Source organism: Hippopotamus amphibius, chromosome 13 (assembly GCF_030028045.1).
Source record: "Hippopotamus amphibius kiboko isolate mHipAmp2 chromosome 13, mHipAmp2.hap2, whole genome shotgun sequence".
NCBI lineage: Eukaryota > Metazoa > Chordata > Mammalia > Artiodactyla > Hippopotamidae > Hippopotamus > Hippopotamus amphibius.
The window spans coordinates 39,223,495-39,294,399 of NC_080198.1; the positions used below are offsets into that span (position 1 = coordinate 39,223,495).

Consider the following 70,905-nt stretch of genomic DNA (forward strand, 5'->3'; position numbering starts at 1 on the left):
TCCTTTCCACTGGGCCCAGCCCTCAGCCTGTCAGGGGTTTGGTTCCGTCTGCCCCCTGCCATGGATTCATCTCCATCTTTTTCTCAGTTAAAAAGCTTTTCCCACAGGTCCCCACCAGACATGGCCTGTTCCCCCGACCCCTCCTCAACCAAGCATGGGAAGGGCCAACGGCACTGTGACCACTGTTCAGTGCCCTCTCTCACACTCAGGCCACTGCAGACGGGACAGACCTCACTGATCCAAATTCACACTCAAGCCTTGTCTTCACCTATACGGACTCTGGGGACTCCTCTGTCCTTCTGAAATGGCCCTTGACCGATTCTCTCCTGCTGCCACTCTCCTGGGTCCCCTCGTGCCTCCCTGGTGGCTGCCGCTGAGTCTCCTCCAAGGACCCACCTCTTAACAGGCAGGGCTGGCACAGGTGCATCCAGGCTGCTTCTCCTCCCAGTCCTCACACATTCCTGGGGACTTTCCTTCCCAAGATGCCAGTTATCACGGACACACATCACTGGTCTGTGTCTCTGAGTTCAACACCCATGAGTACCCCTGGTTGTCCGCACAGGGCTGTTGGCTGCTTTCTGTTGGGTGGCACCACAGCAGCCCTGCGCTGAAAGCCTGGGAGCCCCACCTGCTGCTTCTTCCTCCTGAGGACACTCCCTCTGACCTCCCACCAGCCCTGCCCAGCTCCCACCAATGTCTTCTCTGCTCTCAAGCGAAGCCACAACCTCTAGATTCCACCTTCTCCGGTTCCAGGCTCTCCTTAGACCACTGTCCACCCTCCACACCATTTTCTAGGGGCTCCGACCAATTGCTCACTTGCACATTTCACCCCCTGCCTTCAGGAGCCCACACAGTCCTGTCTGGCATCTCGGCCTAGACTACTGTTCTCACTTTTCCTCTCCCCCAGCCCCACAGGCCTCAGGTGTCAGCCTGACCCCTCCACCCCAACCACTCCAGCCCCTCTCAGCCTCCCATCTCTGTGCCTAATCCCTCTGCTTGCCCTGTCCTTCTACCTTTGGAAGCCTTCCCTGACCTCTAACCAAGTCCAGCACCTCCTCTTCTGGGCTCCCACAGGCTTCAGGAAGTCTCTTCTTATTTGACCCCAAGTGACTCCCTGTCCAGTGCTCTGCTTGAGACACAGGTCTGGGGGCTGGGGGGAGGGGGGGCTTTGCTGGGAGAGCAGAGGTGGGAGAGATAATGGGCCCAAATGATAAAGGTCTCCAGAAGCCATGCAGCAAATTCTACCCCATCTCTCCTGTGAAATGCCCATGTGGCTGTGAGGCCTGTGATAGTTCTTGGACTCGGTTGGCTTACGGGACCCTTGGGGACTTGGCCAGAGACCTTCAGAAGGTGACAGTGGGGCTGGATGCTGCTGGTTACATACTCAGCCTTGGAGAAGGAAGGAGAGGTGGGTTTCTGTGCAACCTGCTTTCACGAATAGGTATTGCCCCAGTGGCCTCTTGGTCAAGCTGTATCCTTTCTCCAAGTCAAAGGAGGAAAAGGAGGTGATTACAGTAGAAAATAATTGGCAATGCACATGGTGACTGGGTGCCTGGTGCCCTGTGCTTTCCTGCCTCTGCACCATTGCATTTCCTAAACCTCAGGACTGAGGTCCCCTTCCCCCTCCTTCCATGGGGAAAGATGGTTGTTCAAGGCCAAGGTCTGATAAAGGAGTCAACCCTGGAAAAGAACTTGGGAGCAACTGGCCTATAACTGATGTTCCGTAAAGAGCAGCTGTTATTATCCACAGGGCAGAAAGCTGCCCCCAGGGGCTACTCGGGTCCTTAGACTTTGGAGTCAGGCAGATATGTCTTTGACTCCTTGGTTGGCCTCTCACCAGCTGTGACTTCCTTGCAAATACTCTGCTCTGGTGGAACTCTCAGCAGCAAGTGAGAGTGAACCCAGCTCAGGTGGCCTCAGACACGACTGAGGAACACCTGTGGCTCCATCATTTTCCTGCAGTTCTCTCCCCAGGCTCCTGCTTAGAGAGAGAGAGAAGCAGGGGAGGGGGAGGGGCAGTAAAGAGCCGCATCAGGAGTGGGAGGATCTCTGAGGCCACAGTAGCTGCACCCGGAGATGGTCAGGCTGGGCCCTGGGCACGCTCCCCACGCCCCCTCCCAACCCAACAGACGACACACCAGCCAACAGATGAGGACAGAGGCTCCTGCAGAGGCTGCGGAAGAGAGTTGTCACCACCGCGTGCCCAACCTGGGGCTCCCACCCCTCCCAGTGTCCCTGTATTTCCCTCCCAGTCTGGTTGAGCCAGACATCCTTTCCTATCACCTCTGCACTTAAAACCCCCAACTGGACAAAGCACAGCCTCACCTGTGTTTAGACACGTCCTCATCCCAGCCCCAGGGCCCAGGACTTCCAGGCAAACAGAGCAAAGTGGTTAAGAGAAGGAGCAGGGCCAGGGCTCAGCGCCGTGGCTTCCCATTCCGCCTCCTGTCCTACCCGCTGACCACCTACATGAACTTAAAGCTGACTCTCACAGCTGCCCCTCCTCTCTCTGTCTGTAAAATGGAAGATTTCTTACACCCGCATGGGAGGCCCTCCTCCCCTCCATGGAGAAACTCCTCCCCTCCAAACTTCAAGGTGAGGGTCAGAGACTCAGCCTCCGTAGAGCCTTTGCTGACTCCTGGGGGTAGAGGGGACAGCAGCCGTCCACTCCATACCCACCCCCTGCACATGCTCTCTTGGAGAAGCCTGGCACAGCACAGGCCGTCCTCAATATCCCCCAAGAAGTCCCACTTTTCGGGAGCCTCCCTCACGGACGCTCACTCACGTGCATGAGGACAAAGCCACCAAGATGCGTCCCGCATCTTCTTTTTGCCTGCTTGGGGACTGGAAACCTCCAGACGTGTTGGTGGGAACGCTATGTCCTTTCTATGTCCTAGAGTGCAGCCATTTAAAAAGAATTCTGTGTAAACTCCACAATTATCCATCAATACTGAAAGTGAATGTGTTCTGGCGTATTCATACAGTGGAATGCTAACCAAGAAATAAAAAGTTGCCCAACTGTAATTATATCCAAAAACATGTGGATTCTCACAAACATGTTTGCATGAAAAAATTGTGCACAATAGAGTATACATGTTAAAGTTCAATTTTCTATGAATTCCAAATTCTGGCAACACTAACCTAAGGGTTTCAAAGTCAGGGTCATGGTTGTGGGGAGGGGGTAGCGACTGGAAGGAGGATAAGATTTCTAGGTGCATTGCACAAATGTGTACATATACCAAAAACTCCACAAATGTACACTTATCATTAGTGCACATTTCATACGTACATACAATATTTCAACGCCCTAGGCCTCTTGGGCTCCCGTTCTACTCTGACCACTTTGTAAAATCCTCAGTGCCCCTTGGTTGACAGCACCGCCCCCACCCCGCTCCCCTCCTGCACCACCACCCTGGACACCTCGGGCTCTTCTCTCCTGTCTCCACATCAGGCTCCCCACCTGACCCATCAGGGATGAGTGCACAGACTCTGCACATCTCCACTGCCATCATAGGCCATGTTCTCTAGAAGCAGAGCCTCAGCTGGGAATTGAGAGGTATCTGATTTACTGAGGGGTGTTGGCAGGAGGAAGGACGGGGAGGGAAGCAGGATAGGGCAGAGGGAGGGGCTGAGCAGGGATGTGCTCTACCCTGAGACGAACTCCAACCTCACCCACAAAAGCCCTGGAACCGGAATTGCACCCCTGCATTAGGATTGACTAAGATGGGGGCTGGACTTTGATGTCCCCTCACAGTCAGTCACCATCCACAGGCTGAGGGCAGAGGGGACTGCCGGGATCAACTCGGCGACTCGAGGTGAGTGACGGGTGCCGCAAACTTGAAGAAGACACAGACACAGACTGAAGAGAAAGATGGGACCGGGGGACTCAAGACCTCTAGGATCAAGAGCCTTGCTGATTGATCCCACGTTGCTTTTATTGAGTTCTCGGCATAGCCTAAGGGTCTAACACTCCCAGGTTAATCCCATAAACAATCAAAGGCCTCACATGACTGGGGGCAATGATCTTTGTTTGCCCCCTGGGTCCTGATTTGAGCTGGGCGTGGAGAGCAAAGCAGCCCTGGGGGCAGGAGACCTCTCTCAAAAGGATTAAGGGTCTGTGCCCCACCCATGTTGGCCCCTCTGCGGCTGTGCCTGTCTTAGGTTGTTCCTCCTCTGAGGAATCTTACCCGTCTTTGGCTAACCAGCCATCCCTCAGGACCAAACAGGGTGATATTAGTCTCCACGCCCCGCACCCTCAGCTCCTCCACTGCTCAAGCAGGACATTCTGAATCCCATCGCTCGGCCCACATACTTCAACATTTTCAATGTTTCAAAAAGGTTCCAGAATGTCTTCCCACAGGGGACACAACCAGCCAGGCATCTCCTGGGGAGGCTGTGAGGGCAGCTGTGAAGGGGGCACCTGTGAGCCATTAGCATCCGTACTGCACATTTCAAACAGCTGGGGGACGGGGGCATCCATCCAATGAGGGGAATCTGGGCACAGCACTTAACAGCACTTACTGCCCAGTGCCCTGCCCAGGGACCAGCATCTCCCTGGCATTTCAGAACCAAGGTGGACAAAACAGTACTGTCACCTCCCACCACACTCATCTCATATGTACACCAGGACACTGACCAGCCCATAATCATGCTCTCAGAACCCATTCCCGCCTTGTCCAGCCTATCAGGGAATCAACCTGCTTCATATTCTTTGCAGTGTCTTCATCCCAGTTGGCCCCACACTCTGCCAGCTTCTGGGGCAGCCCTCCTTCCATTCTCTCTTCCCTCCTCTCCCCTTGGCCACTGCCCTGGGAGGACACGTCCTTGCTGGGCTCCCTGGTGAGTCACCCCTCGTGAACACAAACACACACACACACAAAGACACGCACACACAAACAGACAGACACGCACATATAGGAGGCCTCCCAGAGTTAAGGATTTGGTCCCAGTAAGTGGGAGGAGACCAGACAAGCGAAATTAAAGAACGGAGGAGTTTGCTTTCAGAAGATTTTATTTTTAAGAGTCCAGAAGTCTGAGCCAAGGTGAATACCCGTAGGATTCTTCCATGGGCTCACAATTTACCCCAAACTGCCGATTAACCGGAAAAAATCCCGCGAAGACTCTCCCAACCTGCTCGGACCTTGTCTCTCAGCCATTCAAGAACTCCAGTCTTCTGCAGCTGTGAACCAGGAAGAACCAGGTTACTTGCAGGGAATGGGCCCAGGGGTAAGACCCGTGTGCTCCCCACTGGACACCCCTTTCCAGGGCCACACCAGGACACTTGGGGCCCCACTTTGCCCTCCAGCTGTGACATCTAGAGCACAAAGTTGAATCCCTGACCCTACAGACAGATAAGCAAACGGAGGCCTCACAGATGGCAAGGGGCGTCCCAGGTCACAAGCCCGACCCAGCAAAGCTGGAGGGGAGCAGGGGCTGAAAGGTCATTACTCTAGTCGGTGCCTCTCAGAATTCAGCACAGTCAGGACCCCCTGGAGGCCTTGTGACAATACAAATGGCTGGGCCCCACCCCAGAGGCTGAGTCAGGAGGTCAGAGAGGAGCCTGAGATTCTGCCTTTCTGTCAAGTTCCCTGGTGGGGACCCCATGTAGAGAACCACTGCTCTAAGGGATGGCAGAGCCAGTCCTGGAGGCCTGGGGCTCAGGTGAGGGAGGGGCCAGGGCAGGAGGGCCTTTCTGCTCTGGGTGGGGCAGCGGGTAGTTTGCCCTAAGGATGTTCCGCAACCCACCCCTCTAGTGACTCCTGCAGCCCAGAAGAGGCCACTCACCTCATTACAGTTTATGTCAAATTGTTGCTTGGACCGGTCCAGGGTGATTGTCCCCACACACTGCTTCACCAGCTGGAAGGGGAAGCTCAAAGTCAGACTGGAACCCCAGGTCCATCTCCTCCCAGCATCAGCCCAGGGGGCGAAAATCTTCCCCGCAGCACCCTGTTCAGCTCCCCGGGAGCCCTCAGCCCCCAGCCTCACCCCTTTCTCCTTGAAGTCACACTGCTCCAGGGGCAGCTGGGTCGTCTTGGGGCACACGGTCTCCTTCACCATGAAGCTCGCAGGCTTCGGGGTCTCCGGGTCCTCGTCCTGGTCAAGGATCAAAGTGGGGAGACTGGGCTTGGGCTCACCCTTCCTTCTCTGATCTGTCTCCCTGCCCCCCACCTCGACAGCAGCCTCTCCAGCCCCTCTTGGGTGCCTGGCCCTTTGCTTGGGGCTGGGTGCTCAGGAGAAGGGGACAGAGCCCACTCCTGGCCTCATGATCACACAGAGGGCAGGTGCACACCTCAGACCAGCTCTGGTGGAGACACCTTCCCCTCAGAGAGGCTGTGGGAAGTCAGGGGCTGCCTGTAGGGAAAGATCTTGTCACTGGAACCTCGAGGCTGAGCAGAGCCCTCCCTGGTAGGGAAACAAGAAGGAGCAGAGGGGACTCAAAGCAGGGACGTCACCCGGCAGAGCCAGGGACCCCCCTACTCCTGGAGCTCCTAGAAGGCCTTTCAGCCTGAACAGGGTGTGCAGGACACCTGTTCCCACAGTAGAAATGCTAAGGCAGGAAGCCTCATGCTGGGAGGGGACCAGCTCCAGCAATGTTTCCTAGAAGAGGTGGGAGACGACTGAGAGGGAGAAGTGCCTTCCTGACAGGAGGTACAGCCTGAGCAAAGGGAGTGACAGTGTGGCCAACCTGGCAACCCCTTCCGGACTTACGGCATTGGGAGGCAGGTCCAGCTCCAGGAGGCGGTAGAGATTAGCTTCTGGGGACCGCTCATTGAGAAGATCCACAGCACGAAGCACGGCCTCCCTGTAGCTGAGGGTCTGGGCGCTGGCCGAGGGCACCACTAGTCCCAGCAGCAGTAGCCACAGTGACCACCGCCCCTGGGCAAGGCTGGCCCTCTGGGTCTCCATGGTCCCCAAGTCGGCCTCCTCCCGGCTTGCAGGAGCCTCCTTTATGCGCCTCCTGGGCCTGATGCAATGGCCCAGCCGGGCAGCTTCCTGACCTGCCCCATCCCTGGCTGCCTCCCAGGCTGTGAGCTGGACTTGCCTCAGCCCCTGCTGTTGCCTCAAGGGATTGCTGGCCCGTGAGAGAGGGAAGCCTCTGTGCAAGGTGAAGAAATGCTTTCTCCATCTCCCTGACAAATATTTGGCTTCTCCGAAACCCCATGGGAAGTGTCACAGGCAAGATTGTTCAAGAGGGTTGAGTCGTCCATGATTGTGAGGGACCAGGCACTGCCTTACATCCCCTCTGCCTCCACACCACAGCCCCCTCAGGATTCAGGGGAAAGCAGTGTATTCACCCCTCCACCTCCAGCTCCAGGCACTGCCTGGTATGCAGTAGGCACTCAGTTAACATTTGGTGAATGGTTGACAGTATCCACCCCTTCTAGCCTTACCCACCCAGCCTGTCTCTAGGCAGACTTCAAACCCACAACACCCTATTTCTGGGCCCAGTCCTCAGCCTGTCAGGGGCTTGGCTCCATCTGTCCCCATCCCCGCTCACAAGGTCATCTCCACTGTTTTCTCAGTTAAAAAGTTTTCCTCCACAGGTCCTCACCAGACATAGCCTATTCCCCGGCCTCTTCTCAACCATCCTAGGAAGGGTCCCTGGCACTGTGACCACTATTCAGTGCCCTCTCTCACACTCAGGCCACTACAGGCTGCTAGTCCTCATTGGATCCAAATTCACACTCAAGCCCTGTCTTCATCTATTCAGACTCTGGGGACCTCTCTGTCCTCCTGAAATTGTCCCTGACCGATTCTCTCCTGCTGCCACTCTCCTGGGTCCCCTCGTGCCTCCCTGGTACCTGCTGCTGAATCTCCTCCAAGGACCCACCTCTTAACAGGCAGGGCTGGCTCAGGTGCATCCAGGCTGCTTCTCCTCCCAGTCCTCACACATTCCTGGGGACTTCCCTTCTCAAGATGTCAGTTATCATGGACACACATCACTGGTCTGTGTCTCTGAGTTCAACACCCATGAGTTCCCCTGGTTGTCCGCACTGGGCTGTTGGCTGCTGTTGGCTGGGTGCTGCTGCAGGAGCCCTGCGCTGAAAGCCTGGGAGCCCCACCTGTTCCTTCTTCCTCCTAAGCACACTCCCTCTGACCTCCCACCATCCCTGCCCAGCTCCTTCCACCGTCTTCTCTCCTCTCAAGTAGAGCCACTACCTAATGCCTCCACCTTCTCTGGTTCCAGGCTCTCCCCAGGCCACTATCCTCCCTCTACAGTATTTTCCACAGGCTCTGACAAAGCACCTGTTTGACCATTTCACCCCTTACCTTCAGGAGCTCACACACCCCCATCTGGCATCATGGCCTAGATAGTGTTCTCAATTTTCCTCTCCCCTAACCCCGCAGGCCTCGGGTGTCAGGCTGCCCCATCCACCCCGACCACTCATGCCCCTTTGGGCCTCCTGTTCTCTCCCATCTCTGCACATGATCCCTCTGCCTGCCCTGCCCTTCCACTTTGGGAAGACTTCCCTGACCTCCAACCAGACTCAGCACTTCCTCTTCTTGGCTCTCATGGACTTTAGGAAGTCTCCTCTGATTTGACCCCAAGTGACTCCCTGTCCAGTGCTCTGGTTGAGACACCAGGCTGGGGTGGCCAGTGTGGGAGGTTGTGAGAACACAGCTGGGAGGATAATGGGCCAAAGCAATAGAGGAGCCACAGGCGAAGACGGAAATTCTACAGTTGTTGGAGGAATGACCGTGTAGTTGTGAGGCCTGGGGTAGCTCTTGGACACAGTTGGCCTGTGGAACTCTTGGGGCCTTGGCCAGGGCACCTCAGAAGGTGGCAGCTTGGATGGATGGCGCTGGTAGCACACTCAGCCTTGGAGAAGGAAGGAGAGGTGGGCTTCTGTGCAACCTGCTTTCACGAATAGGTATTGCCCCAGTGGCCTCTTGGTCAAGCTGTGTTCTTTCCCCAAGTCAAAGGAGGAAAAGGAGGTGATTACAGTAGAAAATAATTGGCAATACACATGGTGACTGGGTGCCTGGTGCCCTGTGCTTTCCTGCCTCTGCACCATTGCATTTCCTAAACCTCAGGACTGAGGTCCCCTTCCCCCTCCTTCCATGGGGACAGGCGGTTGTTCAAGGCCAAGGTCTGATAAAGGAGTCAACCCTGGAAAAGAACTTGGGAGCAACTGTGCTATAACGAATGCTCCATAAAGAACAGCTGTTATTGTCAACAGAAGTCTGCCCCCAGAGCTACTCAGGTCCTTAGACTCTGGAGTCAGGCAGATATGTCTTTGACTCCTTGGTTGGCCTCTCACCAGCTGTGACTTCCTTGCAAATACTCTGCTCTGGTGGAACTCTCAGCAGCAAGTGAGAGTGAACCCAGCTCAGATGGCCTCAGACACGACTGAGGAACACCTGTGGCTCCATCATTTTCCTGCAGTTCTCTCCCCAGGCTCCTGCTTAGAGAGAGAGAAGCAGGGGAGGGGGAGGGGCAGTAAAGAGCCGCATCAGGAGTGGGAGGATCTCTGAGGCCACAGTAGCTGCACCCGGAGATGGTCAGGCTGGGCCCTGGGCACGCTCCCCACGCCCCCTCCCAACCCAACAGATGACACACCAGCCAACAGATGAGGACAGAGGCTCCTGCAGAGGCTGCGGAAGAGAGTTGTCACCACCGCGTGCCCAACCTGGGGCTCCCACCCCTCCCAGTGTCCCTGTATTTCCCTCCCAGTCTGGTTGAGCCAGACATCCTTTCCTATCACCTCTGCACTTAAAACCCCCAACTGGACAAAGCACAGCCTCACCTGTGTTTAGACACGTCCTCATCCCAGCCCCAGGGCCCAGGACTTCCAGGCAAACAGAGCAAAGTGGTTAAGAGAAGGAGCAGGGCCAGGGCTCAGCGCCGTGGCTTCCCGCTCCGCCTCCTGTCCTACCCGCTGACCACCTACATGAACTTAAAGCTGACTCTCACAGCTGCCCCTCCTCTCTCTGTCTGTAAAATGGAAGATTTCTTACACCCGCATGGGAGGCCCTCCTCCCCTCCATGGAGAAACTCCTCCCCTCCAAACTTCAAGGTGAGGGTCAGAGACTCAGCCTCCGTAGAGCCTTTGCTGACTCCTGGGGGTAGAGGGGACAGCAGCCGTCCACTCCATACCCACCCCCTGCACATGCTCTCTTGGAGAAGCCTGGCACAGCACAGGCCGTCCTCAATATCCCCCAAGAAGTCCCACTTTTCGGGAGCCTCCCTCACGGACGCTCACTCACGTGCATGAGGACAAAGCCACCAAGATGCGTCCCGCATCTTCTTTTTGCCTGCTTGGGGACTGGAAACCTCCAGACGTGTTGGTGGGAACGCTATGTCCTTTCTATGTCCTAGAGTGCAGCCATTTAAAAAGAATTCTGTGTAAACTCCACAATTATCCATCAATACTGAAAGTGAATGTGTTCTGGCGTATTCATACAGTGGAATGCTAACCAAGAAATAAAAAGTTGCCCAACTGTAATTATATCCAAAAACATGTGGATTCTCACAAACATGTTTGCATGAAAAAATTGTGCACAATAGAGTATACATGTTAAAGTTCAATTTTCTATGAATTCCAAATTCTGGCAACACTAACCTAAGGGTTTCAAAGTCAGGGTCATGGTTGTGGGGAGGGGGTAGCGACTGGAAGGAGGATAAGATTTCTAGGTGCATTGCACAAATGTGTACATATACCAAAAACTCCACAAATGTACACTTATCATTAGTGCACATTTCATACGTACATACAATATTTCAACGCCCTAGGCCTCTTGGGCTCCCGTTCTACTCTGACCACTTTGTAAAATCCTCAGTGCCCCTTGGTTGACAGCACCGCCCCCACCCCGCTCCCCTCCTGCACCACCACCCTGGACACCTCGGGCTCTTCTCTCCTGTCTCCACATCAGGCTCCCCACCTGACCCATCAGGGATGAGTGCACAGACTCTGCACATCTCCACTGCCATCATAGGCCATGTTCTCTAGAAGCAGAGCCTCAGCTGGGAATTGAGAGGTATCTGATTTACTGAGGGGTGTTGGCAGGAGGAAGGACGGGGAGGGAAGCAGGATAGGGCAGAGGGAGGGGCTGAGCAGGGATGTGCTCTACCCTGAGACGAACTCCAACCTCACCCACAAAAGCCCTGGAACCGGAATTGCACCCCTGCATCAGGATTGACTAAGATGGGGGCTGGACTTTGATGTCCCCTCACAGTCAGTCACCATCCACAGGCTGAGGGCAGAGGGGACACAACCGGCCAGGCATCTCCTGGGGAGGCTGTGAAGGCAGCTGTGAAGGGGGCACCTGTGAGCCATTAGCATCCGTACTGCACATTTCAAACAGCTGGAGGGGCTTCCCTGGTGGCACAGTGGTTAAGAGTTGGCCTGCCAATGCAGGAGACACGGGTTTGATCCCTTGTCCAGGAAGATCCCACATGCCACAGAGCAACTAAGCCTATGCCCCACAATTATTGAGCCTGTGCTTTAAAGCCTGTGAGCCACAACTATTGACCCCATGTGCCACAACTACTGAAGCCTGCGCACCTAGATCCCAAGCTCCGCAACAAGAGAAGCCACAGCAATGAGAAGCCCGCACACTGCAATGAAGAGTAGCCCCTGCTCCCTGCAACTAGAGGGAGCCCGCATGCAGCAACAAAGACCCAACACAGCCAATAAATAAATAAATAAATAAATAAATAAATAAAAACCAGCTGGGGGACAGGGGCATCCATCCAGTGAGGGGAATCTGGGCACAGCAGTTAAAAGCACTTACTGCCTAGTGCCCCACCAAGGGACCAACCTCTCCCTGGCATTTCAGAACCAACGTAGACAAAACAGAACTGTCACCTCCCACCACACTCATCTCATACATACACCAGGACGCTGACCAGCCCATAATCATGCTCCCAGAACCCACCCCCCGCATTAGCCAGCCTATCAGGGAATCAACCTGCCTCATCCTCTCTGCAATGACTCCTTCCCAGTCAGCCCCGCACTCTGCCAACCTCTGGGGCAACCCTCCCTTCATTCTTTCTCCCTTCCTCTTCCCTTGACCACTGCCTGGGGGGACACTTCCTTGCTGGGCCCCTCATGTTTAACCCCTTGTGAACACACACACACACACACACACACACACACACTGAAGCCAGGATGATGGCTAAGATGGACACGGATCTGCTCATCCATGTTAAAACCATCACTTGCTCCCTAGTGCACTTTAGTGCCTGGGTCTGTCCATCTCTCCACTCCCACCCTGACCCCACACTTGCATGCCTGCCTAGAGCACTGAGCTTAGTGTCACTCCTCACTCTCCCATGCTGGAACACACTCATTTCCCCCATACTAAGCTCAAGTCCCTTCCTTTTCATGCCCATAACACTGTGGACATCACTGCCCAATGGAATTCACCATCCAGAGTTTTACTTTCAAGGGACTTTGACAAGCCAAGGGTGCCATGGCCTGAGGCTCAATGCCATTCATAAAAGACTCTGTTACCTTCTCACAGGGGTAAGAGGTCTAATGGTCAAAGAGCAGACAGTCTCACCAATCACTTTAGAAGGCACTGACAAAGCCTACAGACCTTCCAGCCAGGGGCCAACTACATCTCCCTTCTCAAGGTCTGAGATGAAAAATATTCAATTTTTTTTGCTGTCAGTGTTCATAAAGGCATGTTCATGGCATGAGAGAGACCTGAGAATGGAGACACTGTCCTGGATCTCTTGGCCCTGCTGCCTCACACCCTGTCCTCCTGGAGAGAATAACCATTTCTGTATTTTGCATGTGCAATCACATACAGACAGAGAAAAACACACACTCTCACAGACAGGTAGACACACATACATATACACATACACACACACAAACATACCCACATATAGAAGTCCTCCCAGAGTTAAGGATTTGGTTCCAGTAACGGAGGAGACGAGACAAGTGAAATTAAAGAATGGAGGAATTTGCTTTCACAAGATTTTATTTCTCAGAGTCCAGAAGCCTAAGCCAAGGTGGACATCCATAGGATTCCTCCATGGGCTCAAAATTTACCCAAAACGGCCAAGTAGTGGGCCAAGGAACGGGCCAAATCTCCGCCAAGTTCTTCTCAACCTGTTACGCAGCCGACTAAAGAACCCAACACTCTGCAGCTGTGAACCAAGACACACCAGGTTACTTGTGGGGAATGGACCCACGGTAAGACCAGAATCCTCCCCACTTGGATATTCCCACTAACTGGGCAACTTAAGTTCACTTTCTGGCTGTGATCTTCAGAGCATGTGGTTAAATCCCTGCACCCACAGACAGGTGGGGAAACTGGGGCCCACAGAAGGCAAGCCCATCCCAGCAGAGCTGGACAGGAGCAGGGGCTGAAAGGTCATTACTCTATTCAGTGCCTCTCAGAATTCAGTACAGTCAGGACCCCTGGAGGCCCTGTGACAATACAAATGGCTGGGCCCCACCCCAGAGGCTGAATCAGGAGGGGCCTGAGAATCTGCCTTTCTGTCAAGTTCCCTGGTGGGGACCCCACGTAGAGAACCACTGCTCTAAGGGATGGCAGAGCCAGTCCTAGAGGCCTGGTGAGAGAGGGGCCGGGCAGGAGGGCCTTTCTGCTCTGGGTGGGGCAGCGGGTAGTTTGCCCTAAGGATGTTCCACAACCCCCCACCCCCCAGCGACCCCTGCAGCCCAGAAGGGGTCACTCACCTCATCACAGGTGATGTTCATTTGGCCCTTAACCTGATCCAGGGTGACTGTCCCCACACACTGCTTCACCAGCTGCAAGGGGAAACTTGAGGTCAAATTGGAATTCCCAGGCCATAATCGTCCAGCCTTACCCCAGGGGGTGGAAATCTTCCCCGAAGCCCCCATTCAGCTCCCTGCAAGCCCCCAGCCTCACCCCTTTCTCCTTGAAGTCACACTGCTCCAGGGGCAGCTGGGTCGTCCTAGGACACACGGTCTCCTTCACCGTGAAGCTCACAGGTTTCGGGGTGTCCGGGTCCTCGTCCTGTTCAAGGATCAAAGTGGGGAGATTGGGCTCGGGCTCATGTTTCTTTCTCTGATCTGTCTCCCTGCCCCCGCCTAGACTGCAGCCTCTCCAGGCCCTCCTGTGTGCCTGGCCCTAGGCTGGGTGCTGGGTGCCCAGGGGAAGGGGACAGGCCACACTCCTAGCCTCAAGGGCACACAGAGAGCAGGAGCGGACCTCAGACCAGCTCTGATGGGAACACCTTCCCCTCGGAGGGGCTGAGGAAAGTCAGGGGCCGCCTGCAGGGAAACATCTTGTCACTGGAACCTCCACGCTGAGCAGAGCCCTCCCTGGTAGAGAGACAATGAGATGCAGAGGGGACTGTAGCAGGGATGTCACACGGCAGAGCCAGTGTCCCCTCTCTATCCCTGGAGCTCCCAGGACGTCCTAAAGCCTGAACAGGGTGTGCAGGGCGCCTGTTCCCACAGTGGAGATGCTAAGGCAGGAAGCCTCATGCTGGGAGGGGACCAGCTCTGGGAAGGTTTCCTGGAAGAGGTGGGAGCCCACTGGGAGGGAGAAGTGCCTTCCTGACAGGAGGTACAGCCTGAGCAAAGGGGGTGACAGTGTGGCAAGGATGGTGGCAGTAGCCCCCGCCCCATCCACCTCTTTGACTCACTACATTGGGAGGCAGGTCCAGCTCCAGGAGGCGGTAGAGATTAGCTTCTGGGGACCGCTCATTGAGACGATCCACAGCACGAAGCACGGCCTCCCTGTAGCTGAGGGTCTGGGCGCTGGCCGAGGGCACCACTAGTCCCAGCAGCAGTAGCCACAGTGACCACCGCCCCTGGGCAAGGCTGGCCCTCTGGGTCTCCATGGTCCCCAAGTCGGCCTCCTCCCAGCTTGCAGGAGCCTCCTTTATGCGCCTCCTGGGCCTGATGCAATGGCCCAGCCGGGCAGCTTCCTGACCTGCCCCATCCCTGGCTGCCTCCCAGGCTGTGAGCTGGACTTGCCTCAGCCCCTGCTGTTGCCTCACGGGATTGCTGGCCCGTGAGAGAGGGATGCCTCCTGTGCAAGGTGAAGAAATGCTTTCTCCATCTCCCTGGCAATGTCTTGGCCTCTCCTGGGCCCCACCGGGAGTGTCATAGGCAGGGTTGCTCAAGAGGGTTGAGTCGTCCATGATTGTGAGGGACCGGGCACTGCCTTACGTCCCCTCTGCCTCCACACCACAGCCTCCTCAGGATTCAGGGGAAAGCAGTGTATTCACCCCTCCACCTCCAGCTCCAGGCACTGCCTGGCACGCAGTAGGCACTCAGTTAACATTTGATGAGGGGATGCCAGTACCCACCCCTTCTAGAGACTTACCCACCCACCCAGTACCCAGGCAGCCATCAAGGCCACAGTATCCTGTTCTCTTGCCCCAAACCTCAGCTACTCAGAGCTTCAGCCCCACCTGCCCCCTCTCCTAGTCTTGTCCTCTGCCACTCTCAAACTGAAGAAGTCATGTCCCCAGACCCCAGCAGAGGTGTCCAGCTGCCCTTGCCTCTGCCAACCAACCCTGTGGAAGGTTATCGACCCCAGTGACCACACTTACTGCTCTGTCTCACACTCAGGACAGCTGCAGGCTGGCCAGCCCTCACTGGATCCAAAGGCTACACCCACGCCGTCTCTTTATCTTCACAGGTGCTAGGAAACACTCTCTCCTCCTGAAACTGCCCTCTGCCCATCTCCCTTGATGCCACTCTCCTGGGTCCCCTCGTGCCTCTCTGGTGGCTGCCGCTGAGTCTCCTCCAAGGACCCACCTCTTAACAGGCAGGGCTGGCACAGGTGCATCAGGGCTGCTTCTCCTCCCAGTCCTCACACATTCCTGGGGACTTCCCTTCCCAAGATGCCAGTTATCACGGACACACATCCCTGGTCTGTGTCTCTGAGTTCAACACCCATGAGTACCCCTGGTTGTCCGCACAGGGCTGTTGGCTGCTTTCTGTTGGGTGGCACCACAGGAGCCCTGTGCTGAAAGCCTGGGAGCCCCACCTGCTGCTTCTTCCTCCTGAGGACACTCCCTCTGACCTCCCACCAGCCCTACCCAGCTCCCACCAATGTCTTCTCTGCTCTCAAGCGAAGCCACAACCCCCAGACTCTACCTTCTCTAGTTCCAGGCTCTCCTCAGACCACTATCCACAATCCACACCATTTTCTAGGGGCTCCAAACATCTGCTCATTTGGACATATCACCCCCTGCCTTCAGGAGCCCACACATCCCTTTCTGGCATCGTGGCTTGGACTGTTGTTCTGAGTTTTGCTCTCCCCCAGCCCCACAGGCCTCAGGTGTCAGGCTGCCCTGTCACCTCCAACACTAAGACTCATCTCAGCCTCCTGCTCTTCTCCCATCTCTGCACCTGATCCCTCTGCCTGCCCTGCCCTTCCACCTTGGGAGGACTTCCCTGACCTCCAGGCAGACTCATCACATCCTCATCTTGGCTCCCACAGCCTCAGGACATCCCTGCTGATTTGACCACAATATGTCCCTGTCCAGTGCTCTGCTTGAGACACCAGGCTGGGAGGGTGGGGTTGCGGGGCGGGAGAGCACAGCTGGGAGAGATGATGGGCCCAAATGATAAGGGTCTCCAGAAGCCATGCAGCAAATTCTACCCCACCTCTCCTGTGAAATGACCACATGGCTGTGAGGCCTGTGATATTTCTTGGACTCGGTTGGCTTACGGGACCCTTGGGGACTTGGCCAGAGACCTTCAGAAGGTGACAGTGGGGCTGGATGCTGCTGGTTACATACTCAGCCTTGGAGAAGGAAGGAGAGGTGGCCTTCTGTGCAACCTGCTTTCATAGTCCAGATATTGCCCCAGTGGCCTCTTGGTCAAGCTGTATCCTTTCTCCAAGTGAGAGGAGGAAAAGGAGGTGATTACAATTGAAAATAATTAGCAACACAGATGGTTACTGGGTATTATGAAACCCTCCCTGTGCATTCCTGCCTCTGGGCCTTGCATTTGCTCACTCTTCAGACCGAAGTCCCCTTCCCCACCCTCCCTGGATCCTGTGTAGAGTCCCCTGCATGTCCTCAGACTCCTGTAATGGGGGGGTCTGCCCACCAGGCCACCAATGTCTGGCTTTCCTGGTTTAGTCCTCACAGTGTGTCAGAGTGGAGCTCTTCTCAGAAAAGACATCAAAGCCCTTGTCCCAGGCAGGTTGCCCCTGGCTCCACATCTGGTCCCTGAGACATCCTCACACACCCTTCACCCCAACAAACTCAGGTGTGCGCCCTGATCCTGCACTGCCCCCTCCTTTGCTCCTCCCAGCCACCTTTCCTGTGCAGATACTTCATGGAAAAGAGAACTGGACCCTAGGCTGCTGTGTCCCCAGCTGTGGGGACAGCCGCCCGCTCTCGGAGCTGACCCGCTGATGAGTGAAATGAGACCCACCGGCAATATCATCACACAAGGCCCCCAAACAATGCCAGACCTGCTGTTGGACCCAGTGCCCCCAACTCACCCACCTCACTCTCCATCCTACAGGGACACGGGAGGCGGGGAATTCGGCCCTCCCTCCTGCCCTCTGCAGTGAGCAGGGAAGGCAGCCACAGCTGCTGGGAGGGTGAGGATTTGGGTCAGGGGTGAGGGGCAGGACCCTCTGCTCAGGGTCAGCGTCCTCCTTCCCACGTACCACCTCCTGTGAAGCAAGGTTAAGTCCTCCTGGAAACCCCTGGGCCAGGCTGGGATTTCCCAGGCACGGGGCTTGGAGAAGGAAGGAGCTAGCAGGAGGGCAGCCCCACCTCACCTCGAGCAAACATCTAACCAGCTCCTCTCACCAGGATCTGGGCTGTGTGACAAGGGGAGCCGGGCCCGGGTGGAGGCTGAGTGGGAGGATGCCTGAGCTTTGCAGGAGAGGACCAGGCTCAGGGCCAGCCCCAGCCCAGGAGCAGACTTGTGGGCATGGGCACCTCTCCTGTGAGTGGGTAGTTACTGGGACATGGGTGTAGAGAGGGCAGCAGGGGGCCCAGGCCAGGCCTGTCCCCACAGGGGACAGAGGGTTTTCTCTCTCCAGAGGGGCCTCAGGTACATCTGAGAAGGAACACCCTCCCTCATTCTGCTACCAGGACAAAGACCTGCAAACCCCGGCATCTCAGGGTCAGCCTCCAAGAGACCATGTGCCGCAAGCACGAGGTACGTCAAGCCTATCTGGAGCCCAACTTCCAGGAGGCTGGAGTGAGACAGGACACCTCACAGAGGCCCACACACACCTTCCCCTTTCCTGGGTGCCTCTGCGGGCCCTCCCCAGGCCTGGCTCCTCTTAGTGAAGGTCAGTGCATCTGGTCATGGCTGCCCTAGGAAAGTAGGAAGTGCCCCTCCAGACGCTCCAGCCAGGCCCTGCCAGCTGCTATGCCCTTTGTAATGTGACGAGAGCAGGGACCAACTCCCGAGCAGAGGGACAGACTGGAGATCAGAACACAACTTCCACACATTCCATCTCCCCAGCTCTGCCACTCTCACGGAGCCCAGGTCCGACTCAGTAGATTCGGGTGGCATCTACATTTCTTATTTCCAAAAAGAATGTAGTAGATTTTTAAATTTTTATTTATTTGTTTTTTTTTTTTTTTTTTTTGACTGCTCTGCGTGGACTTTCTCTAGCTGTGGCGAACAGGGGCTACTCTTGTTTGTGGTGGGTGGACTTCTCACTACAATGGCCTCTCTTGCTGTGGAACACGGGCTCTAGGGGTGCATGCTTCAGTAATTGCAGCACACAGTGTCAGTACTTGTGGCAGATGGGCCCTGGAGGGCACAGAGGCTTCAGTAGTTGCAGTGCACAGGCTCAGTAGTTGTTGCACTCAGGCTTAGGTACTCTGCGGCATGCGGGATCTTCCCAGACCAGGGATCAAACCCATGCCCCTGCCTTGGCAGGCGGATTCTTAACCACTGCACCACCAGGGAGGTCCTGAAAAAGAATTTAGTAGATCTTAAAAGCAACTTTCTGCCCACTAATTACAAGCTGAGAACCACTGATCATGTCTCCAGCAAAAACCTGCTTCCTTAGGTACGAGGGTGACTCAAAAATTACCCACATTGTGGCTATACAATTATTTATTAGAGAAGATTTAATATGACCAGAGCGTGGATATTTTTTGCCTCACCCTAGTATTTTTTTCCTATCTGAAACTACCCTCTTGATTAACCCAACAGAGGGCAGCTGGGACTGCAGGTTGGATGTGGTGGAGATGGGGAGGGCTGATGGGTGGCAGGAGCCAAGAGGAGGAGAGCTGGGGCTGGTGGGAGCCATGCTATGTTGGTGTGAAACCCAAGCTATGAAGAGGACATAAGCAGAACCCCCCTGCTGTCCCTGGAGCAGGGGACTCTCTCCATTCTGCTGGGAGTTCCTGACATGAGGGTCACCTGTGTGCCCTTGGGCAAACCCATTGAAGGAGTTTTCTTCCAAGTTGCTTGCCAGTGGCAACAGCACGGACTGAGGACACTGGGGCCCATCCTGTCACCATAGCAACAACCCTAACACTAATCCCTGGGATGGTCATGGTGAAAACACTGTGAGGGGAGCCTGGGGCCCCTTGTGTCCTGCCCCCGTCACAGTTTCCCATGGCCAGTTGCCTAGGGTGTCTGGAGACCTGAGTCCAAGGATGTAACCTGTGTGTGGGGTCCTTCAGGCTACAAAGGGCACCCATGCACCCACCTCCCCTCATCTCATAGCACTCTTGTCAGGAGGGCAGGGCACGGCTTCCCACCAGTCTCATTAGGCCAGGGAAGAAACTAAGGGCAAGGGTGGGGTGGGACCGTAGCCTTGGGAGGGAGGTCTTGGCCAAGTCAGGGCTGATGGCAGCACCCAGAGCTCTGGCTCCTGCGTGAGTTTCTTGTGGCCCGTTTGGGGTCTCCCTCTCTCTTAGACTAGCTCCCTCGTTCCCTCCGTCTCACCCCAGCAACCACCACCCTGACCAGCCCTGCATCTCTCCTGTAGCCCATTGATTCTGGAGACTCAGTTCAAAAGCTGGGCATCAGCTCCAAAGCACTCTGGCCATCGAAGGGCTTTTCTGGGGCCCCCTTCTGTCTTGTGTTCCCACGCTCTTCCTTCCCTCCCTGGGCTCTCCCCTGCCCTCTGACTGCTGAAGGCTGAGGGCAAGGACTCAGGGGTTTTCTGGGCAAGTACCCAGGGAACTAAGTTCTCTCAGAATGGCTTCTGGGACTTTCTTCACGTGTTGTGGCAAGTGTGGAGTCACCACTGGCAAGAATCGGCTACATAGTTAGCCAATTGAAATTGCAGGGCCCCTTGTTCAAAAACTGTATAAAATTTCAAGACCTTAAGAATAAGTCCCTAGAGACTGTCATACAGAGTGAAGTGAGTGAGAAAGAGAAAAACAAATATTGTATATTAACACATATATGTGGACTATAGAAAAGTGGTACAAATCAACCGGTTTGCAAGGCAGAAAAAGAGGCACAGATGTAGAGAGCAAATATATGGACACCAAGTGGGGAAAGCGGGGACGGTTGGCAGGGGAATGAATTGGGAGATTGGGATACCAAATTGTACACTCTAAATATATGCAGTTTATTGTAAAAAATAAAAAAATTAAATTAAAAAAAAAAACAGAATAAGTCATTAGCAGGCTTCCCTGGTGGCGCCTGCTAATGCAGGGCATGTGGGTTTGAGCCCTGGTCTGGGAAGATCCCACATGCTGTGGAGCAACTAAGCCCATGAGCCACAACTACTGAAGCCCATGTGCCTCGAGCCACAGCTCTGCAACAAGAGAACGCACCGAAATGAGCAGCCCACACACCGAGACGAAGAGTAGCAGCCGCTCTCCGTAACTACGGAAAGCTCGCGCACAGCAACGAAGACTGAACGCGGCCAATACATAAAATAAATAAATTAATTAATTAAATAAAAAGAACAAGTCATTACCAAGTACCCAGCCCTCCTGAGCACGGTGGCCTGTGTGACTGCACTGGTGACACACTCACGATGCTGGCCCTGCCCCCGGCCCCAAAACCACAGTCATGGCAGGAAGAGCTCCAAGTGCCTGCTTCAGGAGTTCCTCAAATAGTGGAGATTTTAATTGCCTGGAAAATACAACATGCACTTATCACTTTGAGTCCCTGGTTCTCTAAAGTCTTCTCTAAGACCTACAGAAGGGGGACTTCCCTTGGTTAAGAATCCATTCTTCCAGTGGCTAAGAACCCGCCTGCCAGTGCAGAGGAAAGGGGTTCAATCACTGGTCCGGGAAGAGCCCACATGCTGTGGAGCAACTAAGCCTGTGCGCCACAACTACGGAGCCTCCACTCTAGAGTTCACAAGCCACAACTGCTAAAGCCCATGCACCTAGAGCCCGGGCTCTGCAACAAGAGAAGCCACTACAATGAGAAGCCCACGCACCACAAGGAAGAGTAGCCCCCACTCACCACAACTAGAGAAAGCCCATATGCAGCAGCAAAGACCCAATGCAGCCAATAAATAAATAAATAAACATATATTTATATTAAAAAAAGAAATAAAGAAGGGCTCTAAAAGGACACACTTCCTTCTTTAAAGCATTGCTATGGCAACTCCCATTGTTCAGAAGGGCAACCAGGCCCCAGCAGAGCAAGGGAGAAGGGGGCTCAACAAGGCTGCAGGGGTGCACCTGGCAGGGATAGAGCTGGACTCCCAGGCCAGTGCTCTTTCCACCACCCACAGCACCCCCAGCCATCCCACCTGGGGGCATCTGGAGCTGCTGACAGGGCCCTGGCCTCCTCTCCAGCCCAGTGCCCCCAGCCTGTCCAGTGGGGCCCCGCACGGCAGGCTGCTTCCTGGGCTGGAACAGCCTCCTCCAGCTGCCCAGCCACGCAGGCCTGACCTCCAGAGCCTTCGCTCCCCAGGACAGGCTCCCCTGGCCTCCAAGGCACTGAGTGTGGGCTGGAGAGCTGGGTACCCGGCCCTGTGAGCTCAGGAAGGGAGCCTCAGGCTTGTCCCAGGCCCTCCCCATGCAGGGGGCATCAGACGCGGAGCCAGGAAAGACAAGAGCATCCGGGCTGCAAAAGTATAATCCATAACTGATATTCCATAAACAGCACCTGTTATTGTCAACGGAAAGCTGCCCCCAAGGCCTACTCGGGTCCTTAGACTCTGGAGTCAGGCAGCCGTGTCTTTGACTCCTTGGTTGGCCTCTCACCAGCTGTGACTTCCTTGCAAATACTCTGCTCTGGTGGAACTCTCAGCAGCAAGTGAGAGTGAACCCAGCTCAGATGGCCTCAGACATGACTGAGGAACACCCGTGGCTCCATCATTTTCCTGCAGTTCTCTCCCCAGGCTCCTGCTTAGAGAGAGAGAAGCGGGGAGGGGGAGGGGCAGTAAAGAGCCGCATCAGGAGTGGGAGGATCTCTGAGGCCACAGTAGCTGCGCCCGGAGATGGTCAGGCTGGGCCCTGGGTGCTCTCCCCATGCCCCCTCCCAACCCAACAGACGACACATCTGAGAGAGCCACATGCAGAACGTGACCAGCCACACTTCCCTCTAGATGTTTCACTCCAAAGGCCCCGTTCACCTCTTTGCTGGGAAAGGCTCATTTTGTCGGTGTTTTCATTTTTCACCCTTCCTGAAATAGGGGCGTTGCTTTGTTAGGCTGTTAACATCCACTAAGGCCCAATAACAAGCTGGTGATGCCTCTTGCTTGGGCGGTAGTGCCAGGCATGAGCTGTGTCCGTATCCACAGGAGGACCGTTGCCTATGGTCGGCCTCCTTTTGCCTCAGGCTCCAGGCCGCGTAATTCTCAATCCCCCTCACCTGTCATTGGAAAGTTCTTTAGGACAAATTGGCCTGAGCGGGAGGCAGTCTGTACAGCCTGCTGGTTGCTTTCTTTAAGCACCTCTGCGTCCACAGCTCTTTAGCTGGTGTGCGGTGATCTCCTTCCCCCTCCAGCCTTGTCTTCTAAACTGTTTTACTGCCATCATGCAGCTGAATGGGGGAGCCTGGAGAACTCCCATTGTGCACGTATCCCAATGTCACTGTCCTAACCCTGGCCTTTCCCCAATGGCAGGACCCCACAGTCAGCGGTACTGCTCATCCTAAACCCTCTATTTCCACAGCCATCCAGCAGGATCAGGTACTTGACTGTGTGGAATGTCCACCAGATGAAACAACACAGATTAATTTAAAGCACATGGTAGGATCAGTGTTGGCTGAAGTGGTACCTTTTTTTTTTTTAATATATATTTTTATTAACTGCATTATACTTGGATTAAGTCAGGTTTTTTTCTTGGCTGCACCAAATAACATAAGGAACTTCCTCGACCAGGGATCACACCCGTGCCCCCTGCATTGGAAGCACAGTTTCTTAAACACTGGACTGCCAGGGAAGCCCTGAAGTGGCACCTTTGTAACCTAAAAAAGAGAGCCTGAAGCACTACCCTTGCCTGGACTGGAGCAGCCAGAGACCTCATGAGGAGCACAGAGGACCAGAGCCCTGTGGAGTGTGGCTTTTTCTACTACAAGACAAAAAAGGGGCAGGTTTTAATAGGCTTTTCAAGTTTGGCATAGGTGTGGTCCTAGCACCAGGAATGTCAAGTGCTTTACTTTGTAAAGGGCAACAATTTTGCTTTGCTGCTGGAGGGATTCAGTTTTGTGGATTTACCCTCATGGTTTCAAGAAACTTGAAACTTGAAACGGGCCTCTGAGTATTGTCATTTCTCAATCATTCCTGCACTGTTGATAACACACAAGGCAGAGGCATGAGATGGAAATCTTTGGCTTCCCAACCAACAAAACATCACCTACACATGAAAACGCTGGACAATGTTGTCAGTATATTGTGGGAAGATCCTTCCACTGCATGTTGAAGTGATATATTATTGAATACAGATGAAATTAATTACAGATGTATTCAGTAAACCCTAGGACAGCCACAGAAAAGTATTTTAAACAGAAGCATAAGTAGTAGGCCAAAAGTGGACATAAAGCAGAATCATAAAAACAGTTCAAAAGGGGAATTTCCTAGCTCTCCAGTGGTTAGGACTCTCACTGCCAGGGCCCTGGGTTTGATCCCTGGCCAGGGAACTAAGCATAAGCCAGAATCTTAAAAAGAATTAAAAATAATACTCAAAAGAAGGCAGAAAAGGAGGGTAAAATAAGGTACTAATTGAAAGAATAAAAGAGCTTGAGACATGAGGTTATAACGCAAATATGTCACTGATTACATTATGGAAGTGGTCCCGTGTTAACCACGTTTTCTAGTTTTGTACCTGATGTTTTCACAACCTCCCAGGTTAGTAGATGCCTAGAGACAGCAGACTCTTTCCCTCAGCACACCTTCCACATGCAAACTGACCAGCACCCCCACCCCACCCTCTCTGCTGGTGAGACTCTCACCCCCTGTCCTAATCGCCCCAGGGCCAGGCATCAACATCGTGGGCAGTCCCTACACCCCACTCCCAGCCCAATGAAATTACTCCAATGAGCCGACCCTAAACCTGGTCGGCCTCACCCTCCCGCCTCACCCGTTCCTTCCCTGGAGAACATCACGCGGGCTTCCCTGCAGTGCCCCGCCCTGGCTCTCTGCCTGTGACTGTCCTCTCCTGTGGACCAGCACGACCTGCTCCTCCTCCCAGGAACTGTGAGTAACAAACTCGCTCTGCATCAGTGACGGGCTCCGGATCTGATAATCTGACCACAGAAAACCCAAACGCTGGGGACATAGAAAACAGAGACAAATGGACTACTCTGGTGGCACAGTGGTTAAGAATCCACCTGCCAGTGCAGGGGAAACGGGTTTGATCCCTGGTCCGGGAAGATCACCCATGCTGCAGAGCAACTTAGCCTACATGCCACAACTACTGAGCTTGCGCTCTAGAGCCCTCGAGGCACAACTATTGAGCCCATGTGCCACAACTACTGAAGCCCAAGCACCTAGCGCCCATGCTCCATCTGCAATAAGAGAAACCACTGCACTGAGAAGCCTGCCCACTGCAATGAAGATTGGCTGTTCACCGCAACTAGAGAAAGCCTGTGCTCAGCAACGAAGACCCAACGCAGCCGGTAGATAAAAATAAATAAATAAATTTATTTTAAAAAGAAAAAGAAAAAACAGAGAAAGAGACAGAGAGGGAGGAAGAGAGAGGGAGGGAAAGAGAGAGAGAAACAATTAAGGCAAAATGGTAACATAGGTGACCCTGGGAAGAGAGAATATGAGAATATTATGCACTATTTTTGCTATTTTCCATAAATGCAAAATATTGCCAAATAAAATGTCTTTTTTAATTTTAAAGATACAATATTGAGGGAATTCCTTGGAGGTCCAGTGGTTAGAACTCCACACTTCCACTGCAGGCAGCACAGGTTAGATCCCTTGTCGGGGAACTAAGATCCAGCAAGCCAAGGTGCAGCCAAAACAAACAAAAACAAAATACAACATTGAGTAATAGGATAAGCGTTACATGCTATTTGTAACTTGCTTCTACTCTTCAGTCAAATTCTTCCCCCATAGCTGCCCCTTCCCTTGGGAATAATGAGACAATGAAACACTATTTCTCTTTATGTTGCTTAAAGTGTATTTTGATGAGTAAAAATATAACTTTTGGAGATTAAAGTGAATACACAAAATTTTCATTTACATAAATTGCACACAAACACACTGCCACAAACGCCCATAGACCCACACTGAAACATACACTCCTACCATCACATATATGTCTGCACACCCACACTCACAACACCCCTGCACAGCCATACACACACACACACCCCTGAACTACACACACACACACTTTACACACTCCTCATACACACACATACTCACACGTCCACACACATACAAACTCAGTCCACCCTCATAAACTTCACACATACCCACACACACCAAGACACATCCCACAAACACATTTCAGACACACCCTGACACCTACACACCATACCCACTAACTCATACCCACACCTCTCCAATACAACCTCACATCACGTGAATTACACTCAAACAAATACACAGCCACAAACACCCCACCCATAACCATATATTTCACACATACACAAGCAAACACACCTAGGCCCACACTGACACACTCAAGAATATACTGCACAACACCTCACACATGACACAACCCTTGACACCTTACAACTTCTTTCCTCATACACACAAACACAAACTTTTTTAGACAAAAATATTCAGAAGACCGTGGAAATGTTCCAGATTAAAGGAGGCTAATAGGAAGTCACAAATTCCTGATACACCTGACCCTAGGCCGAATCCTGTACTGGAGGTGACAAAATGTTGTCAACTAAAGCACATTATTATATCACCTGACACCACTGGACTGGGCTGTCATGTAAGGAAATGTGTTGTATCCACGTAAATGTACATAGTTGATAACTGCTGTGTGGTTATATAGGAGGCTACCCTCAGTCTCAAGGAATACAAATAGAGTTATTTCAGGGTAAACAACCGACTCTAGCACCTCAGCTATAAATAACTTCTCTGTGTCTCCATTTCCTTGTCTAGCACAAAACAGTTCTTTGTACTAACTAGTTCTCAGTGTTACTGACAAAAATGTATGGTGCCCGTGTTGTGGGGAGGTGTGATTTTAGTTTTAACACAATCTCATTCAACAGAGATGAAATCTAATCGAAACAGGAATGAGAGGATGGAGTACCCCAGGGGAACCCCAGTTACTAGTCCACTGCCTGCCAAAACACCTGGGCAGGGAAGCGCTCAGGCACTGCCTTCAAAGTCACCATGAGGCCGCCGCTTGCCCTGCAGTACCCACGGATGGCCACTGGGGGACGATCTCAAAGCACACATGCACATGCCCAATGCTGCCAGACAGAAGCAGCATTTATTTCCCTGCCAGGGGGCCTGTGCTGCTACCAGGAAAACCACCTCCCCAGGACCAACTCATCCATTAGGCACAGTAGGCACAGTGCCTAGGGATCATGATAGCTTGGGGGCCCACTAAATATTCTTTTTTATAAATTTATTTATTCATGTATTTATTGGCTGTGTTGGGTCCTCGTTGCTGCGCACAGGCTTTCTCTAGTTACGAAGAGTGGGGGTACTCTTCATTGCGGTGCACGGCCTCTCACGGTGGTGGCTTCTCTTGTTGCAGAGCACGGGCTCTAGGCAGGCAGGCTTCAGTAGTTGCGGCACACAGGCTCAATAGTTGTGGCTCACAGGCTTAGTTGCTCCAAGGCATGTGGGATCTTCCTGGGGCAGGGATCAAACCTGTGTTCCCTGCATTGGCGGGCAGATTCTTAACCACTGCGCCACCAGGGAAGTCCACAAAATATTTTTAAATAATGTCTTTTATGATGAGAAGATAAGGATGAATGTATAATATAAAATGAATATACAGTATAAAATTCAACCTTGATTACATCCATGTTTTCATGCATGCACTTGTTAAATATAATGTTTAATACTATTTGCAGATAAAGTGATCCAGGAAGGTGAAAGTGCCTGGGGCCCATGAAAGGCATAATGTAGCCCTCTGTCTCCCTGGCCAGCGTCCTGCCCTGGGGGCTTGGGGTGACACAGGGGCAGAGTGGCACACAGGAGAACAGGGGGCTGCAAGTGGGACCCCAAGAACCAGGGCAGCGCTCACCCATGGGCTGTGGCTACAGAGACCATGGGGGCCGGGGGACAAGACTTTTGGGCTCTGACTGGCAGGGGCATCGCTGAGTCAGAGCACAGGGAGCCTGGAGGGTCCCCGCCCTACTGTGCCAGCTGCTGACCCTCTCATGGCCACATGGGAAAGCCCAGTGCAGTGGGGCTCGTTCAGTGCCCTCAGGGAAGTGTGCTGTGTGCACCAGCTGCATTTCATTCACCTCCACGTGCTCTGATGGGGATTCCAAGTATCTCTGTGGGTCCCTGCTCTGACAGATGACCTGGCACGGTGCCCTGAGAGTGACACACTCTAACGATTGTCTCCTTAACTCCCTCACCCTCTGAGATTCAGATTCCGCCCCACGAGGTCTTTGAACTTCCTTCTCTACCTAAATGATAGACCAACCCTTTAAGGTGGATCGTGTTGTTCCCAATTACAGACAGAGAGACAGAGGCCCAGAAAGGGGCCCAATTCTCCTGCCCAGGGCTGCACAGGCAGAAGAGCAATTACTTTCAGACCTCTAGACTCCTCAGAATTATCTTTCTCTGCTTCATTGAGGCTGACCTGGAGGGCCCTGTTTCCTCTGGCGAGCCCCCAGACTAACTCCTGAGACCTCAGAGGTGGCGGTCAAGGGCAGGGTCCACAAGGACCTTGCCTGATCACAGCCCAGATTCCCCCCTTGGCACAGCAGGGGTCTGGGGGATGGAGAAGCCCCTCCTTGTCCACACTCATTGCCTCCCTCTTCCTGACCTCTTGCTCTCCTCCACTCGCTGTATTTGTCCTCTATGTCCCCAACCACAGAAGCTGCCTCCCGCTGAAGTTAGCGGGCTTCACATCTGCACAAACAGTGGGAAATCTTTAGGAGTCATCTCCCTGGGCCTCTTGGCCTCCCATCCTACTCTGACCACTTTGTAAAATCCTCAGTGCCCCTTGGTTCACAGCACTGCCCCCACCCCACTCCCTTCCTGCACCACCACCCTGGACACCTCCAGCTCTTCTCTGTTTTGTCCATATCAGGCCCAAAAAAACTAACCCATCTGGGATGAGTTTGGTGGAGTCTGCACGGCCGCACTGTCATTGTAGTTTCCTTCAGTACAAGCAGGGCCTCAGATGGGAACTGAGAGGAATCTGATTTACTGAGGGGTGTTGTCAGGAGGAGGGAGGGGGAGGGGAGCAGGATAGGGCAGAGGGAGGAGCTGAGCAGGGATGTGCTCTACCCTGAGACAAACTTCAGCCTCACCCTCAAAAGCCCTGGAACCAGAATTGCACCCCTGCTTTAGGACTGACTGAAGCAGGGACTGGATTTGATGTCCCCTCACAGTCAGTCACAGTCACAGGCTGAGGGCAGAGGGGACACAACCCCCCAGGCATCTCCTGGGGAGGCTGTGAAGGCAGCTGTGAAGGGGGCACCTGTGAGCCATTAGCATCCATATTGCACATTTCAAACAGTTGGAGGGCGGGGGCAGCTGCCCAATGAGGGGAACCTAGGCAGGGTACTAACAGCACTTACTGCCAAGTGCCCTCCCCAGGGACCAGCATCCCACTGGCACCTAAGAACCAACGTGGTCAAAACTGAACTGTCATCTCCCCCCACACTCATCTCATACCAACACCAGGACACTGACCAGCCCATAATCATACTCCCAGAACCCACCCCCCACCTTGTCCAGGCTATCAGGGAATCAACCTGCTTCATCCTCTCTGCAGTGACTTCATCCTAGTCAGCCCCACACTCTGCCAGCCTCTGAGGCAAGCCTCCTTCCATTTGTCTTCCCTCCTCTCCCCTTGGTCACTGCCCTGGGGGGACATGTCCCTGCTGGGCTCCCTGGTGAGTCACCCCTCATGAATGTGCGCGCACGTGCACACACACACACACACACACACACATACACACACTGAAGCCAGCGTGATGGCTAATGTGGACAAGGGTCTGCTCTCCCCCTCTAAAATCATCTCCTCACAATTGCTCGTTAGGGCCTGGGTCTGTCCATCTCTCCAGTCCCACCCTGACCCACCCCCTTGCATGCCTCCCTTCAGCACTGAACTAAGTGTCACTTCTCACTCTACCATGCTGGTCACTGTGATTTTCCTAAACAGTTTTCTCCCTAGAACACCATCTTTCCGCCTCACTGGGCTCAGGTCCCCTCCATTGCACACCTGTCACACTGTGGCCATCACATGCAAATGGAACTCACCATCCAGTGTTTTATTCTCAAGGATGTCTGACAAGCGAAGCATACCATGGATGGATGCTCAATGCCATTCATGAAAGAGCCTGTTACCTGTTGTCTCAGGGGTAAGAGGTCTAGTGGTCAAACGGCAGACTCTCTTACCAGTCAATCAATGTAGAAGGCACTGACAAGGCCTCCATGCCTCCCTGCCAGGGATCAGTTATGTCTCCTTCTCAAAGGTTAAGATGGAAAAAATGTTTGCATCATTTCCTTTCTGCAATCAGTTGTCACCTACACATGTTGGGGGCGTGGTCATCTGGCCAACATCCATGTAAAATATGAAAGGACAAGACAGGGCTGAGGTTATAGGTGGGTTGCCATGGAAGCAGGATGGGCAATCATGGGAGACCATTGGAAACAGATGTGATCAGCACAGGCTCATGTCTTCCTGATGATCCATCTCTAAGGTTGGACAGTGATGTACCAGCTGTGACAAAACTGACAGGTAACATTTGCTGATTTGCGTCATGGAAATATTTCCACCAAGGCCAGTTTCAATTTACCAGAGTTTAACAACCATCTTAGAAAAATTTCGACAATTTACCAGCTGGCTCTGGCAAGCCTGTATCCTCTGGCACAGACACAACACAGCCCCCTGGGTTTCTCTGTAGTTTCCTCCCTCAACCTGGGGTGATGTAGAGGGAGCAGCAGGAGGTTCCTCTAACCTGCCTGCAATCAGCCCCACCTGCTCACCAAGAGGAGACAACCTGACAGCCTACACAGGAAATGCTCTGTGGGATCCTGTCCTGTGTTCCACTCAGAGAGGGGAATCTGTGTCTTGGTTCTGGTTGGCCCCAAGCAGATTTAAGACAAGCATTTAGTGGAAGTAATTTGTTGGGGAGAGGATTCCAGAAAGCGCCAACAGGAGTGTAGAGAAGGGAGACAGGGCAGGACCTGAGTCAGAAGAGGACATGTCAATGAACAGGTCACTGAATTGGGAAACGGGGGCTCAACCAAGCTGGGGACCTCAGGGAGAGGTGTGACGTGCCTGGGAGTGGGCCATCCAAAGAGTGAGGAAGAGGAGGTATTTTTCCACCAAGTCCCCCCAATGATTGGTTGAGGCTACTTTCTGGATACAAACTCCCCGGTGCTTCCAGTCTGCCCCAGAGTAAAGGTCAGCTAGAGAATGGGGAGTGGGCAGGACCTGAACAGTGTCTGAAACACCCAGAGAAACAGAGATGTGACCTGTGTGTCACTCTGCATGTCTCTCACACTCATGTAGAGCGCTTCACCCCGATGAGCAGGACGCTTCTTTTCAATGGTTAAAAAAAAAAAAATTATGTACCTTTGATCCCTAAACACAAGCTCACAGGGTCTTCCCTGGTGGTCCAGTGGTTAAGAATCCGCCTTCCAGTGCAGGGGACCCGGGTTCGATCCCTGGTCGAGGAACTAAGATCCCACATGCTGTGGGGCAACTAAACCTACACACTGCAACTAAAGAGAAGCCCACGACAAAGAATCAATGTGCCACAACAAAGGCCTAGCACAGCCAGAAAAGATAGATAAAAATAAACACAAGCTCACAGCTGACGTCTGGAACCCAGCTAAAGAAACAGTGATATGTCTCAACACCAGAGGAAAAGCCAGGAGGGGTGGGCTCTTCCAGAGTTAAGGTTGTCAAGGGGAAGTGGAACATTATGGGCATTGCACCTGCAGGCTTAGGCCTGAGACTCAACTGCGTCTCTGTGAGTGTTTAACAAGGTGCCTGGGCCCTCCTGGACTGTCACCTCCATGTGGGCTGGAACAGCATCCGCACCAGCACTGCACACAGAGCAGGTCTCCTTAAGTCCCTACTGGGTGTTGGAGGAGGAGGGCAGAGGCCTGTGAAGGCCATGGGAGGGACCTGAGAATGGGAACCCTGTCCTGACCTCTTGGCCCCACTGCCTCCCTCCATGCCTTCCTGGGAAAATCAGGGGCCTCACCCAACCCTGTGTTTACAGGAGTGATCACACACACACACACAGAAAAGAGGTCTCCCAGAGTTAAAGACTCAGTCCCGGTAAGCAGGAGGAGAGGAAACAAGTGAAATTGAGGCCTGGAGGAAGTTGCTTTCACAAGAATTTATTTCTTAGAGTTCAGAAGTCTGAACCAGGGCAAGCAGACCCTTAGGACTGTTCCCTGGGCTCACAATTCACCCAATTAATCTGAGTATTGGGACGATAATTGGGCCATATTTCTTCCAACCTCTTAGTATCTTCCTACCCAGGCTTTGAAGCCGACGCTCTGGGGCTATACGACAAGAAGAAACAGACTACTTGTGTGGAATGGACCCAGGGTTAGACCAGAATCCTCCCCACTTGGATATCCCCACTAACTGGGTGACTTAAGTTCACTTTCTGGCTGTGACCTTGGAGCATGTGGTTGAATCCCTGCACCCACAGACAGATGGCAAAACTGGGGCCCACAGATGGCAGAGGAATTCCCAGGGTCACAAGCCCATCCAAGCAGAGCTGGACAGGAGCAGGGGCTGACAGCCCATTACTGGAGTCAGTGCCTTTCCGAATTCAGTACAGTCACAGTCCTCCCAAGGCCTTGCGTAAATACAAATGGCTCGGCCCCACCCCAGAGGCTGATTCAGGAGGTCTGAATGGGGCCTGAGAATCTGTCTTTGTGTCAAGTTACTGGGTGGGGACCCCACGTAGAGAACCACTGCTCTAAGAGATGGCAGAGCCAGTCCTGGAGGCCTGGAGATCGGGTGAGGGAGGGGCTGGGTAGGAGGGCCTCTCTCTGCCCTGGATGGGGCAGCGGGTAATTGGTCCAAAGGACGTTCCACAACCCACCCCATCATCAGCTCCACAACACAGAGGGGGCCTCTCACCGTAGCGCAGGTGATGTCAAAGTTGTCCCTGACCTGATCCAGGGTGACTGTCCCCACACACTGTTTCACCAGCTGGAAGGGGAAACTTGAGGTCAAACTGGAACCCCCGAACCATCACCTCCCAGCCTTACCCCAGGGGCTGGAAATCTTCCCCAAAGCCCCCTATTCAGCTCCCTGGGAAGCATCTGCCAGTGCCCCCAGCCTCATCCCTTTCTCCTTGAAGTCACACTGCTCCAGAGGCTGCTGGGTTGTCCTGGGGCACACGGTCTCCTTCACCATGAAGCTCACAGGTTTTGGGGTGTCTGGGGCATCATCCTGGTCAAGGATCAAAGTGGGGAGACTGGGCTTGAGCTCCTGCTTCCTTCTCTGATCTGTCTCCCTGCCCCAACCTAGACTGCAGCCTCTCCAGCCCCTCCTATGTGCCTGGCCCTGGGCTGGGTGCTGGGTGCACAAAGGATGGGGACAGGCCACACTTCTAGCCTCAAGGGCACACAGAGAGCAGGAGAAAACCTCAGACTGGCTCTGATGAGAACACCTTCTCCTCGGAGTGGCTGAGGGAAGTCAAGGACCGCCTGCAAGGAAACACCTTGTCACTGGAATCACCAGGCTGAGAAGAGCCCTGCCTTGTAGGGAGAAAATGAGGTGCAGAGGGGACTTAAAGCAGGGAAGTTACATCACACACCCCCTCTATCCCTGAAGCTCCCAGATGACACTGGAGCACCTGTTCCCACAGTAGAGATGCTAAGGCAGGAAGCCTCATGCTGGGAGGGAACCCAGCTCTGGGAAGGTTTCCTGGAAGAGGTGGCAGCCCACTGAGAGGGAGAAGTGCCTTCCTGACAGGAGGTACAGCCTGAGCAAAGGGGGTGACAGTGCAGCCAAGCCTGGCGGGAGACAGACAGCCCCCTCCCCAGCCACCTCCCCAAATCACAGCATTGGGAGGCAGATCCAACTCCAGCAGGCAATAGAGATTATCTTCTGAGGACCGCTCACTGAGACGATCCACAGCACGAAGCACGGCCTCCCTGTAGCTGAGGGTCTGGGCGCTGGCCGAGGGCACCACTAGTCCCAGCAGCTGTAGCCACAGTGACCACCGCCCCAGGGCAAGACTGGGCCTCTGGGTCTCCAAGGTCCCCAAGTCAGCCTCCTCCCAGCCCAGAGAAAGGTACTTTATGCCGAGCCTGTGCCTGAAGCAAAGGCTCAACCAGAAATCTTCCTGACCTGCCCCATCCCTGGCTGCCTCCCAGGGTGTTGGCTCGACTTGCCTCAGCCCCTGCTGTTGCCTCACGGGATTGCTGGGCAGTGAGATAGGGAAGCCTCTGTGCAAGGTGAAGAAATGCTTTCTCCATCTCCCTGACAATATCTTGGCCTCTCCTGGACCCCATGGGAAGTGTCTAGGCAGGGTTGCTCAAGAGGGTTGAGTCCTCCAGGAGAGGGAAGGACCAGGCACTGCCTTACATCCCATCTGCCTCCACACCACAGCCTCCTCAGGATTCTAGGCACTGCCTGGCAGGCAGGAGTCATCAGTTAATGTTGATGAATGAATGACAGTACCAACTTCTTCTACAGCCTTACACACCTAGCCAGTCCCTAGGCAGACAGTCAACCCCTTGCCATCTTGCCTTCTGGGCCCAGCCCTCAGCCAGTCAGGGGCTGCCCTCCATTTATCCCCTCTCCTGGATTCTTCTCCACTGCCTTTCTCACTCTAAGCATGTCCTATCAGAATAAACAAATCGGACCTCATGAAACTTAAAAGCTTTTGCACAGCAAAAGAAACCATAAACAAGACTAGAAGACAACCCTCAGAATGGGAAAAAATAGTTGCCTATGAAACAACGCACAAAGGATTAACCTCCAAAATATACAAGCAGCTCAATACCAAAAAAGCAAATAACCCAATCCACAAATGGGCGGAAGACCTAAATAGACATTTCTCCAAAGAAGACATACAGATGGCCAACAAACACATGAAAAGATGCTCAACATCACTCATCATCAGAGAAATGCAAGTCAAAGCCACAATGAGGTATCACCTCACACCGGTCAGAATGGCCATCATCACAAAATCTGGCAACAACAAATGTTGGAGAGGGTGTGGAGAAAAGGGAACTCTCCTGCACTGTTGGTGGGAATGTTAAGTTGGTACAGCCACTATGGAAAACAGTTTGGAGGTTCCTTCAAAAACTACAAATAGAACTACCATATGATCCAGTAATCCCACTCCTGGGCATATACCCAAAGAAAACCATAATCCCAAAAGAAACATGTACCATAATGTTTATTGCAGCACTATTTACAATAGCCAGGACATGGAAGCAACCGAAATGCCCATCAACAAATGAATGGATAAAGAAGATGTGGCATATATACACAATGGAATATTACTCAGCTATAAAAAGGGATGAGATGGAGCTATATGTCATGAGGTGGATAGACCTAGAGTCTGTCATACAGAGTGAAGTAAGTCAGAAAGAGAAAGACAAATATTGTATGCTAACTCACATATCCAGAATCTAAAAATGGTACTGATGAACTCAGTGACAAGAACAAGGACGCAGATGCAGAGAATGGACTGGAGAACTCGAGGATTGGGAGGGGGAGGGGGGTGAAGTGGAAGCTGAGACAAAGCGAGAGAGTAGCACAGACATATATATAGTACCAACTATTAGGTAGATAGCCGGTGGGAAGTTGTTGTATAGCAAAGGGAGTCCAACTCGAGGATGGAAGATGCCTTGGAGGACTGGGACGGGGAGGGTGGGGGGGACTCGAGGGAGGGTGGGGGGGGACTCGAGGGAGGGAGGGAATATGGGGATATGTGTATAAAAACAGATAATAGAACTTGGCATCCCCCCCAAAAAATAATAAATAAATAAATAAACATGTCCTATCCCAAGTCCCTACCAGATGCAACCTGTTGCCCTGGCCCCTCCCAACCAGACCTCAAGAAGAGTCATGTAGACTTTTTAAAGTTCAATCTGACACTCTTTATGAAAAGTTCCAGCAAAGCAGACTTAAAGGAACGTATATGGTCACTTTTCTTGCTGTATTCATGTAAACAATCAGGCCAAGTTTATTGAAACTAGACTTAATTTACAAACAAATTAGTCTTATGATGGCTATCTTTGATAGAAATGTGAGTAATTGTAGACAGAAAAATTATGTTTCAGTAGAATATTTAACATGCACTTGAGGATATTAAATACTAGTTCTGTTTTGTCTTTGAGGTTTTGTTGTCTACCTGTAAACTGGTCTGGATACTGAATTCTCATTTCCTCCAATATCCATCTACAACTCTCCATGCTAATGTTTCTAATTTTTCTCCCATCCTTCTGACTTGGAACCATTGAGAACTAAAACTGCCCTTTTCCTGAAGCTATGCAGGCTAAAATAGAACAACTTAATATAAATATCAGAGAAATCACCATAACAGCTCTTGTATGGACAGTCTTTACGTTTGTTGCTGTGTGGGCCACTCAGAAAGATCACCAGAGAGATCCAAACTGTGACCCAGGAAAATCTTTTAGATTGCTACTGTCTGCCGTCACTCCATTTGAAGAGGCTTTAAGCCCAACACCTAGAAATCTGGCTCCCTTCAGGAATCAGAAACTGGGATTATAATCTGCTCCAATCACTAACCTTGTTTTGGCGGGGCAGAGGTAAATTTTTTTTGTTTTGGTTGTTTCCATAGAAATACCTCTCATTAAGTACCTGACTGCTTGTGCTCTGTAGGCCTCACTTGGGGAACCCACCTGAATCACTGCTTCCTAAAATGAGACCCAATCTTTTAACAAAACTGATCTATTCTCAGCACTAAGAGACTGGTTTGATGAGATATAGAGCAATCTACCAGCTCTCGAGAGGCTCAGGCGTATTTCACAGGATGGTGCTAAATATTAACATTTTTAACAATATTATGCAAATCCTTGAACAAATTCCTAGGGCCCTCAAGATCACTGACCTATTTTCATGGCTGAAAACTTCAGGTCTGGGACAATGGCTATAGACTTGATTTCAGACTATTGCCTGTATAATTACTATAAGATTTGCTACTATAGTCACTATGGAGAACAGTATGGAGATTCCTTTGAAAACTAAGAATAGAACTATCATATGACCCAGCAGTCCCACTCCTGGGCATATAGCCTGAGAAAACCATAATTCAAAAAGATACATGTACCACAATGTTCATTGCAGCACTATTTACAATAGCCAGGACATGGAAGCAACCTAAATGTCCACCAACAGATGAATGGATAAAGAAGATGTGGCACATATATACAATGGAATATTACTCAGCCATAAAAAAAGAATTAAATTGAGTTATTTGTAGTGAGGTGGATAGACCTAGAGTCTGTCATACAGAGTGAAGTAAGCCAGAAAGAGAAAAACAAATACCATATGCTAACTCATATATATATGGAATCTAGAAAAATGGTACTGATGAACCCAGTGGCAGGGCAGGAATAAAGATGAAGACGTAGAGAACAGACTTGAGGACATGGAAGGGGGTGGGGGGGAGAGGCTGGGACGTAGTGAGAGAGTAGCATTGACATATATATGCACTACTAAATGTAAAATAGATGGCTAGTAGGAAGCCACTGCATAGCACAGGGAGATCAACTCAGTGCTTTGTGATGAACTAGAGGGGTGGAATAGGGAGGGTGGGATGGAGGCTCAAGAGGGAGGGAATATGGGGATATACGCATATATATAGCTGATTCACTTTGTTGTATAGCAGAAACTGACACAACATTGTAAAGCAAGTATACTCCAATATAGATGTATTTAAAAAAAAAGAAAAAGATTTGCTACTATAATCCTATTTAGATGTGTGTTTCTGGGTTATAACCCCTGACTTTTAGCATATCAACTACTCAGGTAGTTAAAGTCCTCACCATTGACTCTGATGCCTGGGCATCACTTGGTGGATTGTAATGTAAACCCTGACAGTTGATTTTTTTTTTCTTTCTTTCTCTCTTTTCTTTCCTTTTTTGTAATGCAAGTGCCTGACTTAAGCTTTGACTGCCAGTCATCCACTTCAAAGCCTATCCTGAATAAACATGCTGCCAGCCATGCGACTAGATTAAAAAGCCCAGCCCACCTCCCCATACTGAGGTTCCTTTATTTCAGATTTCTTTAACTGACCATTTGGGGCACTCGTTTTATCTCTTCCTGTGCTTTAAATTCCTGCTCTTATGTTTCAAATTCACCAATAAAAAGTGAGCCCTTAGAAACTAGGCCCGCACCCTCAACCCCAATAAAAGCAGGACCCCAGGCCCATACTCTCTTTCTCTCTTTACCCTAGACCTCCTTGTGTGGCCACAGTCAAGCTACATAATTTCCCAGTCCCATAAGTAATGAACCGTTTTTTTTTTTCCCCAAAGTTCTCTGATGGTGGAACTTCCCTGGTGGCACAGTGGTTAAGAATCCCCCTGCCAATGCAGGGATCACAGGTTGGTGTCGTGGTTCAGGAAGATCCCACATGCCGTGGAGCAACTAAGCCCGTGTGTGCACCATAACTACTGAGCCTGAGCACCTAGAACCCACGTGCCACAATTACTGAAGCCCGCGCACCTAGAGCTCCTGCTCCACGACAAGAGAAGCCACTGCAATGAGAAGACCGCGCACTGCAACGTAGAGTAGCCCCCACTCACCACCACTAGAGAAAGCCTGTGCGCAGCAATGAAGACCCAACACAGCCAAAAATAAATAAATAAATCTTAAAAAAAAAAAAGTTCTCTGATGGCAGTTGCTGAGGGGCATCTTGCAATCACAATCAGAACCCCAAGGGCCGGTCCTGTCACAGCATTGGCTGTTGATAGGCTCAAACCTGCACACAACACGGACCCTTGAGAGTCCTGCTGAGAGTACCTCGCCAAGGGCTGCCTTCCTGGAGGCAGCCGGGCTCTGGCAGACAAAGGCCATAGTTCCCTCTTCAGGAGCCTTGGCTGAGGAGGTGCTCTCACTAGGCCCAGCTCAGGCCTAGCCCAATTCAGTTCTCCTCAAATGTCTGACCCTCCCAGAAGGCCCACTGCCCACTCCTCAAATGGAGGCCCCACATCTTCCCACTAGTAAACCTGCCTTCTCCCACAATTGCTCGAGCCAGCCACTTTCTTTTCCACCCTGCCTCCCTCCACAGCCCCTCAGAGAGCCAGGGCTGCATCCCACACCTCTGCCTCTGCAGGGCCCTCACCATGTCCAGCTGTCCATCTCAGGGGCCATCCCCACCAGCCAATCACAGGGTCCCTGTGCAGCCAGCTCTCTCACAATGAGTTCTGTTCACTGGAGCTGCTGGGGTCCTTTGTAAGCCAGCTGACCTCCATGGGGCCTACCTCAGTTTACCAGAGATGTTCTGATAATACCGACCCTCCCAAAAGGAAGGGTTCAGGGTCTCAACCAGAACTTCCTGTGATGAAGGAAATATTCTATATCTGTGCTATCCAGTATGGAAGCCATTAAACACACATGGCTACTGAGCACTTGCAATGTGACTTATGTAACCGAGGAACTGATTTCTTAATTTAATTTTCATTAATTTAAATTTAAGTAGCCACATGTGTATAGGACAGTGATAAAGATCCTTTCTTCTTTGGTCTCGTTGCAAAATTTTTCTCCTCCTTTAGAGCTCCATATTCCAAGGTGTTTGTGGCAAGAGGATGGCTTTTGACTACCCCAAAATTGTTAGGACTTGCCCACTCAGCTCAGGACCCAAAGGAACCTCTCAAGAGTTGCAGAAATTGACTGTTGTCCTGTCCACATTGACTTGAGAGGGAATGGAGCTCTCAACGTGAGGCCTTTTCCCCAGGACTATGTTCTGGCTCACAAGCACCACTGACCTTCACTCTACCCCTCAGAGTACAGGCCTCTCACAGCCTCTAGAGATAAACCTTGTGCATCTTCTTTCATCTACAGAACATCCTCTGGGACAGGAAGAGAGAATCAAAGTGCTATTGCCATTTCACAGATGAATAAACTGAGGCCAGCCCAGACCAGGACAAAGCAACTTGCCCAAGATACCAAACTGCTCACAGACAGATGTAAGGCTGAGGCTCCAACTTCTCCCAGCTTCAGTTCACCCTCTCATCCCCCTCTTCCCCTTGCAAATGGCTATTGAGCACTTGAAATGTGACTTATGTAACTGAGGAACTGATGGGAGGACAACCAGAAAGCATTTTGAAAAGGGTAAGCTCTGATGCTTACCATATATCCCAGAAATTCCACTCCTAGGTATTTACTTTCAAGAAATGAAAACATTCCTCCACACAAAAACTTGTGCAAGAGTGTGCATAGCAACTTGATAATAGTCAAAACCCAGGAGCAGGGACTTCCCTGGTGGCACAGTGTTTAAGAATCTGCCTCCCAATGCAGGGGACACAGGTTTGAGTCCTGCCCCAGGAAGATCCCACATGCCGCGGAGCAACTAAGCCCGTGAGCCACAACTATTGAGCCCATTTGCTGCAACTACTGAAACCCACACACCTAGAGCCCATGCCCTGCAACCAGAGAAGCCACCACGAGAAGCCTGCCCCCACTCTCAGCAACTAGAGAAAGCCCGTGTGCAGCAACGAAGACCCAACACAGCAAATAAAAAAATAATAAATCCAATAAATAAATAAATTTATATTAAAAAAAAAACCAGGAGCAACCCAGACATCCATCAATGAGTCCATCAAACTGCAGGACAGCCACACGATGGAATGCTGCTTGCCAGTAAAAAAGAACACACTGGTGATAGACACACCACAAATGAACTTCATAAACATTATGCTAGACACTATGATAAGTGGAAGAAGTCAGATGCAAACGATCGCATATTGAATGATTCTATTTATATGAAACCTCCAGAAAAGGCAAAACTATAGTGATAGGAAATCAGTGGCTGCCAGGGGCCAAGGTTGGGAGGATGAGATTGACTGCAGAGCAACATGAGGGAAAGTTTGGGGTAATGAAAATATTCTACATCCTGACTGTGGTGGGGATTACATGATTGTATGTATTTGTCAAAGCTCAAATAATCACACTTAATACTGTGAACTTTATGGTAGATAATTTATATCTCAGTTTCAAAAGTCGCAGAGTGGGGAGGTAAGCGCTGGCAACGTGTGGGCATTGTTCTGTCTCCCCAGCTCTCCTGACAGCAGAGCCCAAGCTCACATGAGCTGGTCCTTGAGCCACTGAAGATGAGGGAAAGGGGTGAAGGCGAGGAAGAGCAGTAGCCCTGCAGCTGCCCCCACGCTGCCCACTCAGGAAGGCTCTGAGTGTGCCCAGGGAAGGGAGGCCCCAGCCACACTCAGGAGACCACCAACCTGGGGCTGCGGAAAGCCCCTACTCCACTCTGTGTTTCCATTACCTCTGTGAAATGGGCTGCATTGGATTAAGTGGGTACTTCTCAGAGAATGTTCCATGGACTAGGGGTCATGCAAGATTCCCAAGAAGAGGGTCCCACGGTTAAATAAGTATGTGCAACCTCCCTTGCTGTTTCTTGGAGACTCACAATACACTTTAGCTTATTAAAGGCTCTGAGGAATCCTGCAGGAAAGGAACATGTTTTACTCTGATTAACCCCGATTGCCTCAAATGTGCCCCTTTTTTCACAGAACACACATACATCCTAGGGCATGCCTTGGAGTCTGGACTTTAGGCTCAAAGGATTGGAATGGGTCCAGCCCCAACTCTCTCTAGGGCAGGTATTGCTCAGGGCTAGAAAGGGCTAGGTCCTGGAAATTGTCAGTGAAAATAATCAACAATCCATAATAAGAATAGAAAAGAGTTTTATCTGAGCCAAACTGAGGACTATAACCCTGCAACCAGTTTCCCATGAGGAGTATGGTTCGCAGCACAGTTTTATATCTTCTCAGAACAAAGCACACCAAACAAGTCAGGGATACATTTTTTTTAAGAACTTTTATTGAGACACAGTTAACAGACAATAAACTGCATATATTTAGAGTGAGGGATACATTTCTTAAAGGTTTCAAAAACAACAGAACAGCATGTCCACAGTGAGTCAGTATGGCCTTGGCCCCTGGGAAGGCAGCCTCATCATCAAAGGAGGAGTACCAGCATTGGTGTCCCAGAAAGGGCCACGTGGCTTGCGGGATCACAGTTCCCTGACCAGGGATTGAACCCAGGCTGAGGCAGTGAAAGCCTGGAATTCTAACCACTAGGCAACCAGGGAACTTTAATAAACCCTAAGCTTTATTTTTAACATGGACATTCTTTATTTCTGGTCAATGTGCCTTTTTCTTTAATAATTAAAACAGATATACAATGTATGTTTGATAGGCCACAAACAGGCTGTTTTAGTTACCCTAAAATTCAAGTTAACTCATGTATAAGCCAGAATGACCTCCCCATACCTCAATATGTGAAAATTTCTTTTATCAAAACCATGAGCCCTTCCCCAATTTGCCAATCCCCCTCCCCGCCCAACAAGGCACCTTGCCTAATGGGGGCATTTGTCAACCAGTCAGCAGCAGGATGGCACAACAGGCTCTAACTCAACCAGGACAGGAGGGCGCCCCAGGAACAATTTCACCTCCCAGAGGCCCAGTGATTGAGAAAGACTGGGACAGGGCAATGTTACCGCAGGTCCAGGTCCTGGTCTCCAGCCCCTTCCAGCCCCTAGCACAAAGTGTTTCCTCTCCTCCCAGGACATTCTGCGGGGAGCGTAGCACCCAGGTGCAAGCTGTAAGGAGGGCCCAGCTGCTATCCAGGGCCTCTGACTTCCAGTTTGAAACAAACTTCTGAAAAGTGTTTACTTGCTTTTTTCGCTTTTGCTAATGCCTCTGTGTTGTACACTGATCAGGAGTCATTCCTCCCATTTCCCGGAGGGGCGCCGCAGAGACCAAGAGTGATCAAGAGGCTGACACAGAAGATAAAGGGCCAGCTGAGACGAGCAACACAGGTTTGGGGCTCCGGCCCTGAGCATATCCCACCCTGGAGAAGGCTCTAGAAACAGATGCCTGGAGACTGGGGTGCCTTCACTTTTTCACACGTGGCAAGTTCTTCTAGCTGCCTTTTCTATCAGCAGCACTCCTCAGTTTGGTCCCCAAGAACATCCTCCTGGGAAACAAGTGCCCTCTGGTGGCCTTTTTGGGTGCTATGCCAATGTCCACGAGGGGAAGAGTGGCAGAAAAAGTCAACATTTTCCCAAGAGAAAAGGGACCCCAGAGACCTGCCTCATCACCCCAGGCCATAAGTTCAGTTCATCTTCCTTGTGGGGAGCAGAGGGGAGAGGAATGCTGGTGTCTCAGAAGCCCTTTCTAACCCCACTGCCTTCAGGATAACATTCACATTCTTAGACTTCATTTATACCACAAACATTTCTCCTTTTTGCTTCAAGCCAGGCTCTATGCTGCTGCTGCTGGGAACAAGAGGCCGACATGCCCCAGAAGAACTTCAAGGCTTTTCTGCCTCCCTATGCCTGCTTCCCACCCTTGAGGGGCCAGATGGCTTCCTCCCTCATGACCTCTCTAAAGCATTTTTTTTTTAATTTTTCTTGGAGTATAGTTGATTTACAATGTTGTGAAAGCATCGGTTTTTTTTTTTTTTTAGGAGCAGCTGGAGAGAGGTGGAAGATGTCTTGAAATCCAAGTGCAGCAAATGTTTCTAGAAGGTAGTAGTCAATTGTATCCAGTGCTCCAACGGATAGCTGCTGGGCAGAGTAATATAGGCATGTGAATTGGTACTCGGTTCAGCAAAATGAAGGTCCCTGGAGAACTTGCCAGACACCATTTCCACGGAGTCGGCAGGGTGAATGTCTGGTTGGAGTAGGTTCAAAAGAAAATGGGAGGAGAGAAAATAGGGACAATCTTTTTGCGTTTTACTGTGAGGGGAAGGAATATAGCTGGAGGGGAAAGTGGGGTCATGGGAAAGTTGTTTCATTACTAACAAGAAACATTTCATTGAAATATACCATTCATACAGCAAAGTGAACAAATCAGGAGTGTGCAACTCAGTGAATTTCCACAAGGTGAGCACATTCATGTAAAAAGTCCTCCTCATGGTCCTTTCCAATCACTGCCCCCTCAAAAAAAAAAAATCACAGTACACTAACTTCTATCACCGAGGATTAAAAAGCAGGACTTACCTTTTTTTTTTTTTTTTAACTTTATACCACGAGTCAGACAGTATGTCCTCTTCCATGTCTGGCTTACATTCAACATTGATTGTGAGATTCATCCATGCTGTAGTTTTTTTACTTTTCATTGCTGTATGAAAGAACCTCTAGGTACTCATTTTATGATTGATGGCATTTGGGTTGCTCTCTGCTGGGGCTAAAATGAATAATGTGGCTATGAACATTTAAGCACTTGTTGAAGCTCTTTGAACCATCTCTTGCCTTCACAGAGGCTTCCTGTAGCTTCTTCCTCACCTCCCACCTTCTGTGCCATCTCTTGCCTTCACAGAGGCTTCCTGTAGCTTCTTCCTCACCTCCCACCTCTGCCACTCACTCAACATGATGAAGACCTCCATGTGGCCCCCTTCAGTGACTCCTGTCAGTCGCAGGGATTGAACCATGGGCTGGCCCTTCCTGACTTGCGGTGGCTTCTCCAGCACCATCTTTCTGGGCCTCTCCTGCTACATCCAGGCTTCAGTGCTACTGCTCCCCAGAAACAGTCTCCTAAAACACTCCTTTCACACCCTCAGTGGACATTACTATCCTTATGCTAATGAGCCCCAAATCTCTCTCCCAAGTGCCAACCCCAGGCAGTAGACAAGCCCAAAACTGAGCTCACCCAATTCCTCCGAAAACTATGCCTCCTATTGTTGAAATAATCCTTCCACCCAACCAAGGGCTTAAGTCCTTACTTAGAAATCATTCTAGACTCCTTCCATTCCCTCTCCCACCTCAACGACTCTGGTATCAAAACCCACTGAGCTCCATCTCCTTCCCCAGCTCCTAAGGTCACTCACTCCGCTCCACCCACTGCTGAGCCCCTACCTCCCTTCCTGCCTCTGTTTAGGATCTTGCCCTTCCTCACCGGGACTATTTGGACAGCCCCTTCCTGGTTCCCGAGGCTTCCCCACTCTCCCCCACTGATCCACCCTGCAGCAATTCTGATCCACCCTCCACACCCTCCACTGTCCACAGGATGAGGCCAACCCCTTCAGCATGTTCTAAATCCTTCACGAATTGTTCTCTTCCTTCCACTTGTGTCCTCAACAGCCACTCCCACACGCCCATTCTGCAGAAGTAGTATCCTCACCTCCTGGCTTCTAGGGCCTCTTTCCTCTCCTTAAAATCACCCCACCCCCAATCCCCCTTTTCCAACAACCTACGCCCTCAAACTTCAGCAGCTTTAATCTCCTTTAGGAAGCCCCCCCTCCCTCTCCCCTCTGGGCTTCCGAGTCTCCATCTCCACCCCTCCCCATAGCTCCACCAGCCCAACCCGGACAGCATCCATTATCATGATAATGATTTCATCACTGTAAGGATTCCTCTGTGAGACTGAATTTGGCAGATGTAAGCCTCCTGAGGGTAGGGATTGTGGCATTTTATTTCTAGCACAAGTTTTGTCCCAGTAAGCAATGCATAAACATTTGTTGAATGAATGAACATGAGAACAGGGATGTTGAGCCAAGCAATAAACTACACAAAACAAGAGGGGCGGGAAGGCATTTTTCCGAGATTTTTTTTTTTTTTTTTTTGGTGGGGAGGGGTGCTGCACGCTGCGGGCAGCTTGAGGGATTTTAGTTCCCTGCCCAGGGACTGAATGCAGGCCACGGCAGTGAAAGCGCCAAGACCTAACCACTGGACCACCAGGGAATTCCTGCATTTTTTTTTTCATACAGCTTTTGAGACGAAAGGAGTCCTGCTGACATCAGCAGGACCAGCTTACTGAGCCTGTCAGCCACTGCTTTTCAAACTGCAAGTCTCAGGCCATCAGAACACATGTATTTTAGGGGCTCATAGCTAGGATTTTTTGAAATGTTTAAATTTTTTCATAGCTAGGATTTTTTAAGTCACACAAAATAAAAAACAGTGTATTACCGGTAGTATTGAATAAATGATGTATTGAAAACTTTTTGATGTGTGTGTTCCGGGTCATGGGTCCAAAATGTATGGGAGCCCCTGCTTTAAACAAATGTTTGCGGTGGGTGGGGGGGGGGGGTTAGGTACAGGAAAGGCTTCAAACAGAGGATGAGGGGAGATCAGATTTGCATTTAGAAAGAGCATTTAGGGGTCAAGGGCTTGGGAGTCCAGCTAGATCAGGCCAGCTGCTGGGGAAGAACAGGCAGGTCAGGCAGGTGAAGGTGCTGGTGCCATTTCCTGCCAAGGGCACTAGGGAGGGGTGCAAGTTCAGTTAGGAAGGAAAGAGAAGTAAGTGGACTTGAGGCAAATAGAGTGTGAGTTGCCGGCGGGCCATTGTAGGTGAATTCAGATGAGGGGCAGGAATTTGGGCAAGATATTCCTATCAGTAACAGAAATTTGGGAGTTCTCTGAAATAAGACAGGAGGTGGAAGAAGTACTGGGGGTGGGTGACTGTTTAGGAAGCACCCGTGAAAGAATGGCGGCGGGGGGGCAGTCTGCTGGAAAAATTTGTCATCGCACAGCAAACATTTAATCATGAGACAGGACTTAGCCTGTGTTCAGAATACCATCCTACAGAGCTTGTTACCCAGCACAACGCAGGATAAACACAAATTATGTATTAGAATAATGTGTGTGATCTCTGGAATTCAGTGGCCTTAAAAGTCATTCAGTTAAGTGGTTCCCAAACCTGGCTGTGTTTCAGGACAATTCATAGAGCTTTCTGATTATACAGATTCCAGGTAGGGCGCCACACCAAGCCTATGAAATCAAAATATCCAAGGGAGACCAGAGAATTTGGAATTTGTATTTTTCAAACAAGCTCCCCAAACTGGTAGCCATTAAAAAAAAAAAAAAAAGGAACTTTATCTGCTGATATTGTTACCATCTGTGAAAAATAAAAAGTATGTGTGGGAGACAGAGGCTCTAGGAGACACACAAAAAAACCTGGCCACAGTGATGACCAACAGGGAAGAAATCAGGGTAGCTGGAGACAGAGATGGGAGGGAGATTTAGTCTAGGCCTTTTTTGGTATCCTTTGAATTTGTCCCATGTAAATGGATTACCAACTCAGTAAGTAAACAACTAAATAAAAGTCGGATCTCCCCAGATAATTGTAATGTAGAACAAGGATTTGGGAACCCTTGATTCTAGGTACTCCTCATCCTCGTAACATCTAAGGCACTGATTATACAGCCTTGTGAACTGCTCATTCCCTCTTGGAAAGCTCTATTGGTTCTGACTTTCCTTTTTAGTGTTAAACGGAAACCTTATAGCCTCCAGGTAACCATGCTGCCTCAGGTAACCATGCAGAATAAATTCAATCCGGATAACAGCACAGTTGGGTGAAAGGAGAGTGGGCACATGTAAAACATTAAATCAGCCAGTGTTATCTTTTTCAAATATAAATGTAAACCTGTCAATTATTTCCCGTTGCCCTTGAGATAAATTTGCAGAATGTAGTCTACAAGCCCCCTGCTGAGTCTGCACCCTCCCCAACCTCCCTTCCACTTGTTCTCTGCCACAGGCTGGGAGGAAGGGGTGGGGGACAGAGGAAGGATATGTCTCCTTCCAACCTTAGAGTATTTGCTTAGCATCTGGACAGAGGGACAGATCCTGCTTTCTTCCACCTCCTAAGGATTTATCCTCCTGGACACTTCCTCAGGTATTCCCTGACAGTACAGAGATTCCCTTTTTAAGCACTCTCTCTACATGTAATGAGGGGTTCCTTGAATCAGGAACTATAGCAGAGAAAAGGAAAGGCAGGGGTGAGTTTATAATCTTTTGGGGGGGTTGAGCGGAGAGACTAAATTATCACAGAAACAAATGTAAACACGTGGTGCCTGGAAGGTGCATGGTAACAGGGGAATGTATCAGTGAGGGTATCTGAGGGTAGAGCTTTCCCAAAAGGGTGGGTGATAGCTGAGTGAAGAAGGGTATTCCAAGCAAATCTCCAAGGAAGCATTAATCCTGTCTATTTGGATCTGACAAATTGGTAGGCTTTCAGTAGAGACTGAATGAACAAGTGAACAAAAATCAACTTGCCCCAAAGCAGAGCTGGATTAGAATTCAGACCTCTCAATTCACAGTGCAGGGCTCTTCCCTTCCCCTAGTGCTGCTCCAGGACTTTGGAGAGCATGTCTGAGTGAATGGGGGAAAGGGCATGGTTAAATTATTCTTTTCCATTTGCTTTCATTTCACAATTCATGAACCTGAACATTAAAAAAAAAAAAAAAAAAAACACCCTCAACACTTCATCAACACTTTTTTTCTTCTAAATATTTATTTATTTATTTGGCTGCGCCAGGTCTTTGTTGCAGCACACGCGATTTTAGTTGCGGCATGCGGGATCTAGTTCCCTGACCAGGAGTCAAAACCAGGCCCCCTGCATTGGGAGCTTGGAATCTTAGCCACTGGGCCACCAAGGAAGTCCTATCAACCTTTTAAAAAGGCAAAAATAATGATGATGATGATAATAATAATAATAATGGTTTTCTAACATTTCTGACACTGTTTTCATTCCAATATTTGGAATTGCTGGTGGAAATGCTTCAGTATGTCAACCTACTTAGGCAAATCCCATTCAAGAAATGTCTTCTCGACATGCCGATGGCTAACAAACACATGAAAAGATGCTCAACGTCACTAATCATTAGAGAAATGCAAGTCAAACCACGATAAGGTATCACCTCACACTGGTCAGAATGGCCATCATCAAAAAATCTACATGAAAAGATGTTCAACATCACTAATTATCAGAGAAATGCAAGTCAAAGCCACAATGAGGTATCACCTCACACCAATCAGAATGGCCATATCATCACAAAATCTGGCAACAACAAATGTTGGAGAGGGTGTGGAGAAAAGGGAACTCTCCTGCACTGCTGGTGGGAATGTAAGTTGGTACAGCCCACCATGGAAAACAGTTTGGAGGTTCCTTAAAAAACTACAAATAGAACTGCCATATGATCCAGTAATCCCACTACTGGGCATATACCCAGAGAAAACCATAATCCAAAAAGAAACATGTACCATAATGTTTATTGCAGCACTATTTACAATAGCCAGAACATGGAAGCAACCGAAATGCCCATCAACAAATGAATGGATAAAGAAGATGTGGCATATATATACAATGAAATATTACTCAGCTATAAAAAGAAACGAGATGGAGCTATATGTCATGAGGTGGATAGAACTACAGTCTGTCATACAGAGTGAAGTAAGTCAGAAAGAGAAAGACAAATATTGTATGCTAACTCATATATGGAATCTAAAAATGGTACTGATGAACTCAGTGACAAGACAAGAACAAGGACGCAGATGCAGAGAATGGACTGGAGAACTTGAGGATTGGAAGGGGGCGGGGGGTGAAGGGGAAGCTGAGACGAAGTGAGAGAGTAGCATAGACATATATATACTACCAACTGTAAAATAGATAGTCAGTGGGAAGTTGTTGTATAACAAAGGGAGTTGAACTCAATAATGGATGATGCCTTGGAGGACTGGGACAGGCAGGGTGGGGGGAAGTCAAGGGAGGGAGGGGATACGGGGATATGTGTATAAATACAGATGATTGACCTTGGTGTACCTCAAAAACTGATACAAGAGTGTAAAGCGATTATATTCCAATAAAAAAAATCTAGAAACAATAAATGCTGGAGAGGGTGTGGAGAAAAGGGAACTCTCCTGCACTGTTAGTGGGAATGTAAATTGGTACAGACACTATGGAAAACACTATAGAGGTTCCTTAAAAAACTAAAAATAGAACTACCATATGACCCAACTATCCCACTCCTGGGCATATACCCTGAGAAAACCATAATTCAAAAAGAAACATGTACCACAATATTCATTGCAGCACTATTTACAATAGCAGGACATGGAAGCAACCTAAATGCCCATCAACAGATGAATGGATAAAGAAGATGTGGCACATATATACAATGGAATATTACTCAGCCATAAAAAGGAATGAAATTGAGTTATTTGTAGTGAGGTGGATAGACCTAGAGTCTGTCATACAGAGTGAAGTAAACCAGAAAGAGAAAAACAAATACTGTATGCTAACTCACATATATGGAATCTAAAAAATTGTACTGGTGAACCCAGTGACAGGGCAAGAATAAAGAGGCAGATGTAGAGAACAGACTCAAGGACACGGGGTGGGGGGCAAAGGGGAAGCTGGGACGAAGTGAGAGAGTAGCACTGACATATATACACTACCAAATGTAAAACAGGTAGCTAGTGGGAAGTTGTTGCATAACACAGGGAGATCAACTCCATGATGGGTAATGACTTAGAGGGCTGGGATAGGGAGGGTAGGAAGGAGTCGCGGGAGGGAGGGGATATGGGGATATATGTATAAATACAGCTGATTCACTTTGTTGTACAGCAAAAACTAGCACAACAGTGTAAAGTAGTTATATTCCAATAAAGAGCTTAAAAAAAAAAGAAAAGAAAAGAAATGTCTTCTCAGGCAAGGACTTTCCATTCCTTTAAGCATGAAACAAATATTGAGTGTATAATTATAATGCATACCCAATTCAAGAAGTTCAAAACGTTGACCATTGTTTCTTTGAAGATGGTAGAATTGCAGATGATTTTTTAAATTATAACTATCAGTATTTTCTAAGGCTGTAATTATTTTGTATTATTTGCATAATACAAACCTTTGAAAGCAAAAGCTTTTTATTTATTTTTTAATTGAAGCATACTTGATTTTCAGCGTTATGTTAGTATCAAGCATACAGCACAGTAATTTAGCTATATATATATATGTATATATAGATATATGTTCTTTTTCAGTTTCTTTTCCCTTATAGGTTATTACAAAATACTGAGTATAGTTCCCTGTGCTATACAGTAGGTCCTTGTTGGTTATCTATTTTATATATAGTAATGTGTATATGTTAATCCCACCCTCCTAATTTATCCCTCCCTCCCAGCAAAAGCTTTTTAAAGAAATATTCAATGAATTTAATGGTAGGCCCAAAACAGAGGTAGTGGTTATAATCTCAATCAGACACCTAAATAAATGTACAATCTAAATGAAAAGAGTATTTGCTCTAAACGTGCTATCTAAAGACAAGTCTGCTTAAGGACTGATTACTGTACCTCTGCCTCTCTCATAAAATCATTCATTCTAGGAGGTGCCACTGTTGCAGGGGATATAACAACAAATCTGGTTATCTAATAAATGGGGATAATTCCTCTCTTATAGAACTGCTGTAAGAATTAAACGAATTAATAGATAAAGCCCTTGGAAGAGTGAGACATAAGCACTACATAAGCGTTAGCTATTATTATATTTACGGTATTGCTATCTAGGTGCTCCCAACGAGGTAAGAACGGGTGGGAGAGAAGGAAATGATTCTGAAAAAATATACAAGAGCTAAAATGGAGGTGCGCAAACAATCCCGAGGCCCACAGCCCAGCATTTCCCCCAGCAAGGGTTAAGTCTTGTGGTCAGTGGCTCATGGCCAGGACAGCCGGCTGGACAGGAGCCTTAGAGCTCCAGAGTTGGGCGCTGGTGTTCAGGAGGCAGAGCCCACTCCTTGGGTCATTCAGTTGCCTCTCTCGTGATAAAATTGGGGCCTGGAGGCCAGGGGGCGGAGAACGGCCGAGACTGCCTTCTCCACCCTCCACATGTCCTCAGCGTTTGGAGGGCCGGACGGGGTCCGATACAGCTTTGCCCTAACCGGGGTTAGACCTGATTGGACGGCCGCGCGCTGTGGGAACTACGCTTCCCAGCATGCAACGGGTCAAGAGGGGACTTCCGGTCTCTCCCGGCACCTCACAGGTTCCACCTCACAGGAGTTTTCATTGACCTCTGAGCCCCTCTGGTTCGGAGGAGCTTCGGTCCCCTCTAGGCCCCGCCCCTTTCTGAGACTCAGGGTAACCTCGCGGAGTCCCGCGAGCTGCTTCCTTCTTCCCCTCTCATTGGTCCAGCCTGGCTGCCATTCCTGTGCGAGGAGGAGAAGCTGATTACTGATTGGCGGATTCCGTTTGGCGCCAACTAGGAAAGGGGCAGAGGCAGGACCTAGTGAGCAGCTATTACCGCGAAAGGCCACCTCGGCAGCGAGAGCCCGGAGGGAGGTGAAGGTCGGCCAGGTTTTCTGCACTCCCGAGCTCGGCAAGAGAGTGAAAGAAAAGTGAAGAGAGTGTGAGACAGGGCCGTTGCCTCGCGGCCCTAGCAGCTCTCCCTCCCTGACCTGTCCCGCTTGTTTGGATTTAATCTTCAGGTTGCCGGCGCCCGCCCGCCCGCCGGCCTCGCGGAGAGAGGGGAAGCCCCCGCGCCTGTGGCTGGCGCCTGCCGAGTCCGGACGGCCGCCCGTCCGCGCCGCTTGCCCGCGGCAGCCGCGTCCCTGAACCGCGGGCTCGTGTTTGTGTTTGACCCGCGGGCGCCGGCAGCCGGGCGCGCGGCCGAGGCCAGTGCCGGCGGGGCGGGGCGGGCGCGGCGGAGGCGGAGGAAGAGGGAGCGGGATCCCTGGGAGGCCAGGCGCCGCCATGGAACTGGGCCCGGAGCCCCCGCACCGCCGCCGCCTGCTCTTCGCTTGCAGCCCCCCTCCCGCACCGCAGCCCGTCGTGAAGGCGCTGTTCAGCACGCCAGCCACCGGGGGCCTGTCGCCTGTCACCAACCTGACGGTCACCATGGACCAGCTGCAGGGGCTGGGCAGGTGAGGAGGGACCGACGAGCGGTGCCTCAGGCCGCTGGCCTCGCAGACGGCTCTCGGGTAGGTCGGGCCGGGAGAAGAGCGAGACCTGCCTGTCCGCCGCTCGGGGGCGGCCCCACCGGCGGCGGCCCGCCATGTGCACTCTCCCCCCCCGCAAGGCGGAATGTTGGGCGGGAGAGGCCGTCCGGACCCTCTAGGGCGGCCCTCAGCCCCGAGCCGGGCCCGGTAGGCGGTGGGATCTGCCCCGACTCCCCGCCTTCGCCACCCCTTTCGGATTGCCCCGTGCTCTTCTGTCCCTGTTCCAGGAAGCTCTGAAATCTGCTTCCACAGGGGAAGAGCAGGCTTTCCTAGGCGCTCACTTCCACCCTTTCCTGAACCACCTCGTAGGATCTTAGTTTCCTGTGAGCTTTGTTTCCTTCTCAGCAAAGGGACGTGGCATTTTCTTTCCTGGCGTTTGCAGAGTCGTCGCAATCCCTCGCCCCGTGCACATCCCTGATGTCCACCCGATGCTTTCCTAAGGCCAGGTCTTTTTACTCAACTTTCCACACCCCAGATTTCCCTGGACTTTTCTTTATTGCAGAAAATGCATCCCGCCGGTTTTCTGGTGAAGCTGCTTTCTCGTCGATCTTGGACATCCCGTTTTCTAAATAAGCACGTCTTTTCCAATCTCTGAAAAGCAGGAACTTGTCCTATTCATCCCTGCTCCTAGCTCAGTATCTAGAACACGTGTTCTCATTTCGGGAAATACTCCAATAGTCATCGTAGTCGTCCTATCCTGTACTATGACCCCTGCCATGCCAAGCCACTCTTTCCTCGTCTCCTTTTATGCCCAAGTGCTAACTGGGTGTTCTGGGTGGCCAGGTGTTCTGTGGTGTGGCCTAGAAATAGTGATGGTTGATGGCAGCATGGCAACTTGCCACGTCATGGCCTGTCTCCTGTATGTAACCTTTTAATTATGTCCTAGAGCTACAGAGTTACTGTTCTTGGTTTCAGTGAGTATGAACAGCCACTGGAGGTGAGAAACAGCAGTCTGCAGAGAATGGGCTCCTCCGAATCAACTGATTCAGGTATTCTTTTAGTCTTAAACATTTTTATCATGTGTCTGCTCTAGGGAACAATACTTGGAATTTGCTGAAATGTGCCCTTTCACCTAGACACTTAGTTTGGTGAGTTGAGATAGTAAACAGAAAAGTCTGGCATTGAGTGACAAACACCCTTAAGAAGAGTACAAAGGAGCCCCTGTGGCAGTTTATGAAGAGGGGAAACTAGTGGCCGCAAGTAGGTGGTTTGTGCTTGGTCTTGAGGATGAGTGTGAAATTAACCATACCCGTCTAAGTGGCATTCAGGAAATCTTATTGGTTAAAGTGCTGGGTCAAATTATTGGAAGTATAATGAAATTATTTCAGTGAGCCTGCTATGGAGAAACTGTGCCAGTTCATTTTATTGTAATCCGTACGTTCATGTTACTGCAAAGTTTATTTGCACAGATGCTTTAGGTTAGGGAACTGCAAGAGCAAAAGTCTTAAAATGTAAGCTTCTTAAGAACCAGGGATAAGACTGTCATTTGTGGTAGTGTGGCAAGGGAGAATATCATGTCAGGAGCAGCAATACCTAACTTCCTGTACGATTATTTAGACATCGTGGAGGAAGGGGTGTGCTAGGCAGGCCCTGGTAGCTCTGGGCCACACTGAGCAGTGTCTCCTCTATTCTGCTGCCTTTGATGAGTTGAACACCTCACTTGGTGTTATTTTGTGGAAGGCAATAAATACTTGGCTTACTTGTCAGAGGAGATAATTATATTTTCCAGCCCCCTGAGTTATGCACATGATCTGACAGGATATAAGATATCTGAAATCAAAACTATTCCAGAAAACTATTCTTTCCATGGTTGGAATGCACAGAAAGTTAGCCTGGGTAACCTCTATCTGAATAATGAAGAAATCATGAGGTTTGGTTTCGGACCTTTTTTTTATAATTGAAGTATAGTTGATGCACGCTGTTGTGTTAGTTTCTGGTATACAGCAAAGTGATTTAGATATGCATATATATAATTCTTTTTCATTATAGGTTATTACAAGATATTGAATATAGTTTCCTGTGCTATACAGTAGGACCCTGTTGTTTATTTTATATATAGTAGTTTGTATCTGCTAACCCCAAACTCCTAATTTATCCCCTCCTCTGCCCCCTTTCCCCTTTGGTAACCATAAGTTTGCTTTATACGTCTGTGAGTCTGTTTCTGTTTTGTAAATAAGTCTTGAGGTTTGGTTTAATTCACTCTCCTCAAATCCTATTTTCCATGATGGTATTGGTAAGTAGGAAAGCATGAGTAGATATACTATGAAAATATTTAGACTCGTGCAAATACGAAATTTTGGCAGTCGTGGACACTCAACTTCAATTCTGGCAAAAGTCCAGGCCATGAGCCTTTGTTGACTGCCTTAAAGAAACAGTACTAATATTTTTATTTATTTATTTTAATGACAAAGTAGTGTATCATGTATTGCATCCTGAGAGATTTTTTTTTTTTTTTTAATTTCCCACAGGCTTCTGTCTAGATTCTCCTGGACCCTTGGATAGTAAAGAAAAGTATGTATTCATTGCTTTTAAATGTTTGTGCTTAGAAAAACTTTAATTTTTTGAATGAAATTTCTTCATGCTCTGGACTGGAGCTTTGGATTTAGCTATCCCTAGTAAGACACCTGGATCCTGTAAACAGTCTGGTATCTTTTGAGAATGAGCAGTTTGTGTCAGTAGTTTTCAGAACTTCCCTTATTTTAGTTGTAATTTTGATGTTCTGTTCCAGTCTCTCCCAAACCCTTGCTCCGTCTTCTGACATTGTCTTAAGAGAACCTTTTGTTTGTTTGTATTTTGTTTTGTCACACTACACGTCTTGCAGGATCTCAGTTCCCCGACCAAGGATTGAACCCAGGCCATGGCAGTAAAAGCCCAGAATCCCAGCCACTAGGCCACCAGGGAACTCCCTAGAATGTGTATATTTTAAGAGAAGACCTGGGCTTGCTTTCTTCACTAGAAGCCCAATGGTGGGGATGCTTGTAAGAACAGGACAGCTTCAGAAGCCTATTCTTCCATCTTGCCTAAAATGGGAATATGTTTGATTCTCCCCTCCCCCTCCAAATTGTAGATTAGACACTATGCATCTGCTAGTATGAATACCACTTTACTTGCTTTATTCTCATTATTTACTTTCTGATTTCATTGCAGCCTTGAAAATCCCATGAGGAGAATAAATTCCCTCCCTGTAAGTTAGTTTCCTTGTTTATTTTGAGCTAATACCTATTATCTGCCCCTTAGCTACCAATGTGACCTTGATAGTAGACTTTACTTTGTCTCATAAACATTCAAAACATTCTACCTAAAGCAACTTCAATAATGGCTGCCTATTGAGGGCTTTTTCTTCCATTTCTAACTATTAAGAGTTTTATCCAACCAGGAAGGGGGTTCTTTTTGTGAAAGTGATGTTATTTTGGGGTTGGTTTGGTACCTAAGTCCTTGCTGAGAGGGCTGTAGACCTTGTGAAGTTCGGTGTAAACCCATGTAGTGAGAACTTCTATCTTGCAAGGGAGCCCTAGCCACATTTACTGGTTACCTACTGCAGTGTGTGAGGAGCTAGGCCTCCCCAACCTACCACCACTTTTTTTTTCTTTTAGAACTGAGTTTCCATTGAATTTTCATTTATGTACCCTAATTCGTTTTTTCACTTTGATAGCAGAAGCTCTTGGGGTGTAGCCCAGCTCTGAAGAGGAGCCATTCTGATTCTCTTGACCATGATGTCTTTCAGCTGATTGACCAGGATGAGAACAAGGAAAATGTGAGTGTGGCATTAATCTACTCACCTGGGGTAGAAGTCAAACCCACAAGTGTCTGTGGCTTATGAAGAAGTAGCTGGGCTGCTTCCTGGGAGACTAGACCTTCACCAAAGTCATGATAATCTTTGGAGTCAGAGAAACCTGGATTTGAATCCTACTGCTTACTAGCTGTTACCTTGGCTTTTTTATTTTTTTATTTTTTGTGTGGCACACGGGCTTAGTTGCTCCGCGGCATGTGGGATCTTCCTGGAGCTGGGATCGAACCCGTGACCTCTGCATTGGCAGGCGGATTCTTAACCACTGCGCCACCTAGGAAGCCCTACCTTGGCTTTTTTTAGGCTTCTTTGTGTCTTTGTGAAATAGGAGTAACAGTCCCTTGCAGGATTATTGTGGGAATTACATAAGATAATGTAGATGAAGCATTTCAAATTGTTCTGGCAGGTAGGAGTTGCTCAGAAGGTAATTAGGAGGAATTATATCCATGAACACTTTATCTGAAAGGGTCTTGCCAGGTCTTCCTTTCCTCTTTGGGCTGATCGTGGAATGAGTTAGAAGTTTAGGAAAAGGCTTCTTGAGTATTTGAAAGAACAGAGCCAGCAAGTCCCAGGGAATCTGAGTAACTGAAATGGTAGCCTAGAAGGGTGAGTTGGGATTGTGCAGCCAAAAGTCCAGGAACACCCTGGCCTGGGCTTTTCTCACACCTGGCAGGGTGCCATGCACCGAGTAGGCATCAAAGAGTTCAATGAATCAGCTCAATTTTCCCAATCTCACTGTATTTCCATATCTGTTTTCTCCCCTTCTTCATCCCCTGCTAAAATGCCACATTTCATATTTCTTACAATCTTCTGGACTTACTGCTTCATGAACTCTCCCAATGGTTCCTTTGGCAACTTGCAAGATGTCTTCAGGGAGATATAGAAATGAGAGAAATGAGTTCCTGCCTTGAGTGTTGGAACACTAAGTCAGCCTTTGTGTAGTACTTTTAACCAAAGAGTTCAAAGCTATTGTACCCATGCCTGGTCTCTCTCCCCCACATCCCCAGCTTGGCTTCTCCCAGGGTTGCCTGCTTAGAGCTTCATTCTGGGGGGGAAGCAGCATAGGTTAAAGAGCTCTTGCTCTGGAGTTGTCCAGTTGGGTTACAAAGCCAGATCTTAGGCACATCACTTAACCTATAGGCCTGGTTTCCTCATCTGTAAAATGGGGGTGATTGGATGAATAAATGAGCTAATGCACTGAAAGTACTTAGCACTGTGTGGGCATGTAAATACTCTGTGATATTAGTTGTGCTTTACAATTTCTTATTTACATATTTTTAACTATGCTGTACTGGGTCTTTATTGCTGCACACAGGCTTTCTCTAGTTGTGAGCGGGGGCTATTCTTGCGGTGCGTGAGCTTCTCATAATGGCTTCTCTTGTTGCAGAGCATGGGCTCTAGGTGCGCAGGCTTAGTAGTTGTGGCACGTGGCTCAGTAGTTGTGGCTTGAGGACTTAGTTGCTCCGCGGCATGTGGAATCTTCCCAGACCAGGGCTCGAACCCATGATCCCTGCGGATTCTTAACCACTGCGCCACTGGGGAAGTCCTAGCGAGTTCTTAAGTGGATATGTTAGGGTAGGGGAATTATGAGTGCTTTTAAACTTTAAGTAAATGAAATCATACAGTATGTATTCTATCACTTCTGGCTTTCACTCAAGATTATGTGAGATTCATCCATGTTGTTGAATAAATCAGAAGGGTTTGGGTTTTTTTCCCCAGTTTTATTGAGAAATAATTGACATATATCCCTGTAAATTAAGGCATACACCATAATGGCTTGACTTACATATATTGTGAAATGATTACCACAGTAGGTTCAGCTAACATCCATCTTCTCATATAGATACAATAAAAGAAAGGAAAAAGGGGAAAGTTTCTCCTTGTGATGAGAACTCTTAGGATTTACTCTCTTAACTTATCGTACAGCAGTGTTAGCTATAGTCATCATGTCATTAGTTTTTTTCCCCATTGCTTTTAGTTTGGAAAATAATAACTTTAAGTGTTTTCCACTTAATTATCTCCTGTTGGTAGGAAGAAGATGGAAAATATGAAGACCTCTTTTAAATCTAGACTGAAAAGTTTTGATTCCTGTTCAATTATATTGAAATGAAATTGCTTTCAATTTTAGGAAGTTTTTTATTTTTTTAATTGACGTATAGTTGATAGACAGTTGTTGATTTACTTTTTAACTCGCAGTGGTTTTTGTACCTGGCAGATACTCATGTGTTTGTTAGGAAATAAAGTGTTTGTGGTAAGAGAAAAAGGTGCTGTATTAGAAGTTAGCTTCTGGGGACTTCCCTGGTGGTCCAGTGGCTAAGACTCTGTGCTTCCAATGCAGGGGGCCTGGGTTTGATCCCTGGTCAGGGAACTAGATCCTACAGGCCGCAACTAAGAGTTCTCATTCCACAAAGCTAAAGATCCCTCATGCCATAACAAAGATTCCACATGCCACAACAAAGACCTGGCATAGCCAAATAAATAAATATTAAAAAAAAAAAAAAATGAAGAAGTTAGCTTTTGACAAAATCTTTGAAATTCCTGATTACACAGATCCAGTGTTGGAATTAGATCAGAAGTGGGTTTGGGAGGCAGGTGATCAATACCCACTCCCTTGCCTGTCTCCTGGAGCTACAGCTGAGACCCTAGAGCTGGTTTTCACAGACAGTGGATGATTTCTCGACTATACTGTTTTTCAGGAAGCCTTTGAGTTTAAGAAGCCAGTAAGACCTGCATCTCGTGGCTGTCTGCATGCTCATGGACTGGAGGAGGGTAAAGATCTCTTCACACAGAGGCAGAACTCTGCCCCAGCTTGGATGGTACGTGCTCTGCCTTTCATAGTCCTGGGAGTTCCTAATGGGCAGAGATGAAAACATCCTCTTTAACCTGGAATTGAAGACAGTGCAGTAGCTCTTGATGTCTTTACCTTAACTTTGTCTTTTGAAACTAAACTATTTTTGGTGTTTCTGCTATGTCTGGAGAGCAGACACAGCAGAAGCAGAGTAAGAGGTGATATGTTTGAAGTATAGGACTTGAGCAAGGAATATTTGACCTTGTCAATTCTGGGACTTCTGCAGGCATCCTGGGTCATCTTCTGAATATGTATGGTGGGATTATATGTCTTACTTAAAACTGGTCTTTTACGATGAGTCCTGAAAGCTCAGAGTTACTTCTCAGAGTGATTTTGTTTGGAGAGAGCACTTGACTTCTTCCAAACTTGGTTTATTAAGAACTATTATGTATTCCAGTGAACCTGTTGCCTATAAGGCTACTTAACAGTATTAAGGGCCACTTGTTCCAGGGTTATTTATTTGCCAGGGACTGTCATTACTTCCAAATTTCCTACTGGTGATCTGACAGACGACTATGGACTAGAGAGGCCCAACTTGAGCAAAATGACCACATTCAGTTTCCGGGTTTTCCTAGGAACTCACATCTGAAAATACAGCTTTCCAGTCTGGCTTATGGTCTGAGATTCAGGTGCAGCCAGTATCACTGCTGTCTAGCATTCACACAAAACAATTTATGTTTTCTTGTCTTTAAATCAGGTACACAGTAACCCTTTGAGAGCTGGGTATCCAAGGCTAAATATCTGTAGTGTGCACCTGAAGAACAAAGCACTGGGTGTTTCTGTGATCACTTGGCCATCCCCAAGCGCTGGCTCTTAGTTGCAGCATGCGTGTGGAATGTAGTTCCCTGACCAGGGATCGAACCCAGGCCCCCTGCATTGGGAGCATGGAGTCTTAATCACTGGACCCCCAGGGAGGTCCCCAGGGGAGAATTCTTTGTGAAGCCTGCTTGGCCTGACTCTACTCAGACCTGTGTGGACCTCAATTCATTTATAATCTTAGGTTTCATTTTCCTTTGATTAGTAGCTGCTAAAACTTCTCAAAACGAGTATAGTATGTTTTCTTCATAGAAACTAGTAACCTAGCCAAGGAAATCAAAGCTATTTATTAACAAACCATGAATTCTGTCTTGTAGCATTCCTCAAATGAAAGAGATGGCAGTGAACCAGGGAATTTCATTCCTTTTTTCATGCCCCAGTCCCCTGTGACTGCCACTTTGTCTGATGAGGATGATGGCTTCATGGATCTTCTCGATGGAGACAATCTGAAGGTACTATGTGTGTGTGTTTTCCCATCCATTTTACTAACTACCCCTGGAGAGAAGTCATCTGAAAAAGAACAGTGATCCCCCAAGTGGCTGATATTTTTATTCCTTTGTTGGGAATTTATTGAGACTCTGCTTCTAGCCTGATTAAATCATATGGAGGAGTTCAAAAGAAGATACTGATGTGATCCTTCTTACCCTGAAGGAGCTGACATTCCTTTTTTGTGCAAGAGACATGAATTAGGAACAGTGAAGAATAGTTGCCACATGGTGTAAAGCTGAGGAGAACAGGGTACCTCCTCATGGCCCCTCAAGGGCATACCTTTAGCTACGGTCAGATATAAGAACTATTAAGTGTTACTCTTTTCTGACCTTAAAATGTTGGGGAGCGGGGAAGGGGGTGAACATTAAAATGCTTCCTATCCAGGCCTTTCTGGTATTCTGCAGGAAGAATTCTAAAATATGTAAACTAATATTGTCTCTACTGGACCTTTGTGACACAGCAGTTTTTCTTTGTTTAGAATGATGAAGAGACCCCATCCTGCATGGCAAGCCTCTGGACAGCTCCTCTTGTCATGAGAAGAACTACAAACCTGGTAAGTTCCAGTGTGTCTAGAGGGAGCCACAGGAATCAAAATTGTTTCTTTTGAGATTCTGCCTTTGGGTCTATGGGCCTTTCCCTTGACTGGTCAGTAGTGTTTCCGATATTAATGCATACTGGGTTCTTTTGGTGGGGTTTTGTTTTGTTTTGTTTTTGTTTTTTTGTCCTCATTGGTGTGTGAGAAAGTCTGGGTGATAGAAATGCATGCAGTTCTTGTTTTTATAGTTTCTAGGTCATCCCAACTGTTCTTGGTCAGTTAATGTCTTTTCTATACAACGCTGACCTCTCTGTTAACTTTTTTAAGATCACTGGATAATATCTGGAAAATATCTGCTAAATTGAATTTAAGAGACAGTTATTCTCAAACTCTGTCAGATATGGTATCGGCTTAATTTTTAATTGACAGCTTGAGGAATGAGCAGTTTGTATCTGACAAGGAATTTGAGCTTAGACAGCAGGAATAGAATGACTTCTGCTACCATCTGTACCCACCCAAGTCGATCGCCCTGCAGCAGACAGCACTACCCTTCCTTAGGAGTGCTGTCTGGAGAACCCTGGCCCAGAACAGAAGAAGGAGTTGCCAGCCCCGCCTGTTCTGATTGTGAAGGAGAGAACATGCTGGACTACCATATTGTTTTACTTTCCATAGCTGAGAGAACATGGAGAGACTGGAGCACATTCAGAGAACACCCAGTAGAAGGACGCTCAGACTGTGATAGATGTTATGGACTGGTTGAAAAAGTTTGGACAGGAAAGCTTCATTTGAAGAGGAATTAATCTTTTTATTTATTTTTTTTGGCTGTGCTGCATGGCTTGCAGGATCGTAGTTCCCCAACCAAGGAGTGAAAGCATCAAGTCCTAACCTCTGGGCTGCCAGGGAATATTTTCCTTCCTTCCTTCCTTCCTTCCTTCCTCCCTCCCTCCCTCCCTTTCTCTCTCTCTCCTTCTTTCTTTCCCACCTATCTATATAGACTATACACTTCTGTTTCCATCAGGGACACTTTCAAAGTCAGACGCAAGGCTGTGCCTGTACAGGAACATATCCTTATTTATGCAAACACTTAGGGAAAGTGAGATATTATAACAGTACAGTTACATACAGTTACACGCCCTTAGGTATACATATAAATTGATATGTACATTTTAAAGTATCAATGCCATGAACTATAAATATGGAACAAATGAACTACAGTCTTGAAGCCACTTACACATTAGAGTAGATTAATGTGCAAAGCTTTGAGGGATTAGGCCACCCAGTACAAGTGTTATGACTAAATTTACTAGGTCCTTTTCAAAGACAAAATTATATACAGTGTGAGAATGCTTGGGAAATGGCTATCAGTTTCATAAACTGGATTTAAAAATCATGAACTGTATGTGTGGGCCCTTCACAGTGGGAGGGTTTCCTTTCACAAACATAGTAGACTCAGAATTATCAGGGCCTGAGTTGGAACTGGGGTTTCTGCCCTTGAGCTTATGTCCTCTGAGACCCTATTAAAAGCAGTAGGCCCTCTTCCCAAAAATGCTTCCGGTTCTTCTAGGTAAACAACAACAACAAAACTGATGCTTTTTTTAACAATATACTGTTAAGATAAACAAGAAAAATAAGGGGAAAATCCTTGGTCTCTAGGAGAGTCATTGTGGGAGTGACACACTTGCTGGGGACTATCAGGAACATTTCAAAGAAGGGGCAACATTGGAATTATAGTATCAGCTTGAAAAGGAGTGGTTCACTGGGGTGTGAAAGGGCATTCAGCACAGAAGGAAGAGCCAGGAACACTGAGTTGTGACAGGCTGAGATGAGTTTAGAGAGCTGAAGTCAGACTGTCTCTACCACTGGTCAGGCTGGCTGCCCTCAAACTCTGAGAAATTATTCTTTAAAAGATAAGTACTATAGCACATCTTCCTGTATTTCCTTTGGCTTTGTAAGCCTTGAATTAAAATGCTCTGGTACAATCCAGAAAGAAAAACAACCAAGTAGAGAGAAGGACTTTTGAACACAATTTTGAAGGCACCCCTGCCCCCTGCAAACTTAGACTCAACTCTGTTTTACCACCTTAACTGGCTCTGGTTTATAGTATAATCCAGCTACCTCACACCTTTCTGGATTAAGGTGGGGGTTAAAACCTGTTCAAGCTGCTTGAGCAAGCCGCAAATAATAAACTAGAAGGGAAGAGGAAGCCAGAAATGTGTCCCTGGCTGAAAGGTAACAGTTATTTGACTCTTAGGACCCTGTGCAGACAGTAGGCTTTGGGGGGCATGCATGCATAGTCTTCCTCATTTCCATATAATAGCTTTAGAGCATGTTCATTGAACACCAGGGACTCAGTGTTTACAGTGTGCCAGGGACTAGATAAATGGACAGTGTCTTGTTTCCTGATTTAGGATGGATCATCCCAGGAAGTCCTTGGTCTGTTTTCTTTACCATTCAAGTGAGTGTGTTTTAATGAAAGGTGGGTCTCTTTTTTTCCCCCATAAGGGCAATCGATACAAGCTGTTTGACTCACCTTCCACGTGTACCTCCACCATCCGGTCAATGCTGAAAAGACCAGATCGATTGCAAGAGGAGTCCCCACGTGGAAATAGGAAGCGGAGGAAGAGCGTGGTTGGGTCCAGTCCTGAAGCAGCAGCTAGTCCAGAGGAGCCCCAGGAGGTTAGTTCTGTGGGTTCTTCTTTTGCTCAAGGACTGTGATATTGTATCTTTCAGTTCTGAAATGTCCATTTGGTTCTTTTTCTTTGCTGAGACTTGCTATTTTTGTTTCTCATTCGTTTTAATCATGTTTGTAATTGCCTGTTGAAGCATTTTTATGATGGCTGCTTTAAAAATCCTTGTAATTCCAACATATGTGTCTGGTGTGGCTTTCTTTTTTTATTTTTCCTAATCTGCTTCATTCTTTTTGTTTGTTTGTTTTTAAGATTTATTTTATTATTTATTTATTTTATTTTTGGCTGCATTGTGTCTTTGTTGCTGTGAGCGGGAGCTACTCTTCATTGCAGTGCACGGGTTTCTCATTGTGGTGGCTTCTCTTGTTGCAGAGCACGGGCTCTAGGTGCGTAGGCTTTAGTAGTTGCAGCACGTGGCCTCAGTAGTTGTGGCACACGGGCTTAGTTGCTCCGCAGCATGTGGAATTTTCCCAGCTCAGGGATCAAACCTGTGTCCCCTGCATTGGCTTCTTAAACCACTGTGCCATCAGGGAAGCCCTGCTTTGGCTTTCTATTGATTCCTTTCCTACTCAAGCTGAGATTTTCCTGCTTCTTGGTATGACAAGTGACTTTTCAGTTATCTCTGTATACTTTGGGTATTATGAGGCTATGTAACTCTTCTGTTTTAGCAGTCAGTCCTCAGATACTGCAGGGAAAGTGGGGATGGAAGTTCAGGTTCCCCAACACAGCCTCCCTTGATATGCCATTTAGGGTGGGGCAAGCCTCATGGTTAGTTGCTGGTCAGGAGTGGGAGTTCAAGCTCCCTTCTAGGCCTCCACTGTCACCATCCCAGTGGAGTAGAGATTGGGACACTTAATTACAGCTGGGCAGGGGCGGAAGTCTAAGCTTCCCACTTGTCGGGCCATGCAGTAGGGCCATAAATTTTTTTTCTTGGTGTTTGTTTGTTTAATAAATTTATTTATTTATTTATTGGCTGTGTTGGGTCTTTTTTCGCTGTGCACGGGCTTTAGTTGCGATAAGCAGGGGCTACTCTTCATTGTGGTGCACGGGCTCCTCATTGTAGTGGCTTTTCTTGTTGCAGAGCACGGGCTCTAGGTGCGTGGGCTTCAGTAGTTGCAGCACACAGGCTCAATAGTTGTGGCTCATGAGCTCTAATGCTCAGGCTCAATAGTTGTGGTGCACGGGCTTAGTTGCTCCGCGGCATGTGGGATCTTCCTGGAGCAGGGCTCAAACCCATGTCCCTTGCATTGGCAGGCGGATTCTTAACCACTACGCCACCTAGGAAGCCCCCTTTGGTGTTTGCTTTTAATTTTTCTTGTGTCCTGATCTATGTAGATCTATAAATTTCCCGCTACTTTAGGTTTGTCTCACAACTTTGATTGTAGTGTTTTTCATTGTCACTTGGTTCTAGGTATTTTAATTCTTTTATTTCCTTGTGATGAGAACTCTTAGGATTTATTCTCAACAACTTTTATACACTACAGCAGGCTTAACTATAGTCATCATGATGTACGTTACATGCCTGGTACTTATTTATATTATAACTGGAAGTTTGTACATTTTGACCGCCTTCATCCAATCCTCCTCCCCCACTACCTGCCTCTGGTAACCACAAATTTGATCTCTTTTTCTGAGTTTGGTTTTTGTTTTGGTGGTGGTGGTGCTGGTTTGTTTTGTGGTTTTTAAGTTTTTTCATTCCCCATATAAGTGATGTCATATAGTTATTTGTCTTTCTCTGTCTGACTTATTTCAATTTCACTTGGCATAGTGCCCTCAAGGTCCATCCATGTCGCAAATGTCAGGATTTCCCTTTCCTTCTTTTCATATGGCTGAATAATAATCCATTGTGTGTGTGTGTTTGTGTGTCACAACTTCATAATCCATTCATCCGTCAGTGAGCACTTAGGTTATTTCCATGTCTTGGCTATTATAAACAATGCTGCTCTAAACATGGGAGTGCAGATACCTCTTTGACATAATGTTTTTGTTTCCTTTGAATATATTCCCAGATGGGGAATTGCTGGATCATAGTTAGTTCTATTTTCGATTTTTTAAAAAATATTTATTCATTTATTTATTTAGGCCTCACCACTCGGCATGTGGGATCTTAGTTCCCTGACCAGGGATTGAACCCATGCCCTCTGCATTGGAAGTGCAAATTCTTAACCATTGGACCGCCAGGGAAGTCCCTATTTTTTATTTTTTTGAAGAATGTCCATACTGTTTTCCATAGTGGCCATCCCACTTTACATTCCCACCAATATTGTACAAAGGTTCCCTTTTCTTCGCATCCTTGCCAACACTTGTTTCTGTTTTTTTGTTGTGGTTGTTTTTTGTTTTTGGCCACGCTGCGGGGCTTGCAGAATCTTAGTTCCCCAACCAGGAATTGAACCCGGGCCCCTGGCAGTGAAAGTGTGAAGTCCCAACCACTGGACTGCCAGGGAATTCCCTCTTCTCTTTTTGATGATAGCCAATCTTGTAGGCATGAAGTGACACCTCATTGTACAACACTTTGATTTTCATTTCCCTGAACAATTAGTGATACTGATCATCTTTTCATGTACCTGTTGGCCATTTGTGTATCTAGCAAAATGTTCAGGTCCTTTGCCTGTTTTTAAAACTGTATTATTTGTTTTTTGCTATTAAGTTGTGTGGATTCCTTATATATATTTTTTGGATATTAATCCCTTATCAGATAATACGGTTGGCAAATGTTTTTTCTGATTCTGTAGGTTGTCTTTTCATTTTGTCGATTGTTTCTTTGAATGGCCAGAAGCTTTTTAGTTTGATGTAGTCTCAATTATTTTTTATTTTGTTGCTTGTGCCTTAGATGTCAAATCTAAAAAATCATTGCCAAGACCCACATCAAGGAGCTTTTTTCCTGTGTTTTCTTCTAGGAGCCTTATGGTTTCCTGTCTCACATTTAAGTCTTTAATCCACTTTGAGTTATTTTTTGTGAGTAGTATAAGATAAGGGTCTAGTTTCATTCTTTAACATGTGAATATTCCATTTTCCCAACACCATTTATTGAAAAGATTTATCTTCATTGAGCATTCTTGGCTCCCTTGTCAAATACTAGTTGATGGTATTTATACAATGTAGTTTGTAAATATGCACTTTCATTTTTCTTGTGGACTTGCTGGTTTCTAGGCTAGGCATGTGTTTAGCTCTAGTAGACACTGCCATATAGCTTTCCAAAGTGGTTGTCCAGTCAGCCCTCCATATCTGGGGGCTCTGCATCCACAGATTCAACCAACTTTGGAACCCATGGTTACTGAGCACCAACTGTACTACATGCCATTTTATGTAAGCATCCTTGGGTGTCCTGAAACCGATCTCACGGATATCGAGGGCTGACTGTACTCACAATAGTGTGTGAGAGAGTTCCAGTTTTTCCACATCCTTACTGGTAGTATCCGGTGTTGTTCATCCCTTTAATTTTAGCCATTCTGGTGAGCGTGTAGTATCTCATTTTAATATGCATTTCCCTGATAGTCATTTTTCTTGGTCCTAGATTTTCTTCTCTGTTACTCAGCCACGTTTCTAGCCCATATTTCTGTTGGGTTGTCTTTTATTTGTGGGAATGCTTTATATATTCAGAGATGAATCTTTTTTTTTTTTTAATTTTATTTATTTATTTATTTGTTATTTTTGGGGGGTACACCAAGTTCAATCATCTGTTTTTATACATATATCTCCATATTCCCTCCCTCCCTCGACTCCCCCACCCTCCCTCGAGTCCCCCCCACCCTCCCCGTCCCAGTCCTCCAAGGCATCTTCCATCCTCGAGTTGAACTCCCTTTGTTATACAACAACTTCCCACTGGCTATCTATTTTACAGTTGGTAGTATATATATGTCTGTGCTACTCTCTCGCTTCGCCTCAGCTTCCACTTCACCCCCGTCCCCCTCCCAATCCTCGAGTTCTCCAGTCCATTCTCTGCACCTGTGTCCTTGTTCTTGTCACTGAGTTCATCAGTACCATTTTTAGATTCCGTATATGTGAGTTAGCATACAATATTTGTCTTTCTCTTTCTGACTTACTTCACTCTGTATGACAGACTCTAGGTCTATCCACCTCATGACATATAGCTCCATCTCATCCCTTTTTATAGCTGAGTAATATTCCATTGTGTATATATGCCACATCTTCTTTATCCATTCATTTGTTGATGGGCATTTCGGTTGCTTCCATGTCCTGGCTATTGTAAATAGTGCTGCAATAAACATTATGGTACATGTTTCTTTTGGGATTATGGTTTTCTTTGGGTATATGCCCAGGAGTGGGATTACTGGATCATATGGTAGTTCTATTTGTAGTTTTTGAAGGAACCTCCAAACTGTTTTCCATAGTGGCTGTACCAACTTAACATTCCCACCAACAGTGCAGGAGAGTTCCCTTTTCTCCACACCCTCTCCAACATTTGTTGTTGCCAGATTTTGTGATGATGGCCATTCTGACCGGTGTGAGGTGATACCTCATTGTGGCTTTGACTTGCATTTCTCTGATGATGAGTGATGTTGAGCATCTTTTCATGTGTTTGTTGGCCATCTGTATGTCTTCTTTGGAGAAATGTCTATTTAGGTCTTCCGCCCATTTGTGGATTGGGTTATTTGCTTTTTTGGTATTAAGCTGCATGAGCTGCTTGTATATTTTGGAGGTTAATCCTTTGTGCGTTGTTTCATAGGCAACTATTTTTTCCCATTCTGAGGGTTGTCTTCTAGTCTTGTTTATGGTTTCTTTTGCTGTGCAAAAGCTTTTAAGTTTCATGAGGCCCCATTTGTTTATTCTTGATTTTTATTTCCATGATTCTAGGAGGTGGGTCAAAAAGGATCTTGCTTTGATGTATGTCATAGAGTGTTTTGCCTATGTTTTCCTCTAGGAGTTTTATATTGTCTGGCCTTACTGTAGGTCTTTAATCCATTTTGAGTTTTTGTGTATGGTGTTAGGAAGTGTTCTAATTTCATCAGAGATGAATCTTTTATTGAAGTGAATGTATGTATATCTGCCCACTCTGGCTTGCCTGTTCTTAACCTAATCTTGTTGTTTTGATGAACAGAATTTCTTTTTTTAAACATGTTGTAATTTACCAGTCTTTTTATGATTAGTGCTTTTTGTGTACTGCTTAAGAAATCCTTACTTCCCCACTATTAGCCCTTTTGACATGTCCTTTGAAATATGAGCACCTCCTTGCTACTAATGACAAGGTGTTCCAGGTTTATCTTGTACATTTCTTGTCCCAGACTGGAGTCAATAAAAAAGCTCTGGTTTCTTTTAGGGGAAAATACAGTTGCTCCTTGAACAACATGGGTGTGAACTGCGAAGGTTCCCTTATATGCAGATTTTTTCAATAAATACATACTATGGTACTACACAACCTCTGGTTGACTGAATTCGGGGATGTGGAATGGTGGCCCTAACCCCTGTATTGTTCAGGGGTCAGCTCTAGTATTTAGAAAGCATACTGACCTAGGGGTACTTACTGCATCCCTGGAGCTTCTCAGTGGGTAGAGCTAAGTAATACCTTTTTTAGATTTAGCCCTAATTTTTTTTTTAATTTATTACTTTTATTTATTTATTTATTTTTTATTTTTGGCTGCATTGTGTCTTCATTGCTACACATGGGCTTTCTCTAGTTGCCGTGAGTGGAGGCTACTCTTCGTTGTGGTGCTCTGGCTTCTCAGTGCAGTAGCTTCTCTTGTTGTGGAGCACGGGCTCTGGGCACATGGGCTTCAGTAGTTGGAGCACGCAGGCTCAATAGTTGTGACTCACGGGCTACAGAGCACAGGCTCAGTAGTTGCGGCACACAGGCTTAATTGCTCCATGGCATGTGGGATCTTCCCGGACCAGGGATCGAACCCGTGTCCCCTGCATGGGCAAGCAGATTCTTCACCACTGCGCCACCAGGGAAGTCCCCCTTAAAAAAAAATAAAGAAAAACTTAGTTTCAGAGCAGTTCAGTTAGACACTCAAATAATAGTATACCTAGTCAGTAATCCATATTTTTTTCACTCTAGATTCAGTCAAATAAGGAATGTGTCTTTTTTTGCTAAATATAGACTATAGATGTTAACATTTCAGTCTCTTCCTCCTGACATGTTCCAGGTGAATGTTTTCAAAAGTTCTGTTCAGAAGCCTGGCCTCATTCTCAACCTTTGATTTGTTACAGATTCTACATCAGTCTTTATCTCTGGCATCTTCCCCAAAAGGGACCATTGAGAATATTTTGGATAATGACCCAAGAGACCTTATAGGAGACTTCTCCAAGGTAACTGCAAGCAGAATTGCTCTGGGATGCAGGAGTGGTGGCGGTGGGGGTGGGGTTAGGTACCCCCCTCCCCCCAGCCTTCTTCCCTCCCTGAAGTGGCTCCTGGGGTGTCCACCAACCCCCAACTCCGCCAAGAGGACATAGTTTGGATTTTTTTTTTAAGGAAAAAAAAAATGATCAGGTGTATCTCCATCTCTGTGGGACTATAGACTTTACTGGTGCTGGTCAAAGGTTTCAGGTAGGGAGCCACCCACTAGCCGCCTTGACACCAACCCAAAGACCAGGCTCTCTGGGAACTGTGTTTGTGATTATAAAAGTAGTACTGCAGAAATATATAAAGAAGCAGAAATAAACCTCTAGCCTCACTGTACATAAGTCTGTATACCGAAAGGTCATCTTAGAATGTCCAGGATTGAGACTAAATCTTTCCATTGTCCAGTAGAGCTTGGCCGTCAAGGAAAAAGGCCCTCAGGGAGGTCCAGAGGAAGGTCTGCTGATGGCCTGATACAGGTTGACTCCCTTTGAGCTGTGATGAAATGTGACACATTCCTGTGTCAGGCAGTAGCTTGTTTAGCTACATATGGCTTGAAGGTCCCCAGACCAGTCTTTTATGTATTAATGTAGCCGACATTTATTGAACATTTATATGTAAGGCAAAGATTCCAAACTGAGACACAGTTCCTTTTCTCAAAACACTTAACATATGGCCAGTACGACATCATGCCACGTGGCCATGTACCACAATGTATCACATGGTAGATTGAAGTAAACATCAGTGCAGTGTAAGCAGCAGACTAAGAAATAAAAGGGTTGTCCCAGCCCAGCTAGGCGATTGGGGAGGGTTTAGATCTGGGCTAGGTATTTCAACCAGGTGGGAGAAATAAGTGGATTAAAAATAGAGGACACAAACAGTATTCTCTGAAATGTAGTTTGTTGTCTTTTTATATAAAAGAAGAAATTAAATCAAAATTATTTTGAAGGAAAAAAAAAGGAAGATAGTTCTAGTCTGAAGGGAAGAGCAAGCCAAGACCTGGGTGTGGTGTGTCCTTACTGGTAGAAGCTTGCACCTGAATTGAGGCTGTTGGTTGTGTTTGTCATAATGACCCCACACATGGCTGCGGGGTTGGGTGAGCGCTTGACTCCACCAGT

The 70,905-nt window shown here is 48.6% G+C and overlaps 2 protein-coding genes and 1 pseudogene across 4 annotated transcripts in view; 1 reads left to right on the top strand and 2 right to left on the bottom strand.

Annotated features, from left to right (window-relative positions):
* Positions 1-5,029: 5,029 nt before the first annotated feature.
* LOC130834428 (cathelicidin-4-like) lies at positions 5,030-7,208 on the bottom strand (annotated as a pseudogene).
* A 5,792-nt stretch (positions 7,209-13,000) lies between these two features.
* Positions 13,001-14,788, bottom strand: LOC130834429 (cathelicidin-6-like). Its single transcript, XM_057704598.1, has 5 exons — positions 14,591-14,788; positions 14,359-14,361; positions 13,849-13,956; positions 13,656-13,727; positions 13,001-13,102 (listed from the first exon to the last, which is right to left on the bottom strand). The coding sequence occupies exons 1-5, from the start codon at positions 14,786-14,788 to the stop codon at positions 13,001-13,003; spliced, it is 483 nt and encodes a 160-aa protein (XP_057560581.1).
* Positions 14,789-51,648: 36,860 nt separating this feature from the next.
* The window catches only part of CDC25A (cell division cycle 25A), a 23,424-nt gene continuing 4,167 nt past the window's right edge, over positions 51,649-70,905 (top strand). Inside the window, exons 1-10 of one of the 3 annotated variants that reach the window (XM_057706383.1) lie at positions 51,649-52,252; positions 53,243-53,316; positions 54,796-54,838; positions 55,475-55,511; positions 55,983-56,081; positions 58,811-58,930; positions 60,096-60,230; positions 60,746-60,820; positions 63,305-63,478; positions 69,658-69,756. In XM_057706383.1, coding sequence (XP_057562366.1) covers positions 52,083-52,252; positions 53,243-53,316; positions 54,796-54,838; positions 55,475-55,511; positions 55,983-56,081; positions 58,811-58,930; positions 60,096-60,230; positions 60,746-60,820; positions 63,305-63,478; positions 69,658-69,756 — 1,026 coding nt within the window. In that variant the 5' untranslated portion in view covers positions 51,649-52,082. Of the gene's footprint in view, positions 52,310-53,242; positions 53,317-54,795; positions 54,839-55,474; positions 55,512-55,979; positions 56,082-58,810; positions 58,931-60,095; positions 60,231-60,745; positions 60,821-63,304; positions 63,479-69,657; positions 69,757-70,905 lie in introns of all 3 variants that reach the window. The other 2 variants (XM_057706382.1, XM_057706384.1) reach the window with 2 other exon arrangements.

What these genes read in the sequence shown, in the direction of transcription:
- LOC130834429 (XM_057704598.1), bottom strand. Translation starts at nt 14,788, where the DNA reads ATGGAGACCCAGAGGGCCAGCCTTGCCCAGGGGCGGTGGTCACTGTGG. An exon ending in GTGACTTCAAGGAGAAAGGG is followed by an intron (nt 13,728 to 13,848) that starts GTGAGGCTGGGG and finishes TTCCCCTTGCAG; the next exon opens with CTGGTGAAGCAGTGTGTGGG. An exon ending in TGAACATCACCTGTGATGAG is followed by an intron (nt 13,103 to 13,655) that starts GTGAGTGACCCC and finishes CTTGGTTCACAG; the next exon opens with CTGCAGAGTGTTGGGTTCTT.